Source organism: Oncorhynchus clarkii, chromosome 16 (genome assembly GCF_045791955.1).
Source record: "Oncorhynchus clarkii lewisi isolate Uvic-CL-2024 chromosome 16, UVic_Ocla_1.0, whole genome shotgun sequence".
In the NCBI taxonomy this organism is placed as follows: Eukaryota; Metazoa; Chordata; class Actinopteri; order Salmoniformes; family Salmonidae; genus Oncorhynchus; species Oncorhynchus clarkii.
This window is the reverse complement of record NC_092162.1, coordinates 33,947,056-34,019,144: the sequence shown is the minus strand read 5'-3', so window position 1 is coordinate 34,019,144 and position 72,089 is coordinate 33,947,056. Positions and strand designations below refer to the sequence as shown.

At 41.9% G+C, this 72,089-nt stretch overlaps 2 protein-coding genes across 3 annotated transcripts; one reads left to right on the top strand and one right to left on the bottom strand.

Annotated features, from left to right (window-relative positions):
• The first annotated feature begins 12,905 nt into the window (after nucleotides 1–12,905).
• Nucleotides 12,906–70,390, top strand: LOC139367570 (serine/threonine-protein kinase 35-like). 2 transcript variants are annotated; one of them, XM_071105823.1, is made up of 3 exons: nucleotides 12,906–13,606; nucleotides 18,702–19,473; nucleotides 70,324–70,390. In XM_071105823.1, the coding sequence occupies exons 1-2, from the start codon at nucleotides 13,057–13,059 to the stop codon at nucleotides 19,415–19,417; spliced, it is 1,266 nt and encodes a 421-aa protein (XP_070961924.1). In that variant the 5' UTR covers nucleotides 12,906–13,056; the 3' UTR covers nucleotides 19,418–19,473; nucleotides 70,324–70,390. The 2 variants fall into 2 exon arrangements, with proteins under 2 accessions (XP_070961924.1, XP_070961923.1); XM_071105822.1 differs by lacking the exon at nucleotides 70,324–70,390 and adding an exon at nucleotides 30,299–31,009.
• On the bottom strand, nucleotides 27,027–27,731 carry LOC139367301 (uncharacterized). Its single transcript, XM_071105524.1, has one exon. The coding sequence runs from the start codon at nucleotides 27,729–27,731 to the stop codon at nucleotides 27,027–27,029; it is 705 nt and encodes a 234-aa protein (XP_070961625.1).
• Nucleotides 70,391–72,089: the final 1,699 nt, after the last annotated feature.

The following is a 72,089-nucleotide window of genomic DNA, read 5'->3' as shown; positions in this document are numbered from 1 at the left end:
TAAGCTAAGGACCATGGGACTGGACACCTTTCTCTGAAACTGGATCCTAGACTTCCTGATGGGCCACCCCCAGGTGGTAAGGGTAGGCAACAACACATCCGCCACACTGACCCTTAACACGGGGGCCCATCAGGGGTGCGTGCTTAGTCCCCTCCTGTACTCCCTATTCACACACACGACTGCATGGCCATGCACGACTACAACACCAAGTTTGCAGACGATACAATGGTGGTAGGCCTGATCACTGATGACGATGAGACAGCCTATAGGGAGGTCAGAGACCTGGAAGTGTGGTGCCAGGACAACAACCTCTCCCTCAACGTGAGCAAGACAAAGGAGCTGATCGTGGACTACAGGAAAAGGAGGGCTGAGCAAGCCCTCATTTACATCAACGGGCTGTAGTGGAGCGGGTCGAGGGCTTTAAGTTCCTTGGTGTCGTGATAACTATGGACCTACCATGGTCCAAACACACCAACACAATCGTGAAAAGGGCACGACAACACCTATTCCCCCTTAGGAGGCTGAAAAGATTTGCATGGGACCTCAGATCCTCAAAAAGTTCTACAGCTGCACAATCGAGAGCGTCCTAACTGGTTGCATCACTGCTTTGTCCGACTACAAAGGGTAGTGCAGACTGCCCAGTGTATCCCTGGGGCAGAGCTTCCTGCCATCCAGTATCTCTATACGAGGTGGTGTCAGAGGAAGGCCCTAAAATTGTCAAAGACTCCAGCCACCCAAGTTATACACCGTTCTCTCTGCTACTGCACGGCATGCGGTACCGGAGCACCAATTCTGGGATCAAAAGGCTCCATAACTGTTTGATACCCCCAAGCCATAAGACATCTGAACAGTTAATCGGACTATTTGCATTGACCCCCTTATTTTAATGTTATTTGTTATTATATTTTGCACTGACTCTCTTGCACAGGTTCGATGTACACTCACTGGACTCAAATGGTACATTTCAAACAGAAGCAGGGCCTACGCTTGACAACACTTCGCTTCAAAAGATTGGCCGCTTTGTGGGCATAGGCGTGAACCTATTCAAGTAAGTAAATAGATTTGGAAAATGTAAAAAAAAAAAGTGTTATTAGCTAGCTAGCTACAGCAGGTCACTGTGTGTAGGCTAATGAGCTGCTTGTTAGCTAGCTAGCTAGCCAACTTTACATACTATAGATAAGTGAAATATCATCAGCTACTTCAAAGCAGCTTGTTATCTTGATGTAGGCCTATTTATCATTGTAAATTAAAAACTCATGCTCCAAATGCATTTGTAGATAACAGCATTGTAAAAGGTTGAAAGGATGTTCTGCGCCAGCTGTCAGAAAAGGGAGTAGGTGTACTAGCTAGATAGGGTTGTGGGATGACATTATGAAAATATTCTCCAGTTTGAGACCCTAGAGAGGAAAACTATGAAGAAAAAAAAACTATGGATGTTTAAAGCTTGGTAAATTTTTTTGTATCCAAATCCGGCTTTAAACTTCTTCACAACAGTATCTCGGACCTGCCTGGTGTGTTCCTTGTTCTTCATGATGCTCTCTGCGCTTTTAACGGACCTCTGAGACTATCACAGTGCAGGTGCATTTATACGGAGACTTGATTACACACAGGTGGATTGTATTTATCATCATTAGTCATTTAGGTCAACATTGGATCATTCAGAGATCCTCACTGAACTTCTGGAAAGAGTTTGCTGCACTGAAAGTAAAGGGGCTGAATAATTTTGCACGCCCAATTTTTCAGTTTTTGATTTGTTAAAAAAGTTTGAAATATCCAATAAATGTCGTTCCTTTCATGATTGTGTCCCACTTGTTGTTGATTGTTCACAAAAAAATACAGTTTTATATCTTTATGTTTGAAGCCTGAAATGTGGCAAAAGGTCGCAAAGTTCAAGGGGGCCGAATACTTTCGCAAGGCACTGTATATGAGGCTGACCATAAGTAAAATTTTCGACATTACCTTTCTGACATTAAATTGTTTAGGGCAAATCCAACCCTTGCATTCTAGGTACAGTACTGTACATGAACATAAGGAGCTGGCAATTTGTAGGCTAATTAAACATGTCAGAAAGGGAAAATAACATCACTACCCTGTTTATTTGCTGAGAATGATTTTACAATAAAGAGAAAAAATCAAAAGGAAAGTGGCATGGAGGAGAATTGTAGAGATGTTGGTGTTGATGGTGGGTAAAGCGAGATTTGCACTTAAAATGTTTGCAAGTCAAAGCCACAATTCATGTCCATGTGGGCCTATGTATTTTACAGGAAGTGAGCTATAGTCATCAATGTCATCACACAAGTATAATGAAAGAGCCATAAGCTATAATATGTGAATCATAATGTTAAGTCATTTTGCCGCAACTTTGGAAGTATGCTTGGGGTCATTGTCCATTTGGAACACCCATTTGCAACCAAGATTTAACTACCTGACTGATGTCTTGAGATGTTGCCTCAATATATCCACATAACTTTCCTTCCTCATGAAGGCATCTATTTTGTGACGTGTACCAGTCCCTCCTGCAGTAAAGCACCCCCACAACATGATGCTGCCACCCCAGTGCTTCACGGTTGGGATGGTGTTCTTCGGCTTGCAAGCCTCCCTCTTTTTCCTCCAAACATGACAATGGTCATTATATCCAAACTGTTTTATTTTTGTTTCATCAGACCAGAGGACATTTCTCCAGAAAGTACCATCTTTGTCCCCATGTGCAGTTGCAAACCGTAGTCTGGCTTTTTCATGGCGTTTTGGAGCAGTGGCTCCTTCCTTGCTGAGCGGCAATTCAGGTGATGTCGATATAGGACTCGTTTTACTGTGGATATAGATACTTTTGTACCTGTTTCCTCCAGCATCTTCACAAGGCATTTTGCTGTTGTTCTGGGATTGAGTTGCACTCTTCGCACCAAAGTACGTTAATCTCTAGGATACAGAACGCGTCTCCTTCCTGAGCGGTATGATGGCTGCATGGTCCCATGGTGTTTATACTTGCGTGCTATTGTTTGTACAGATGAACGGGGTACCTTCGGGCGTTTGGAAATTGCTCCCAAGGATGAACCAGACTTGTGGAGGTCTACAATTTTTTCTCTGAGGTCTTGGCTGATTTATTTACATTTTCCCATGATGTCAAGCAAAGAGGCACTGAGTTTGAAGGTAGGCCTTGAAATACATCCACAGGTACACCTCCAATTGACTCAAATGATGTCAATTAGCCTATCAGAAGCTGCTAAAGCCATGACATGAATTTTCCAAGCTGTTTAAAGGCACATGCAACTTAGTGTATGTAAACTTCTGACCCACTGGAATAGTGATACCGTGAATTTTAAGTGAAATAATCTGTTTGTAAACAATTGTTGGAAAAATGACGTGTGCCATGCACAAAGTAGATATCCTAACCGACTTGCTGAAACTATAGTTTGGCAACAAGAAATTTGTGGAGTGGTTGAAAAACGAGTTTTAATGACTTCAACATTAGTGTATGTAAACTTCCGACTTCAACTGTACATTCCTCAAAGGGACATAAACATAACATATATGTAAAGGCCTTTTTCCTTCAATTGACTGAGCCAATATCATCTAATCTCAATCATTTATGGTGATGGTTCATCCATTGAGCTATAGGGGTCATCAGATGTAATGTAGACCTTTACTGCCACCTGTAACTGCTGTCTGGGAACTTGAATGACAATGAATATTGAAAGGAGAGAGCAATGATATATTCCAATATTGCCCAAAGCTAAAAATACATTTGAAACTTTTAGGCATCTTGTGTCAGGTGTGCCAACTTGACTTCAGTCATATTCTAGCCATTGGCTGTCTCTATTGAGAGCTAATCATGGTAATGCTTTTTAAAACTATTTTCTCCATTTAAAGGTCATGGTAATTGGGAACACATGTAAATATCAATGAAAAAAAATATATATTATCTGTTTTTTTTCTTACATTTTTAGATTTTAGTTTATATTTGACCTTAATTTACCACTCTCTGCTGGTCACCCTCTTCAGATTTCTACACACCATATCTCTTTCAACTATGCTGTGATGTTTAACATAGATTTAAATACTATCTAATCTAATTTACTGATTGTGAGTTGTAGAAAAATAGTTTTGCTAAAAGTATTAATATATTATAGATTGACTGACAAGGTATCTCGAAATCTCCCAACAATGCTATTTTATGGGTTCATTTTAAATTAATGTTATGCTTTTTTCAGCCATTCCTGAAGACCAGAAGCAGCCTACCTGAGGGCAATACCAAAACAAATGGTCTATTGATTCTGTATCCTCACAACAAAATCTGCAGAGCTGCGATGGTTGTATGCCCCAACTATTCAATATTCTGTTGGTGGCAATAATTCTGTCCAATAATTTGAGCTGAAAAGCACGAAGTGTTGAATCTTTCATAATTTTATATATCAGCTCACCCTATGCCATGGAATCGGTACATCAAAAACCTCTTCCAGCTAGTTTGCAATCTGTATGGCACAGCTGTCAACATCCTGGTCCTAAAATTAAACTGGTATACTTTCCTATTTATGCAACTCCGACAGATTTGATCCTTTATATTGGGCAGACAGACCAGTTCCCTGCCTCCTCCCACTGCCACTTGCCTCCTCCATTTTCGGGGCAGTGCTATAATCAATTGGTTGTTATCTTGGATTGAGCAGACCTCATACATTTCCGATAGCTCCATGTAAGACATAACTCCATTCAAATGTACAATATTATTTTTTTTGTAATAACCTTCTCAAACATATTTCCCATAAAAACAGGTATTTTATCAACCACTACATTCGAATTCGACCAGAATATTGTAATATTTGTTCTGTCTTTTCTGGGGGATTACATTTCAATTGTAACCAGCTCTGTATTGCCTGTTTGAGAAAGAGAGATACTTTGAACAAGGTTTAATTTCAATTGAACTAAAAATGAGAAGTGGCAATCTGCATAAAGGCAACAACAGATGGGCTTTTCTTAGTAATCTCCTTGAGAACCATTTTCCATTTAATTAAAACTTTCGCAGAAGTGAAGCTTTTCGTGAGAGGCTTAGTGCTTTAATATTTAGTAATCTCAGCCCACCCAGTTCATATTCATTATATAAATAGGCACACTTTTTCTGGTCTGGCTTAGTGTCCCAGATAAAGTGAAATATTTTTTGCTCATATGATTTGAAAAACTAGTCATCAGGGTTAGGCAGCGCCATAAGTAAGTGAGTAAACTCAGATATTACTATTAGTTATCAGTGTCATTTTTTCCATAAATAGACAGGTATTTACCTCTCCATGGTTGCAGGATCTGGTCTTTTTTTAATGTTCTATTGAAATTCATTTTGGAGAGCTCATTTATATATTTTGCGATATGAATACCAATACCATATGAATGTATGTCTACTTCACCATCAGCCCATTGTATAGGTAAACTGCAGGATAATGTACAAGTTCTGTCTTTTAAAGATCCAATACGCAATATTGTACACTAATTGGGTTTTAGTCCAGAGAGACCAGAAAAGTTATTTAGATCTTCAATGAGACATAATTGGTTGTCCAATTATATTCCTGCTGACCACAGTGGCCTCTCCTAAGCCCCACTGAATACCCCTTTTGATTGCAGTTGCAGAAAACCCTGCACTGACCAATAGGCGATGACAATGGCCCAGCTGCCAGACAACATGCCCAGTAAGCTCTTTGTTTATGTGCTTGGTATGCACTCTATGGCATGCCAGGAGGGTACAACGACACAGACTGAACACATTCTCCTGCCAGATCCATCAGTTTATCAGGCAAACCTGATTAAAAAAAAGTGTCTAGAATGTGGTTAAGTCACACTTTCAATGTCCATTTTAATGTTATTAAAAGTTTAGAAGCTATTACTTGGTTACAGTTGATACTACAATAACAACATCAACAAAACATGACCACGATATTTTAACAATAATAGCAATAGTAATAATTATATGACTTGTGGATAGCTGAATTTAATTATTATTATTGTTAATTATTACCAACTAGATGATAACTTTACAAAGTAAAGTTGTGGGTCTTGCTAAAGCAAAATATAATTTTTGTGGTAGTGGAAAAAGTTTGGCTTTAATTATATTATTTGAATAGTTAAATCATTTAAAATGCCCATCCCTAGTTTGTAGTTTTGTTCAGTAGTAGTGGTCAGTAGTTGTGTGGTTGTGGTCAGTAGGTTAGGTCAGTAGTTGTGTGGTTGTGGTTAGGAGTTATGTCGTTGTGGTCAGTAGTTGTGGTCAGTATTTGTGTGGTTGTAGTCATGAGTTGCGTGGTTCAGTAGTTGTGTGGTCAGTAGTTGTGGTTGTAGTCAGGAGTTGTGTTCAGTAGTTGTGTTCAGTTGTGGTCAGTAGATATGGGGTCAGTAGTTGTGTGGTTGTGGTCAGTAGTTGTTTGGTTCAGTAGTTGTGTTGTTTTGGTCAGTAGGTGTGTGCACACTTAGAAAAAAAGTTTCTGAAAATAACCAAAAAGGGTTATATGCTTGCTTCATATATGGCACCCCTTAAAGTGAAATTGGTTCCACATAGAACTTGAGGTTCTGATCAAAGAACCATACAAAAGGCTTCTATATAGAACCTTTAGGGGTGCCATATATGAAGCAAGAAATATAACCCTTTTTGGTTCTATCCAGATTTGTGGTTGTGGTTAGAGTCTAAACTACAGTTGTTGTGTGTGAAAACTGAAGGAAGTTCGATGAGAAGTTATCAGGTGAAATATGAAGCGAATGGATGGAGAACGTCAACTTCGCTCTATCCAATCAGGGCAGAAGGATCACGAACAGCCTGCCCTTCTCTTTACAGACAGTCAAACTAAGCAATTGAGTTAAATAATCTTCTCTGTATCATTCCAGGTCATCTAGACAGGGGAAACATTCAAAATCTTAGCGCTATCTGTTCGGTTCGAAACAGATTCACAAATCATTGGAATTAGTCGAGCTATAAAGATGTTGTCTTCCTCCGAAGCACTTGTTGCTAGGCAACAGTTGCTTTGGTAACCCTGCTCCCTCCATGGCTAAAGCCAATGTGAGAAACATGCTAACAAACAGTTGTGCTTTGAAACTAAATAAATACTGCACTCTAACCCAAAAAACTTATTTGCAAGATTCATGATGGTGTTGTTAGACAAAGAAAGGAAAGTGAACTTCAAAACGTGATGTAGTTTTATTGGAATTTGCAGCTGTTGTTGTTAAGTAATGAATCAGCTAGCTTCTGACAAGACTTAGTGCATCTATAAATAGGCTGGACAATAGAACAAGTCAAAATTCACCCAAGGCTGAAAAATGGCAAAAGAATGTAGGCTAAGCTGGAACCCTAGCGTGAGCCCATTGCAAATTAATGGAATCGAACGTTCGCAGAGCCTGTTTTGACTGGAGTGATGCTTAAAATTCCTAAATGGCACCAAAAATGGATCCCTTTTTATTTTACCACTATAAACTGTTCTTATGACGAAACTGAAAAATAACAACTTGTGTAAAAAGTAAACATCCGCACCTCGATTGTGCCAAGTGTGCTTAGGTCTGCATAATGAGGAAGTAAGGAAGTTGGTGCCACGATGCTCAATAGAACTAAGAGGAGCTGGCAGGGTGAAAAATGCCCTACAATAAGGCCTGTTTTTTCGTGATTACTTCAAAACTATTGCAAGCAGCTGGGACATATGGTAATATTAGGAAACTGGTCTCCACGGCAGATGCAATGAACTAGTTTTTATCAGAAAAAGCTATGTTAAAAATGTAATGTGTCCAGGCTACTTGTTTCGGGTAAACAGTCAGTAGTTTATAAAAAGTTACAGAAAATGTTGTTGATGCAGTTACTAAAACAGCTGTAACTTTTTAGCAGAACAGTGCCTTCGGAAAGTATTCAGACCCATTGACTATTTCCAAATTTTGTTAGGCCTAATTCTAAAATGGATTAAATAATTTTTTCCCTCATCAATCTACACACAATATCCCATAATGATAAAGCAAAAACAGGTTTTTAGAAATGTTTGCGAATGTATTAAAAATAGTTTTGGGGGAGTTTCTCATTCTTCTCTGCATATCCTCTGAAGCTCAGGTTGTCAGGTTGTATCTGGAGAGTCACTGCACAGCTATTTTCAGGTCTCTCCAGAGATGTTCGATCGGGTTCAAGTTCGGGCTCTGGCTGGGCCACTCAAGAACATTCAGAGACTTGTCCCGAAGCCACTCTTGTGTTGTCTTGGCTGTGTGCTCAGGGTCATTGTCCTGTTGGAAGGTGAACCTTCGCCCCAGTCTGAGGTCCTGAGCGCTCTGGAGCAGGTTTTTTTTAAATCAAGGTTCTCTGTACTTTGCGCTGTTCATCTTTCCCTCATACCTGACTTGTCTCCCAGTCCCTGTAAAACATTCCCCCAGCATGATGCTGCCACCACCATGCATTACCGTAGGGATGGTGCCAGGTTTCCTCCAGACGTGACGCTTGGCATTCAGGCCAAAGTGTTCAATCTTGGTTTCATCAGACCAGTGAATCTTGTTTCTCATGGTCAGAGTTCTTTAGGTGCCTTTTGGCAAACTCGAAGCGGGCTGTCATGTGCCTTTTGCTGAGTAGTGGCTTTCGTCTGGTCACTCTACCATGAAGGCCTAATTGATGTGCTGCAGAGATGGTTGTCCTTCTGGTAGGTTCTCCAAAGAGGAACTCTGGGGCTCTGTCATGGTGACCATTGGGTTCTTGGTCTCTTCCCTGACCAAGGCCCTTCTCCCCCGATTGCTCAGTTTGGCCGAGTGGCCAGCTCTAGGAAGAGTCTTGGTGGTTCCAAACTTCTTCCATTTAAGAATGATGGAGGCCACTGTGTTCTTGGGGACCTTCAATGCTGCAGACATTTTTTGGTACCCTACCCCAGCTCTGAGCCTCGACACAATCCTGTCTCTGACATCTACGGACAATTCCTTCGACCTCATGGCTTGTTTTTTAGTTTTTTTTTACATACACTGTCAACTGTGGGACCTTATGTAAACAGGTGTGTGCCTTTCCAAATCATGTCTAATCAATTGAATTTACCACAGGTGGACTCCAATCAAGTCGTAGAAACATCTCAAGGATGATCAATGGAAACAGGATGCACCTGAGCTCAATGTTGAGTCACATATTAAAGGGTCTGAATACTTGTAAATAAGGTATTTCTGTTTTTTATTTTTAATAAATTTGCTAACATTTTTTAAAAAACTGTTTTTGATTTGTCATTATGGGGTATTGTGTGTAGATTGATGAGGAAAATGTTTTATTTAATTCATTTTAGAATAAGGCGAAGCGGGCTGTCATAGACGTAACAAAATGTGGAAAAAGTAAAGGGGTCTGAATACTTTCTGAATGCACTGTACTGTATTTTTGTTCAGCAGTCAAATTTGAAAAGCAGAGAAGTAGAGGAAGATTTTGTACGCTCTACCTTTGTCTAAGTTGTTAACAATGTGGTCAAAGTATCTGAGTTGTGTCAAAAGTAGAATTTTTGCGTTTACAATGATGATGGGGCCTTTAAGAATCTTGAGGAAATGTCATGAAAGTGAATGAACATGGACAAAAAGAAGCCCAAAAAGTTGAATAGTTTAATTAAGAAGTATAAAATATATAAAAACGTTGAATACAAGCAACTCAATCCAGACCAGTCTACACGTTTTAAAGTTTGAATGGCATTTTTACCTTAAACGGTGTAATAGGAGTTGAGTGCTAAATAATAATAATAATAATAAGTACTTGGAAGATTTAGGTGGGGGCTCTTGCTTCACAAGCCCCACAATAAAAATAAGTAAATTAATCTATCCACATGCATTGTATTACGTCAGATAGCGCGTTGATTCCACCTGTACTGATCGGTCTCGTATCTCACAAAGGGTAATAGGATAACTCGAAAGTAGTTTGGCTACAATTTGCTGTCTAACATTCAAACATGTTACGGAGGTGACATTGTCTGCTGAACCCCATTTCTTCCTCAAAACTAAAACAATAAATATGTCAATAATGGTTTTTTTTTGTTGGTGAGGAACCTTAGTCGCCCCATTTTATATGCACCTATAGCAAAGGATTATTGTGCTTCAATGAGCAGTCTTTCTGTAGATTGATTTTGGGCACAAAAGCTAACATACATTTGTCCAAGCTGAGCCTGTCACTGAAATCATCTTTGGATTAAAGGAAAGGTTCACACATTTTGAATGTTATATTGTTTTTGTGCATCTCTGAGTGATGTTCTATTGATTCCCTGGGTAATTCAATGTTTTCATGTGTATCTGAGTTATTGGCGTTCAAGCAGGCAGAAATCTGGTCGGGTTGATTTAGTACCGTGAAAAGTCACTCTCTGTAAATTAATAGGAATACAACATTTAGATCCAGAAAACTTGTCAGATTTCACTACTGGACAATGTCATACCTCGGGATAATGTCTTCACTTGAATGAGTATATATATATTTTTAAATATTTCTACCTCGAGAAATGTATAATTTAACAGAGGGTCTAACACATTTTTCCTATTTGTCTAACTCTTTAGTCCAGGGTGCATTGCATTGTGCCGTTGCCAGAGATATTATAGAAAGGAGATAGGTATCCAATGAATGAAGGAATTTAAAACGCTCCACCCAGCAAACTTTTGTATTTTATTTTAATTCAATCTTTAACTAGGCAAGTCAGTTAATAAGAACACATTCGTATTGACAATGATGGCCTAGGAACAATGGGTAAACTGCCTTGTTGAAGGGCAGAATGACAGATTTTTACCTTGTCAGCTCAGGGATCCGATCCGATCCAGCAACCTATTTTCCTCGAAAGTGTGTAATGTCACGATTCCAAAGCTAAAAAATATATATATATGTCTATATATACACGATACTACAGAGAGCAAGTTAATTATCTCACATCTCAGAAATGATTTGAATTGTTGTACATCTTGTTGACGAAATTCGTGCTCATGTTGGTGTATCATTCCCTCCTTGAAGGAGAGCACTCCTTGTCCCGAACAGCCCAGAATACACCGCGCGGCCCATTCAGTAGCATGGACAACGTTTCCCATCTCCTCAAAAGTATATCTGCCGTTACGAATGTAGATTATTATTTTGCAGGTTGAACATGGTGAGATTGTAGACTCCTAAATTGATAGTGCAGTTTGTTTAGGTGATTTTACAGCTAACTAGCTATGTTACAGGCTGATATTGTCTTTGGTATTACTGTGTGTAGCTACGTTTGCTAGCTACCTAGCCAGCCAGCCCATAAAGAGGGCATGGTATTGTGGATTTTGTAGTCTACTTGAACTGCAAAATTTCCAGAACGATTTTCCATGTTGCTTCCAACCTTATTATAATGCCAAAATTAAATATTTGTTCACAAAAAACATTGTTCTCACATATTAGTCATTACTATTTAACACTGTAAATTACCGGAATGAGTGGTTTTGGGTAGATTTTCCCTTTAAACGATGCTGCTAACCAACAAGCTAGCTACTTAGTGCTGCACACACAATGTTGAATCTTCCAACAGAAGCAAGCTACAGTAGCTAATAGTGCTAATGTTTACATTATTATGAGTTTTCATGAAGCAGCTGTTCTGTGGTAGCCTCCCGAGTCAGCTGCTGTGCACAGCTGACCCAATGATAACGGTTGCAGAGAAACAATCTGATCGACGGATTGATATGAGATAAATCAGTTCCTCTTAATTGTGGGGCTGCATGTCTACAACTTCAGGTTAATTTAAACAGAATAAGCTATATTTTTATGTCAGTGAAAGAAGATCTATAGCCATCTGGCTATGTCAGTAAACTAGTTAGCTACACAGTTGATCAAATCACTGCACAGGCGACCAACGTCCTTGCACATCATTTGTGCAGGAGATAGCCACCGGGTTGTGTTTATTTTCACACAATTGCAAACTATTATATAATTGTCACAACATTTGTAATAATTTAGCCTTCTAGTTATTCTGTCTCTTTCAAGAAAAATAATACGAGAGCGCAGTGATAACAAATGAGGAATTATGTTTTTACATTTTTTATTGAGGATGCTCAAAACAGACAGATCTGTTGAGGGAGAAGAGTCGCGGAGGAGTAACGCAATCTGACATGAAACATGATCCACATGTTTAAATAACAGCCTATAAATGTGTTATAATTGTTATAATATATTAGGCATATATTAAGATGTTTATTCAATGGTTTAACTCTGAAATTGATTAATGAACTTGTTTTTATTATTTCATTATTGATTAGGTGCCACGCCCCTCCCAGTCCAATCACATGCTTTGTACAGGCGCACTCAGTACCAGGCTTGAGCACACTTGAAAGTACATGCTCTACTGGATAAACCATGTTTACAATGAGCGCAATTTGTATTTATTTACTTAACCTTTATTTAACTAGGCAAGTCAGTTAAGAACAAATTCTCATTTACAATGACGCCTACCAAAAGGCAAAAGACCTCCTGCGGGGAGGGGGGCTGGGCACACATCACGACAAGAGAGACCTAAAGACAACAACATAGCAAGGCAATGGGGTGGCGAGAAAGAATACACAAGATAAATGCAATTAGCACTATGATTATGACTATGACTATGAAAATCAGTTTTATTGTCGGAATATACGAAAGTCCTCTAAAGTTCCTCCCTCATTTGCATATCAATGGGACCGCGCTAACTTCAATGTGTATTACTAATGTTATTGTATGTGTATGTTATTATTACATGACACATTTGACTTTAAAAGTTATTCATAAAGTGTGATATAATGGCGAAATGATCATTGTTTACGTTAAATGTTGAGTAACAGCGGAGAATTGTAATTTAGTCGGGGTCATTTTCCCTGCTTAATCTGTCAGATGGACCAATCGGAGCAAGCCACTCCCTCCCATCTCCTTTTATACATTGGAGGCTATACAGACAGGTGTTAATGAATCACATTTCTTTTAGAGCGGCATCATGGCGTCATTAGCCAGCTAAACAGATTTACAGTATTTGAAGAAAAGGAGGGTTATCTGACGTTCATCTATAACAATTAAGCGTCATAAGTTTGATTGTCATTAGTTTAACTCAAGTAATGAAAAATACACATATTTTCGACAAAAAATAAGTTATGGATATATGCAACGGGAGGAGGCGAAAAATAAGAACCCCAAGAAGTCTGAGGGCTTACAAAAGGCTGATTGAAGCACAGCACGCTACCGCCAACATGACGAAGCGGGAGATGAAACGAGAGGTGTGCAAAGTCCTGAGGTCGCTAGCGGTAGAGAACAACAACGTGGACATCGATGTCCCCATGGAGGAGCACTGTTTCTCTATGAACTTTAGTAAGAACGAGAACCTCGAGGAGCATGCCATGGTTATGGCACCACGTTACAGTCTGTTGCGAGAGGTCGGAAGGGGCAGCTATGGGGTAGTGTTCGAGGCAATTGCACGGAGGACAGGGGCAAGGGTAGCGGTTAAAAAACTCCAGTGTAACGCTCCTGAAAATGTGGAACTCGCTCTGTCAGAATTCTGGGCTTTGGCAAGCCTGGAGAAGAAGCACGATAATGTGGTGCAGCTCGAGGAATGTGTGCTACAAAGGAATGGAATGGCCCAGAAAATGAGTCATGGAAATAAAAGGTCAAAACAATACCTGCGGTTGGTGGAGACTTCACTAAAAGGTACCTTTTAGCTAATTTTTACCTCGATGAAATCCACTGCCTGATTGGTTCTTGTTGTCACTCTTTAGTAGCTACTATAACTACCAAGATTGAAACGGTAAAATGGCTTGTTAAATTAGCTCGCTGTTATCAGTACAGAGCAGGCCAATCAAAACAACATTTTTCCTTATTAACTTTGCTACTAACTCAGTGTTTGACCCATTGTTTGCAAAAAGGAGGCACATTTTTCCAAGTTGCTGATCAGCACACACAAACGAGGTAGATACGCGAAATAAACCTACACTTAATTTTTTTTTTTTTTTTTTACCGAATGTAGCATTGTGTAACATGTTATGTTACCTATTGTTTCTATTTGGTAACTGTGAATGGCAAAAATAATATATGGGCAGTTATTAGAATAGTTTTAATAGTCACGTGTACAGGGTTGCAGACGTAATGATAGGGTACAGTGAAATTCTTGCACTATGAGCTCTGTTATTGTTTTTTCACACATTGCCAATGGAAATAATATATACACATGAACAGCTGTGGCAATGGTAAATGTTAATTGGGGGTGGGGGCAGTGTAAATGTCTGGGGGGAGGCACAATGTACAGTCATAATGCTTTGTTGCTCAGTCTCATACATTTGTTTTTAGGAGCAAGATTTCGAAATGCCCATGTGCCACTTATAGGTTAACTGCCATAATGCGCTATAGGCACAGTGTGCTATTCCCAGCTTGAGGGAACAGCCCTACTGGGATTTGAGAACAGTGTTCTAGTTGGCCATCAGTAAACCCTTTCCTGGTTGGCTGCAAATTTGCAAACATGACTGAATCAAGCAATCAATATTCTTTGCAATTGATGGTATTAACCCAAGCTATTGCCTATTATTTATTATATTTTCTATTAGTATGAAATGTAAGTCACTTGACCTTTTTTCCCTTGTCAAGCTTATTTGAGCTAAGTGTGAAATATGCCAATATTAATTAGGATTAGATTGTTGTTTTGTTTTGAGACCCACAGATACTGCTGAATCTTGCTTTTAATCTCTAGGCTCGCTGTTCAGAGCCTAGCCTCAGTACTGCCTTTGCTGGCTGTCTTTTTATAGTAAGTTATGTAAGTGTCATTTCAGGCCATTTCTTTTGTCAACAAATTAAATATTAATCTTGACTTCATTTTAGCCAATATGCATCATTTAAAAAAAACAAAAGGAGTCTATATAGTCAACATTTTAATTAACATTTAATCATAATATTTGTCACTTTCTGCACAGCTTTGAAAGCATGGTGTTTTGAAGCCTAGAATGAATATACTGTATGGTGATCATCCTAAACTCAGCAAAAAAGAAACGTCCTCTCACTGTCAACAGCGTTTATTTTCAGCAAACTTAACAAATGGAAATATTAGTATGAACATAATAAGATTCAACAACTGAGACATAAACTGAACAAGATCCACAGAAATTGAATAATGTGTCCCTGAACAAATGGGGGATCAAAATCAAAAGTAACAGTCAGTATCTGGTGTGGCCACCAGCTGCATTACATACTGTAGTGCATGTCCTCCTCATGGGCTGCACCAGATTTGCCAGTTCTTGCTGTGAGATATTATCCCACTCTTCCACCAAGGCACCTGCGAGTTCCCGGACATTTCTGTGGGGAATGGCCCTAGCCCTCACCCTCCAATCCAACAGGTCTGAGACGTGCTCAATGGGATTGAGATCTGGGCTTTTCGCTGGCCATGGCAGAACACTGACATTCCTGTCTTGCAGGATATCACGCACAGAACGAGCAGTATGGCTGGTGGCATTGTCATTCTGGAGGGTCATGTCAGGATGAGCCTGCAGGAAGGGTACCACATGGGGGAGGAGGGTGTCTTCCCTGCAATGCACAGCGTTGAGATTGCCTGCAATGACAACGAGCTCAGTCCGATGATGCTGTGACACACCACCCCAGACCATGACGGACCTTCCACCTCCAAATCGATCCTGCTCCAGAGTACAGGCCTCGGCGTAACGCTCATTCCTTCGACAATAAACGTGAATCCGACCATCTCCCCTGGTGAGACAAAACCACGACTCTTCAGTGAAGATCACTTTTTGCCAGTCCCGTCTGGTCAAGCGACAGTGGGTTTATGCCTGTAGGCGACGTTGTTGGCGGTAATGTCTGGTGAGGACCTGCCTTACAACAGGCCTACAAGCAGTCAGTCCAGCCTCTCTCAGCCTATTGCGAACAGTCTGAGCACTGATGGAGGGATTGTGCGTTCCTGGTGTAACTTGGGCAGATGTTGTTGCCGTCCTGTACCTGTCCCACAGGTGTGATGTTAAGATGTACCGATCCTGTGCAGGTGTTGTTACATGTGGTCTGCCACTGCAAGGACGATCAGCTCTCTGTCCTGTGTCCCTGTAGCTCTGTCTTAGGCCTCTCTCAGTACGGACGTTGCAATTTATTGCTCTGGCCACATCTGCAGTCCTCATACCTCTGTGCAGCATGCCTAAGGCACGTTCACGCAGATGAGCAGTGACCCAGGGTATATATATTTTGGTGTTTTTAGAGTCAGTAGAAAAAAGCCTCTTCAGTTTTCAAAACTGTGACTTTAATTGCCTACCGTCTGTAAGCAGTTAGTGTCTTAATGGCCGTTCCACAGGTCCATGTTCATTATTTTTTATGGTTCATTGAACAAGCATGGGAAACAGTGTTTAAACCCTTTACAATAAAGATCTGAAGTTAATCTGTAAAAATCCAAATATCGTTGAAAGACAGGGTCCTGAAAAAGGGATGTTTCTTTTTTTTATCTGTGAAAGTTTGTTGGACAATAATGCTCAGCTAACACTTCAGCACTGTCTTAAATTCTACAGATTTTATCATGGTGTGCAAAGAATATTTAGCGTTTTTTTAATGCACATTTTATTGCAATTCTATACATTTTGCAATGTCTAATATGTATTCATGTGAAATTTGAGTGAGAGAATAAATAACATCTAGTTTATAAATAGCTCTAAGGTATGTAATGACTAACATGACAAGAGGAACTGATGACTCACTACTCAATTTCTTAATTGCACCTTGTGCATTCTACTATTACAACTTTCAAGAGTAATTTAAAAAAAATACTGGGTGGGCACGACCCCCTGCCGACACCTAATTTGGGAACCACAAGTTAACCCCTCTAGGGTATGTGGGACGCTAGCATCCCATCTGGCCAACATCCAGTGAGATTGCAGAGCGCCAAATACAGAAATTCTCATTATAAAAATTCAGAAAACAAAACATATTTTACATAGGTTTAAAGATGAACTTCTTGTTAATCCAACCACAGTGTCAGATTTCGAAAATGCTTTTCGCCGAAAGCATACCTAGCCCAGAACATACCTAACCCAGAACATAGCCAGTTGACAAATTATTACAAACAGTAACCAGCCAAGCAGAAGCGTTACAAAACTCAGAAATAGAGATCAAATGAATCCCTTACATTTGATGATCTTCATATGGTCAGGTTATTTGTATTTTTGGCAACTTTTACATCACAATAGTCCTAAAGAAAATAATGTACTTTTTACTCCATACAATTTCCCTGATACCCAAAAGTAATCGTTACATTTTGACAGGAAAATGGTCCAATTCACACACTTATCAAGAGGTCATCCCTACTCCCTCTGATTGGGCAGACTCACTAAACACACATGCTTAGTTCGTAAGTTATGTCTGAGTGTTACTGTGCCCCTGGCTATCTGTCAAAAAAATGTTTATAATGTGCTGTCTGTCTGGTTTGCTTAATAAGGAAGTTGAAATGATTTGCACTTTAATACTTAAGTACATTTTAGAAATTCCATTTACTTTTGACACTTAAGTATATTTTTAAATTAAATGCTTTTAGACTTTTACTCAAGTAGTATTTTACTGGATGGCTTTTACTTGAGTCATTTTCTATTAAGGTATCTTTACTTTTTCTGAAGTATGACAATTGAGTACTTTTTCCACCACTGGAAAAAAAATCTATTTAATACATTACAGCCTTATTCTAAAATGTAATAGAAAGGGGTCTGAATACTACTGAACTTGTCTTCTGCATTAAGACCTGCCAATAAAAATGAAGACACACAAATTACTAAAGAAGGAGCCGAGAGATCAATATAGCCTAACCAGAAGAAGAGAACCTGTCCCCCCCCCCATGCACATTTTGTGGAACAGTTTAATTTCACTTACAATAGTCTTCATATCTCAAAATCAATGTCATGTGGTTAATCAACATTTGAAATGAAAATGATACAAATCTAGAAGTTACTTCTATTGCTAATATGTAAAAAATAGCCTACATAAAGCCAACAAACATTGCAGCCTGCAGGTAGAAAATATCCTGAGGAAAATAAATATCCTATAAATCACATTGGCTATGCATGGCCTGTCTGCAAGGAACTTGAAACATTGTATCAACTATTGCATTAACTTGGTCTGACCCGACGCTCGTGCTAGCAAAACTTACAAGTTTGTATAAAATATTCTGCGGAGCTAGTTTCCCCTGTGATTTCTGATTGTCTTATCAGATCCCCAAATGGACACACTTATAGACCTACATTTGCCCGAAGGCCTGGTAGACTAGGCCTTTTTCTAGATGCGTAACCAGGTGTGTTCTTCCTCAAGATTGACAGGAGTGCTCCAAAAAAAAGATAATTAAATAATTGACAACTAGTAAATGGAATGAAATAAACCAACTTTTTTCTCACAAGTGTCAATTTGTGTGCTCTGCAAACGTGTTCAACTACTATGATGACAACGGTTTATTTGAGAAACAAGTCCCGCTTGTTTTCAGAGCCATCACTGCACATGTGGAAAGGGGGGCAGTGTTTCCCATATATTCTTTTAGCAGCGGCAGGCCGCCGGTGCTAAGTCATTGCCGACTGTCCAAAATATGTACTTAAATTTTATGGAGCCTCCATTGATTTTATAATGTTTGAGGCACTCGGATGACAAGTCATGGCAAAATGAGTAGAATTGCAGGAAATTGTCTTTAAAACATCCAGATTTAGTCTGCGGCCAAGATGACAGCCTTTAAGATTGGCGAGGTTCCATTGGTTTTGCCACTCTTAAATGTTGTTTTGTCTGTCTCTTTTCCTAGGTGAGCGAATTCTGGGCTACCCGGAGGAGCCGTGCTACCTATGGTTCATCATGGAGTTCTGCGAAGGCGGGGACCTGAACCAGTACATCCTTTCGCGACGGCCCGATCCGCGCACCAACAAGAGCTTCATGCGCCAGCTGACCAGTGCCGTGGCCTTCCTGCACCAGAACAACATTGTGCACCGCGACCTCAAGCCCGACAACATCCTCATCTCCCAGAAGTCAGGGTTGCCTGTCCTCAAAGTGGCTGACTTCGGCCTCAGCAAGGTCTGCGCAGGCTTGGGCAAAGACGGCAATGAGCACCCCAAAGCTGGAGGCGACAGAAACAACGTGAACAAGTTCTGGTTGTCGTCAACATGTGGCTCAGACTTTTTCATGGCGCCCGAGGTGTGGGAGGGCCACTACACGGCCAAGGCTGACATCTTTGCCCTGGGAATCATCATCTGGGCCATGCTGGAGCGGATCACCTTCATCGACGCCGAGTCCAAGCGCGAGCTGTTGGGCACCTACGTGCGTCGGGGCACTGAGATTGTGCCAGTGGGTGAGGCGCTCCTGGGGAACCCCAAGATGGTGCTCCACATCCCGCAGAAGACACGCAGCACCATGTCTGAGGGGGTGAAGAAGCTTCTGCAGGACATGCTTGCGGTCAACCCCCTGGACCGGCCCGACGCCTTCCAACTGGAGGTGCTGGTGAACCTAGTCACGTGTGCTGCGTGACACCGCTCCCCTCCCATTCCCCTTTCCAAACCATGGCCAGTCTGCTTTTTTACCAGGTAGGTTTTCCTCACATGGTGAGGACACCACATGTGGGTTGTTCCATAAGATTTCAATCACTTTCTGACTGGACCCCTTTTGATTTGAACAAGACCTTTCATACATGTTTGATAGGGCTGTGACAATCACTATTTTTTTCCCATGGCAAATATGAAACCACGACGGAGACCCAAGTCTTTGGACCTTTTAAAAACTGCTGTATGTAAAACGTGTGCTATAGCCTGGAAAATGAATGCCCAAATCTAATCAAATTGTATTGGTCACATGCAGATGTTAATGCGATTGCGGCGAAATGCTTGTGCTTCTAGTTCCGACAGTGCAGAAATATCTAACAAGTAATCTAATTCCCCAACAACTACCTAATCCACAAAAATCTAAAGGGATGCAATAAGAATATGTACATATAAATATATGGATGAGCGATGGCCGAGCGGCATAGGCAAGGTGCAATAGATGGAATAAGGTACAGTATATACAGTTGAAGTCGGAAGTTTACATACACCTTAGCCAAATACATTTAAACTCAGTTTTTCCACAATTCCTGACATTTAATCCTAGTACAAATTCCCTCTTTAGTTCAGTTAGGATCACCACTTTATTTTAAGAATGTGAAATGTCAGAATAATAGAGAATGATTTCAGCTTTTATTTCTTTCATCACATTCCCAGTGGGTCGGAAGTTCGCATACACTCAATTAGTATTTGGTAGCATTACCTTCTAAATTGTTTAACTTGGGTCAAACATTTTGGGTAGCCTTCCACAAGCTTTCCACAGTAAGTTGGGTGAATTTTGGCCAATTCCTCCAGACAGGGCTGGTGCAACTGAGTCAGGTTTGTAGGCCTCCTTGCTCGCGCACACTTTCACTTCTGCCCAGAAATTTTCTATGGATTTGAGGTCAGGGGTTTGTGATAGCCACTCCAATATCTTGACTTTGTTGTCCTTAAGCCATTTTGCCACAACTTTGGAAGTATCCTTGGGGTCATTGTTCATTTGGAAGACCCATTTGCGACCAAGAATTAACTTCCGGACGGATGTCTTGAGATGTTGCTTCAATATATCCACCTAATTTTCCGTCCTCATGATGCCATCTATTTTGAAGTGCACCAGTCCCTCCTGCAGCAAAGCACCCCCACAACATGATGCTTCCACCCCCGTGCTTCACGGTTGGGACGGTGTTCCTCGGCTTGCAAGCCTCCCCCTTTTTACTCCAAACATAACAATGGTCATTATGGCCAAACAGTTCTATATTTGTTTCATCAGACCAGAGGACATTTCTCCAAAAAGTATGTTCTTTGTCTGCATGTGCAGTTGCAAACCGTAGTTTGGCTTTTTTTAATGCCGGTTTTGGAGCAGTGGCTTCTTCCTTGCTGAGCTGCCTTTCAGGTTATGTCGATATCGGACTCGTTTTACTGTGGATATAGATACTTTTGTACCTGTTTCCTCCAGCATCTACACAAGGTCCTTTGCTGTTGTTCTGGGATTGATTTTCACCTTTCACACCAAAGTACGTTCATCTCTAGGAGACAACGCATCTCCGTCCTGAGCGGTATGATGGCTGTGTTTATACCTGCATACTGTTGTTTGTACAGATGAACGTGGTACCTTCAGGCGTTTGGACATTTCTCCCAAGGATGAACCAGACTTGTGGAGGTCTACCATTTTTTTTCTGAGGTCTTGGCTGATTTTGATTTTCCCATGATGTCAAGTAAAGCGGCACTAAGTTTGACGGTAGGCCTTGAAATACATCCACAGGTACACCTCCAACAGGCTAATTTACATAATTTGAGTCAATCAGCAGCTTCAAAAGCCATGACATAATTTCCCACGCTGTTTAAAGGCACAATCAACTTAGTGTATTTAAGCTTCTGACCCACTGGAATTGTGATACAGTGAAATAATCTGTCTGTAAACAATTGTTGGAAAAATCACTTGTCATGCACAAAGTAGATGTCCTAACCGACTTGCTGAAACTATAGTTTGTTAAAAAGACATTTGTGGAGTGGTTGTAAAACAAGTTTTAATGACTCCAATCCCTGTACGTATGAGATGAGTAATGTAAGATATGTGAACATTATTAAAGTGGTTAGTTCAAAGTGACGAGTGAGTCTATGTAGGCAGTAGCTTGTCTGAGTTAGTGATTGCTGTTTAGCAGTCTGATGGCCTTGAGATAGAAGCTGTTTTCCAGTCTCTCGGTCCCTGCTTTGATGCACATGTACTGACCTTGCCTTCTGGATGATAGCGGGGTGAACAGGCAGTGGCTCGGGTGGTTGTTATCCTTGATCTTTTTGGCCTTCCTGTGACATCAGGTGGTGTAGGTGTCCTGGAGGGAAGGTAGTTTGTCCCAGGTGATGCGTTGTGCAGACCGCACCACCCTCCGCACCACCCTAATAGATGATTGAGTTGGAGGCATGCTTGGTCACACAGTCATGGGTGAACAGGGAGTACAAGAGGGGGCTAAGCACTCACCCTTGTGGGGTCCCAGTTTTGAGGTATTGTTTCCTACCTTCACCACCTGGGGTCAGCACTTCAGAAAGTCCAGGACTCAATTGCACAGGGTGGGTTTGAGACCCAGGGCCTCCAGCTTTTAATTATGAGCTTGGAGGGTACTATGGTGTTAAAGTCTGAGCTGTAGTCAATGAACAGCATTCTTACATTAGGTATTCCTCTTGTCCCGATGGGACAGGGCAGGGTGCAGTGTGATGGCGATTGCATCGTCTGTGGACCTGTTGGGGTGGTATGCAAATTGAAGTGGGTCTAGGGTAGCAGGTAAGGTGGAGGTGATATGATCCTTGACTAGTCTCTCAAAGCACTTTATGATGACAGAAGTCAGTGCTACGGGGCATTAGTTATTTAGTTCAGTTACCTTTGTCTTCTTGAGTACAGGAACAATGGTGGCCATCTTGAAGCATGTGGGGACAGCAGACTGGGATAGGGAGCGATTTGAATATGTCTGGAAACACACCAGTCAGCTGGTCTGCGAGTGCTCTGAGGACGCGGCTAGGGATGCCGTTTTGGCCGGCAGCCTTGCGAGGGTTAGCTCGTTTAACTGTCATACATACGTTGGCCACGGAGAAGGAGAGGGGGGTCCCCATGGTCCTTGTTAGCGGGCCGTGTCGGTTGCACTGTGTTATCCTCAAAGCGGGCAAATGTGTTTAATTTGTCTGGAAGCAATACGTCCGTGTCCGTGACATGGCTGGTTTTCTTTTTATAATCTGTGATTTCCTATAGACCCTGCCACATATGTTTCTTGTCTGAGCTGTTGAATTGCAACTCCACTTTGTCCCTATACCAACATTTCGCTTGATTGCCTTGCGGAGGGAATAACTACACTGTTTATATTCGGCCATATTCCCAATCCTCTTTCCATGGTTAAATGCGGTGGTTCGCACTTTCATTTTTGTGCAAATGTCGTTTTTGGTCTGGGTAGGTTCTATTAGTCACAGTGGGTACAACATCTCCAATGCACTTCCTTATAAACTCACTCATTGAGTCAGCATACATCAATTCTCTGAAGCTGCCTGGAACATTTCCCAGTCCGTGTGATCAAAAAAATCTTGAAGCGAGGATTCCGATTGGTCAGACCAGCGTTGAATGGTTATAGTCATGGGTACATCCTGTTTGAGTTCTGCCTATAGGATGGTAGGAGCGAGATGGAGTAGTGGTCGGATTTGCCGATGGGAGGGCGAGGGAAGGCTGTGTATCCCTCGCGGAAGTTAGAGTAGCGGTGGTCCAGTGTATTGCCCGTGCTGCAATCAATATGCTGATAGTATTTAGGTAGCCTTGTTCTCAAATTTGCTTTGTTAAAATCTCCAGCTACAATAAATGCTGCCTCAGGATATATGGTTTCCAGTTTACAAAGAGTCCAGTTAAGTTCCTTGAGGGCCGTCGTGGTATCTGCTTGAGGAGGTATATACACAGTGACGATAACTGAAGATAATTCTTGGGAGATAATATGGTCCTTATTTGATTAAGTAATTCAATGTCAGGTGAACCGAAGGACTTGAGAGCCTGTGTGTTATGGTTACACCATGAGTCATTAATCATGAAGCACACTCCCGATTAAAGGTGACTCTGGATGACAACATACTGATGTTTATTTACAACATTAGGGCTGTTTTCCTGAAGAAGTTAAATTCACTCTGTGTTTTGTTTCCTTGCCATGATACTAACGAGTATTGCAATACTGGTCTCATCCAGGTCCTAATGTTTGCCCAAGTAACTTTTTGGACCTGAATGCCAAAACATAGTGGTGCTCGAAGTTGACCCATTTTCCATACCACACGCTACCATGACATATCCATGTCTTCATCACTGAAATGGATAAACGTAGAATTTTATATACTTTGAAAGCTTACAAACAGGGTTGTCAAACTATTCTATGATTTCTTGAAATAAATTAAGTTTTAACGTCATTGATCTTAAAACGAGTAAAGTCATATTTGTCTCATTTTCACAAATGTTGTAGTTTAGACCCTATTTTACATAATCTGAAGTGTTTGTTGTGCCCGTCATTGGTTGAGACACTCTATACTCTTGAATTCAGGGTGGGTGTCATTCTGATCATAGAAATGGAATTTATAGGATGGACCTATCCTTTCAGACCCTTGCAATTTAGCAGATACGCATCAGATTATTGTTCTTCAATTAAACAGTTTGACAACCCTGTTTTAAGATTTCAAATTTATATCAAACTCAACCGTTTATCTATTTCAGTGATGAAGACATGGTAGGTCTCATGGTAGGGTATGCAAAATGGGTTAAGTTTGAGAACCTCAATCTCCTGAATGTTTTGGCGTTCAAGTCTAAAAAGTCACTTTCTAAGAACTTCTACCATGGGCAAACATGAGGTATTCTCCTCACTGCCAGATTGACTTTAATCTGAGGTACTGTTTTTGACTCCGTAGAGGCTTTGGCCTCCCTTCTCTGTTCAGCCAGCCGATCAACAGTAGTAGAGGGACAACTAGGCTGGTAATGCCTTGACGCTCTGTCTGCCGTTTTCAAGTCCAGAGAGGTAACTCTGCATGCTGGAGGCCCCTAGCTCAGTCTCTTACCACTTGTTGTTTGTCTGCTTATTCAGCCAATCCCTCACCCTCTTTCTCTCTTTTGCTCTCTGGCTTTAATCAAAACCATGCTACTTGCCCAGGGACCAACATGTACCCTGTATAGTTGCCAGTACCAGTCCAAACTCCACCCCTCCCACTTCTCTCTCTGGCCCACTTTTCATTCTTTCATAACACTGTCCTACTCTGACAGATCATTGCCTCAGGGGCCTTTTCGTTTAGCACTTTGTATGCCTGTAGATGAGCAGATCAGCTGGGCTCGTCACCTTTCCCAAGGCAAACCCAGCCCAGCCCAGCCAAACCCTTCCTCCTCCTCTGTGTGAGAGGTGGTATCAGTTATCTGTAAACAAGCCCTATTATTCCTGGGTTGAGTGACAGACTCCCTTTGCCTTACCTGTCAGGTACGCTCACATCACACCCCAACCATGTTCACTTTTTCAACACCACGGGTTGGCCTGAACTCATTTCCCTGCAGACTATACCTTGTTCCTTCCTTAATCCTGTTTTTTTTTAATCATGACATATGGGAATTCCCTGGTAGGCTGATTAATTCCTTGTAGGGCATTGTGCCATGTCAGTCTTTGGGCCGGGATTGTCCTCACCTTGTTTTTCTAAGAGACTATTAAGACTTGTTATCTCTCAGTGGATGTCTCCCAGTGCCTTTGGTTGGGCGTAAGGCACGAGTGTTCAAATAGTAGCCTTTTTGTTTTCTTTAAAATACTTGATCTGCGCCCACTCAAACTGACATATACTCCTGATGTGCTGATGCACCCTCTATAGCCACTTGTTGCAACCTCTAGAACCACCTGTTGCACCCTCTATAACCACTGCTTATTATTTGACCCTGCTGGTCATCTATGAGGATCTATGTACTCGTATCTCCATCAGGCACAGCCAGAAGAGGACTGGCCACCCCTCAGAGCCTCGCTCTTCTCTAGATTTCTTCCTAGGTTCCTGCCTTTTTGCAAAGAGTTTTTCCTAGCCACCGTGCTTTTACATCTGCACTGTCCAATCTGTCGCTCTGAACCAGAGTGGGTGAATATGGGGAGTTAATGGAGGGTTACGGGGGGGGGGGGGGTGGGTTAATCCTGTGTTAAATACTAATCCTTTCACTGCTCAAGTTAGTGCAAGAGGATTATGCAGAATTTAAGGTGAGATCATCATCTCAGTCCAGTACCAACTCCACCAACCACTGCTGTGGGCATCCTCCACACACACTACACTTGCGCACTCTGAGAGCAGTCCATGGTTAGTGTTAGCCTATGGTCCATGGTTAGTGTTAGCCTATGGTCCATGGTTAGTGTTAGCCTATGGTCCATGGTTAGTGTTAGCCTATGGTCCATGGTTAGTGTTAGCCTATGGTCCATGGTTAGTTTTATCACCTCCCACCTCTGGATAGCAGCACAGACTTCAGCTGCCAGTCCGATGCAGGATTCAGGAGCCCTCCACTTTTCCACTCTCCATTCTCCCTCTCTCCCTCCCTCGCTCCTCCACCCCTTTCCCACTGGTAGACAATGAGGCTGCTGCTCCTTCTCGGTGAGGGCTTACTGAGGCTCACTTTTGGAACATTTTGTCCTCTGTGTCTCTGCCAGCCTGTGTCTGTCTGCCTCCGTACCCAGATAAACCAGACCAATGTGCATTTAGCTTTTGAAATAATGTTTTGACGATGTGAATACTGTAGTAGGATTTTGTATGAACTGGGGGATTTAGAGTGCACTGCACATGGTGCAAAGTAACATGTCACGTAAAAGGCTTGTCTAATGAATGTGTTTAACTAAGTCTGTGACATCAACAAGGAGCACTGACAAGTGCTTTACATAAGTATTTTTATGTACGGTGTATGGGTCCCATACAGAGTCTAGTTCAAAACTGGCCCAGGGCACACGAGCAGAATAACGTGTTGAAACTCACTCACACTCTCTTTACTATGGTCTCTATGGAAATGGTGTTTACGCAGTGGTTTGGCTGTATGGTTTTTCTTTATGTTGGATTTTGGGGGAGAAAAGGGTGGGTGTTGAAGGAGAGCATTTTGGATTACTTATGTAACGGGGTGTGTTTAACTGAGTAATAGGGGTTGTAAAAAATTATAAAAGACCCTTGTAATGAAAGGGCTTTCAAAGAAGCCTGCCTGAAACTTGGGTTAACAACCCAAATATACATTTGTTGTGAGCTTCACAAGTCGTATGGAAAGTCAGGTTTCCATGAAAGCTGATAGTCGTAATACCTGGTTGTGCAAGTAATACTAGGAAGTATGTTTTTTTTATATATATTTTTTGTGCACATCCACACCTCAGCATTGTTCTTTGGCTATACACCCCCACCCCCCACCCCTTCTGCTGGGTCACTGTCATAACTGGAGGGCCTTCACCTTTCTGCTCCTCTGCCCCCAGTCAAACAGCACGGTTGGCTGGTGATGTAATTTAATCTAATGGATCTGCTTTTGTACGCACCCCTCAGGGTCTCGTCTCACCCTGCCTTAGACTCTGTCTATATCACTGTCTGGTCGCCAGTGCTATGGCAGTGCTAGGGTTCTGTCTGGTCGCCAGTGCTATGGCAGTGCTAGGGTTCTGTCTGGTCGCCAGTGCTATGGCAGTGCTAGGGTTTTGTCTGGTCGCCAGTGCTATGGCAGTGCTAGGGTTCTGTCTGGTCGCCAGTGCTATGGCAGTGCTAGGGTTCTGTCTGGTCGCCAGTGCTATGGCAGTGCTAGGGTTTTGTCTGGTCGCCAGTGCTATGGCAGTGCTAGGGTTCTGTCTGGTCGACAGTGCTATGGCAGTGCTAGGGTTCTGTCTGGTCGCCAGTGCTATGGCAGTGCTAGGGTTCTGTCTGGTCGCCAGTGCTATGGCAGTGCTAGGGTTCTGTCTGGTCGCCAGTGCTATGGCAGTGCTAGGGTTTTGTCTGGTCGCCAGTGCTATGGCAGTGCTAGGGTTCTGTCTGGTCGCCAGTGCTATGGCAGTGCTAGGGTTCTGTCTGGTCGCCAGTGCTATGGCAGTGCTAGGGTTCTGTCTGGTCGCCAGTGCTATGGCAGTGCTAGGGTTCTGTCTGGTCGCCAATGCTATGGCAGTGCTAGGGTTCTGTCTGGTCGCCAGTGCTATGGCAGTGCTAGGGTTCTGTCTGGTCGCCAGTGCTATGGCAGTGCTAGGGTTCTGCGTAGGCATAGAGTAGTGAGTCTCAACCGTGTCAGTGCTCTTTGGTGCCATGTTTGGTTTAAATCACTTTATTTTGTCAAACACTTATTTCTGATGCTCTGTCTTTCAGCATTGTTCTTCTGATTGTGGTTGGAGCCTTTTAAACTCTAATTGATGGATGAGAGCTGCATGATCAGTTGTTGTCGCGAAAAGCAGTTGAGCTTGCTCTCAAGGATGTTTTCCACTATGAACGTTTTAGATAAGCGTCACTGCGGTAGCTTCACTGAGAATCTCAAAGATCCACACACTTTGCCAACCCCAACCAAAGCCATAAACCACCACTACTTTCCCACAAATCCTTAACTCACACTAATATTTAATCACTTAAGATGGGTGAATTACTTGAGGTGAATTCCTCCCAAACCTGAAATCAAACACACAGGCACAGCTAACCTCAGTGTCAGTTTGGGCATTGCATAAGTTTGTCAGTTTCTCTGTTGTGCTTTCCGTTCCTTAAGCTCTATTTAATGTTTTTCTATGGTGCGGTTGTGGTTTGTACAGAGCTAGTTATAACCGGTTTTGGTGAGGACCAGACTCCTCTGCTGGTTTTAATTGCTATGCTGAACGAGGCCTGCCTGCCTTTCTCTCTCCATCCCCCTCTCCCTTTCTCTGGAGAGGGTAAAGGCATCTGCATGCTTCCCAGTTGAAACGGTTCGAAAGAGTTTGTGCATATATTGACATTTTGCGACGATTTTGTTTGTTTTGGACTTCAGTAAGGGTTTTTTCGGTTGTTTGGGGCACATTTTTTCTTGATGCTAACCGAAGTCTACGCCCCTTCGTCAGTGGTTGGTTAACAGTAGGGATTCTTCCGTAAAGTCTTGGTCATTCAACGGGAGACGACTCGTTTTCATGCACATTTCTTTTTTCATCTAGAAATACTGCACCAAACATCTTAGTTGCGTAATTTTACATCCAACTAAGATCTCCTTGGCAAAAACATCAATTAATGACAGATTTCTTGAATTATTTCTTTAAGAATGTGTATACTTGCTGCGGCATCTCAGAATGGACGGACAGTACTATTTCTGCTTTCTTCTCGTTTTTCAAGAGAATGTCCTTTTAAGTGAGTATGCGACCACACTCATTCGGGTAGCCGCCAGCCGAACTGAAGCATACTGACACCATAAGGGTGAAATGTTCTCTGTCACGCCTTGTCATATAATTACTGAACTTGTCTGGCAGTGGTGGATGGACTGAGGCTTTTCAGCCTTTTCAAATGCAGGAGCATGAATAATTCCAGTTAGTTGAGTATCTAAAGAGAAGCTTAAATGAGACGGGAACTTACTGGTTTATTAGAAAGTGACTCCTTTGAATTCCCATGTAATTCTATGGTGTAAAATCTAGCGGTCGACCTGTTGCTTGCAGCCCCGTTATTCGGCAGTGTAATCGAGGCATCAATATCCACATAAACGTTGGCATCTGCATTCTTAGGCCTACTTGCATAAATCATCATATCAATCTTTAATAGAGTACAAGTGAAGTGCTTTCTGTGTAAAAGCTACACATTGTTCAGTGCTACCAAACCGGTGGAATGGTTGAAGAATTACAATGTGGCCCAGTTTCACCCTGCAGCACCTCTTGTTCATGTGATGTTTGCCTTGCTTCCTGCTGCAGGCACGGGCACTAGTAAACTGTGCACCCCTTTTTCCAGACCAACAACAATCAAACCAACAATAGGTTAGCTAATTTAAAACATTAGACTTTGGATTTGTTTGATTCAATTTGACACTTAGTGTAAAAAAAAGGGGGGGGGGGGGTTCAATTGGCTGCCTAAAATGGCAAAAGGTCGCAAGAGTCTTCGTAGTTATGCAATCTTGCATGTTTGAGTCGCGGTATGGGAAGCATGCTAGTGGCATGGGGGAGGTTGTTTCAGCAGTCTTTAAATGGCCCTGTGCTCAGAGTAGGTGTCTCCCACCCAGAGTCTGGACAGGACCTTTTAGCTGGATCGTGTTCATTAGGCACTAAACGGAAGAAGACTCACTGGAACTTGTTCAATGAGAAACATGTTTTTTGTTGAAAAACATTTGAAAGCATTTTCTGTTGCTTGCCCTAAGGACCGTGACCCTGGTTCATGGCAGCGTGCATCCTCCTCAACAAGCCTGCACATGACTTAGAATGGGAGGTGAAGTCGGCCGCCCGAGCTTAAGAGCAATCAATAATGGCTGGCATTTAGCCTGTCCTTGTCAGCTGCTGAGCGCAGGGTTAATGAAGGGGCCCTTTTGCTTGAGGAACCTCAGGTGCTGCAGTGGTTGCTGCATAAGAGGGGTGATTTAATGGGGTTGTCGACTGCCCCAGTGGAGACCACCGTAAAGAATTTGTTGTAGTGAACCTGCGGGTATTTATACCATGAAACATAATGAATCCCACCAATCATGCACATCTGAATGGTCTTGCATATTAGCGCAATTATATAGGTTTCATTTTGTATGCACAGATATTGCTAGCTGGTTCAGTAAAATGCACTGGAGTTCCACAGTACACTAATAGCACTGCCTAAAGAAAAATTATACTCATAACCTGTAAGCCTCTGTTTCATATTGGCTGACATTCACCCATCTTATTTTCTCCCCTCTCTCCAGATGTTTACTAACTCAATGTGGGATCCCAGGTCTGTACAGAGGTGGAAAAAGGGACTCTGATCATCTCTGAACTTTAAAACCTCTGTGATTGAGGTCAGCACTTCAAAAATCAGGACACCATCTTAGGAAAAGCTATGCAATCAAACCGTATGGAAAGTCAGGTTCTCTCCCCGCTTCTTCTATTTTAAATTTGGAACGTTGTCACCAAAAGCCGAAAGACAATCACCAATGTGTGATGGTCAGCTATGCCAGAACACACCTTGCACACCTGGTTTGAAATGGCCTGAAGGAGTAATCATGATTAAGTTATGTTTATATTTGATATGCTGGTCTTCAAAATAAATTTTTCTCAATGTTTTTGTTTTTTCCTTTTGTCCAGTTATGGATGGGTTCTTCCTTCTCCTCCAATGTTGACATGTGTTGTTGGATGGGGCCACAGGCTAGTATGAATGGATAATCTGTCATGTTTGGACTGAGAGGCTAACATGTTGCACTGTGGAGCCTCTATGCCAGATGTTTAAAAAGTATTCCTAAAATGACCGATGATAATGATGTAGAAGAAGGGACTCCATTTCTATCATAGAATTTGTTCTAGGATGGACATGAATGTTCTTATGATGTAAATGTCAGACATTTTGGTCAGGGAGTTGGTCAACCATGGTTTGACAGTACTATGATAAGATAATATGAAAATAGAATTTAACTGCACTGCTGACAAACACAGTGCAGATACAATAACGTATCTGCACTGTGTCAGCCAGATTTAGACCACTTAAGCATTTATGGAATAATTTAACTGCCAATAATTACCCCCCCATTTTTCCTATGGCCGAAAAGCTGCTGTGTTGTACATTGAACATGTAACCAAATCTGAAATCCCGACCGACGGTTGGTAATGCTCCCACGTAGGGAAATAGAGCCCTGAGGCTTCAGGCTATTCGGCGTGGGAAATGTGGGGACCCAGTGTCCAGGTAGGCTACACGTATCTGTGTGTGGAAAACATTTAATCACAGGTAAGACATGTAACTTGTTCAGTGTAGTCTGTTTCTAACACCACTCACTACTTGTAGCTGTATAGTCCCTTTGTTTGTGTTGTTGGTCTTGGCTAGCTTAATGTTCTGGTTGATAGCACTCTATTTATGTAACCTTTATTTCTTCAGGGAGTCATACTGAGACAAAGGGCTCTTTTTCAATTACAGAAAATACACATCAAAATGCGAGCAGAAAGACATTCAAAAACAAACTCAATCATCAGTGATGAGGTCTTCATGCAAGATAATTGTTATGTAATGACATAAGGTCATGTGGCTGCTAGCATCGTCATGGAAAGGGGCTTGAGGGAAGCCCTACAATATTAAGTAGTGAGAACACTCAGGAGCAGGCAATGTTGAAAAGTCATCTTTAGATGTGTACTTTGCTTAAATTTAATTTTGTAATTGACTAAAACAAGCAGACAAAAATAAAATTGTTTTTGAAAAAGGCCAACTATTTGCTGTGAGCCAATGGGGTAACCTAGGTAACCACAGGTTGTTTTCCCCTCAGGCGGGCTTGGTTGTGAAGTTCTATTCTAATAACAAATGGGTCTATTTAAGCAATAAGGCACCTCAGGGGTTTGTGGTATATGGCCAATATACCACGGCTAAGGGCTGCTCTTAGTCGTAACGTGGAGTGCCTGAACACAGCCCTTAGCCGTGGTATACTGGCCATATACCACAAACCCCTGAGGTGCCTTATTGCTATTATAAACTGTTTATCAATGTAATTAAAGCAGTAAAAATAAAAGTTTTGTTGTGCCTGTGGTTTACGGTCTGATATACCACGGCTGTCAGCCAATCGGCATTCGGGGCTCGAACTACCCAGTTTATAAATGCCAACATTCCATTCATACAATGCAGTCAATCCACAGCCATACACTGGCTGAAATTGATGATAGGACTCAGACAAGTTGTAAATGCAACAGTTATTGACTGATATCGTATCATATAATGGCACTCCCAGCTCTCCAAGAAAACTGGTATGGTCTGTTTTTTAAAGGCTATTTATACAGAAAATTGCTATTAAAAATACATAAATGCATTTAAAATTCTGACTATTTTAAGTTGACAAGTCTATTACACAATTTCTGATATGCAGAAAGATCAAAGGCATTTAAGTAAAATCAGGATTATTCCTCCACTGCGTTTCATTCCAATTAGACTGGTTTGGCCAATATGGTTGCTATTTTCACCCCATTCTGGAACTTTGAGGGTCTATGACGTAGCCCCTCGAGTAATTTAACAGCATCTCTATGACTTGTATACTGTGAATGGGAATTCAATTCAATACAACTTTATACAGACAATTAAGAACGGTGGGTTAGGCCCTTTTTGTTGGGTAGTTGAGTAAGCAGTTCCTCAATGTGGACTCACGGACCTAGTATCAAACAAGCTTCATCAACACCCCTGTTTTCTTCCCTCTACACCCTTGTGCCTTATTTTACCTTCATCAAATGGAGGGCTAACTCATTTGATTCACAATTGTTTTTTTTTTTTATTAAAAAATGTTTTGATGCAGTATATAATTTGTCCCTGGTAGCAGGCCTATATCAGTTGACAATATGTTGTGCATTTGAAGACAACTGTTTGTCTCTATATGAGATTATAAAATGGTTTTAGGGGCATTGCTTTAACCAAATTGTCCAAGAGTTTTGGACACTGATGTGTCAATGTAATATTGGGCTAAATCTAAAATTGTTATATCATGTCTCCAAAAAAGGAGGCATAATATGGAATGATGTTAATTTAAGACCAAAAAATGATATTAACTCAACTTTTGACTGAAGGTAGTAATTACTATGAAAAGTCTTAGACATGTATATTGTATGTCACTTACCATTATGTTGATGAACTTGACATAGTCATATTTTCTACAGGAATTTATAAAAAAACTGAGCATTTTATGCCATGTAAGGGAAAAGTGGGAACCTTTTTTTGAGTGCTTCAAAAAATATATATATATTTTTGACTCATTTACTTATTTGACTTTGGATAGTGTTACAATACAATTTGCCGTTAACATTGTGTAAATAATGCTATGGAATGGGATCGAAAGGACCGTTTGAATCAATATCATCTGATCTTCTTGAATATCTGTTGAGGTACTTCCGTTTAGGAAGTCTGATTGGGAATAGTTCCCCAATTAACACCAAGACAAGGTTAGAAACACCTTTCCAAAATGGGTCCACTTTAGTCCACAACAACTGCCTAGCTGAAGCCTCTTCTCTTCATGAAAGCGTTTCCAAACTGGCAGAACGTCATGTTCAGTACACAGTAAAGCTTTGTATAACATGTTGAGCCATCAGTTGGTTTCCTGTCTGTTCTGTAACTTTAGTGAATACTGCATGGTGCCGTGTTCCTTGCTAACCTTTGAGCCCGTTTTAGTCGTTTCACTTCACACGGTAAACGAGTGGTGTGTGTGGAAATCGCAGTTGAATGGACAGGTATTATACACCCCAGACAGTTGTTGTCAACGTCTTTCAAACACTACCACTTTGAAGAGGCTACCTTCTGGATTATGAAGTCTCTTTTTTTACATTTTTTTAATATTTTTTTTATTATGATTTTATATTGTAGTACTTTGGCTCATGAGAATTTGTCACGCAAAGTCCAAGTTACAATACAGGTTATGGTTGCCGGTCTAAAACCAGGGCTGGATCATTCCAAAAGCTCATTCTTGATTGCCGAGTGTGGACTATTTAACGAACGGTATATTGGGCATATTGTCCACTGTCTTAACTAGCTTTTGTTTTGTTTGAAGTGAGCACAGTAGTTGATGGTTGACTCGTAAACGTGCTTCCAGGATTCAGTTGAGACAACAGCTTGTGCTGCCCCATCACGGTCGAGGCAATCCATCCTCCGTATTTGTTAGCCCAGTGCAGCATCCTGTTTTCACATTTTGACCTTTTTTAGTTTACAGCTATTGACAAACTCGATCTGTATTTGCTAGTCCGGTCCTACCTGTCTTCTACTTCTCTGACAGTTCTTTTGCTAGATCGTTTCCATAGATTAATTCAAAACTGATATCAGTCCAGACCTGTGTTGCATTTGTTTTTTTGACGGGCAATTTCTTTAAGTGTGATCGCTTTAAACCTGAGACTGTTTGTTTCTCTTTAACGTCAACCAACCTCAGGTCAAACTCCTCAAAGGCTTCTCGATGTGGTTTTACGTTTAGCTACTTTTATTGCCGCTTGACATTTTGAATACGTTACCTTTAAAGCTTAGCTGCAGAAAATATTTGGCTTTTGCCTTTTTAGAAATGTTTTTGAGTAACACACACCTCTCTCTTTGATACCTCTGTTTTTAATGTTACAGCCTGTACATTAACCGGGATTCCTCATACTCAGCTTCACCGAAGGGACCAGTTTGTCACCTGGAAAACCTCTTGTAACCTCTGACCTCTTTCACAGTGTAATCAAGTATGTGAGCGCTCCATTAAACGTCATAGCAACATCAACTATCACATGACTACCCTACTTTAATGTTGAGGCACCGCCACAACGAAGCTCTTTCTGCCATCTACTTGTTCATTCATGACATCGTATCTTGTTGGAGTAGTGAAGATGTTAGCGTGTAGGTTAAATTACCGTATTCATTCCTCTTCAAATCCAACACTCCTCTATGCAACGTTCTCACTACACATTGTGTAAGGAACCACAGCATTTCTGTTCTGCTTTGTTCTCCTGAACTACTACTTTCTTTCATCACATGTCAGTGTTCATACATTACGTGTCTTTACAATGTCATGTAAAATATGACATTTCTGTTGTTCAAAAAGCTGACTGGAGCCATTAGGTGTTTTAGCAAAGCATTGTTTTTGCTGTAAATGTTTGACAACTTCTGTTTTTCTTGAAATAAATGACCCAAAACACAAGTCTTTGTTTGGTTTTAATATCATCAATTCATTAATTAGACATGATAAAAGTAGCATTTTGTAATCCACTCCAACAAATACTTCTGTTCTTGTACAGTGGGCTCAAACCAACCTCTGATAGCAGTCTTTAAATCAAATTTTATTTGTCACATGCGCTGAATACAACAGGTGTAATACACCTTACAGTGAAATGCTTACTTACAAGCCCTTAACCAACAATGCAGTTTTAAGACCATACCTAAAAAGGAAGAATGATAAATATTTTAGAGCAGCAGTAAATAACAATTGCGGGTCAAGATACAGGGGGTACGGGTACATTGTCAATGCGGGGCTAGATACAGGGGATACCGGTACATTGTCAATGTGGGGCTAGATACAAGGGATACAGGTACATTGTCAATGCGGGGCTAGATACAGGGGATACCGGTACATTGTCAATGTGGGGCTAGATACAGGGGATACCGGTACATTGTCAATGTGGGGCTAGATACAGGTACATTGTCAATGTGTGGCTAGATACAGGGGATACCGGTACATTGTCAATGTGGGGCTAGATACAGGGGATACAGGTACATTGTCAATGTGGGGCTAGATACAGGTACATTGTCAATGTGGGGCTAGATACAGGGGATACAGGTACATTGTCAATGTGGGGCTAGATACGGGGGATACAGGTACATTATCAATGTGGGGCTAGATACAGGTACATTGTCAATGTGGGGCTAGATACAGGTACATTGTCAATGTGGGGCTAGATACAGGGGATACAGGTACATTGTCAATGTGGGGCTAGATACAGGGGATACCGGTACATTGTCAATGTGGGGCTAGATACAGGGGATACAGGTACATTGTCAATATGGGGCTAGATACAGGTACATTGTCAATGTGGGGCTAGATACAGGGGATACAGGTACATTATCAATGTGGGGCTAGATACAGGTACATTGTCAATGTGGGGCTAGATGCAGGGGAACAGGTACATTGTCAATGTGGAGCTAGATACAGGGGAAACAGGTCTATTGTCAATGTGGGGCTAGAAACGGGGGATACAGGTACATTATCAATGTGGGGCTAGATACAGAGGAAACAGGTATATTGTCAATGTGGGGCTAGATACAGGTACATTGTCAATGTGCGGGGCCACTGGTATTGAGATAATATGTAGGTAGAGTTATTAAATAGATAATGACAGAGTAGCGGGGGGGGGCAATGCAAATGGGTAGCCATTTGATTAGCTGTTCAGAAGTCTTATGGCTTGGAGGTAGAAGCTGTCTAGAAGCTTCTTGGATCTAGACTTGGCGCGCCGGTACCTCTTGCTGTGCGGTAGCAGAGAGAACAGTCTGTGACTAGGGTGGCTAGAGTCTTTGACAATTGTTAGGGCCTTCCTCTGACACCGCCTGGTGTAGAGGTTCTGAATGGCTGGAAGCTTGGCCCTGGTGATGTACTACCCTCTGTATTGCCTTGCAGTCAGAGGCTGAGCAGTTGCCATACCAGGCAGTGATGATCCTTAATGAACTGGTTGAACCCCACTTATGTAACCACCAAGTTCATGGCACAACAGTAGTGAGTAGTGGTCCTCTGTAGCTCTATTGGTAGATAATGGCGCTAGCAACGCTACAATAGTGGGTTCAATTCCTGGGATCCAAAGTCAATTCCTGCACGCATGACTAAGTCACTTCGGATCAAAGCATCTGCTAAATGTCTTACATTATTATATATTAGATGACGTGATAATAATTTTTTGATACTCCCAGTTTGAGAACTATTCTGACCAATTTGGTCCTAGTCTTTAAAAATGTAAAAAATGATTGTAGTTGTCAGCATCTCTGAGAGTGCCAGCTATTATGTCTGCTGTCTGTCAACCAGCTTAATCGAGCCGCCAACTGTCTCTGTTAGTCTGGTGCTCATCTGAGCGCAACTGATCTGCATCAGACTGTGATGCCTATATGTTGGTTTTACTGCTGCTGCCGTCCCCTGTCACTGTATATTTAGTAGATGCCCAAATGGACAAACTTGTTTCCCACAGCCGTCAATAATCCTTTCGATCAGAGCGGCTGTTTTCCCTTAAGGATTATCCCTCACTACCCTAACACCATTGTATTCCTCCAAAATAATGTATTTAACTGATCCAATCATTACAAACTGTGCTGCAGCCATCTGATGAATGAAAAAAAGACCTCTGTTACAAAACACCAAAAAGTTTAATGACATTTGGAGATTGCCAAACCAAGCCTTTGATACTGGGTGAGCCTACAAGGTATGGACTAGGGCTGTTCCTGTCTTGGTCGATCGAGAGTTTTCTTTCGACCAATACATTTTTAAAATGTATTTCTCCATAGGCTTAAAAACAGCGTATGTGTTTAAATAAAATCAACTACAGTATATGCACTGAGCTTGTCTGATATTTTAAGCACAGTGTTGATAAAAAAAAATGAAGACCCAAATCACTTGAGGGAGCCTGACTGCCATTGATTTGGGCCAGGCTCGTACTTGCCAGACTGTGTTTAAAAAAAATGTGCAGAGGCCCTGTGTGACTGCCGCACGCTCTCTCCCTCTCCTCCCTGCTGCAGGGACCAGGGACCATAGCATAGCAACAGTGTTTTTGCGCTGTCCGTGGTGCTGAAGCTGCAACAATTCATTTCTAGTTTCTTGTTTTTTCTCTCACTGAAAAGTTAAGTTACTGAAATCCCTCATTTGTTTAGGAAAACATTGCCTAAACCCTTGCTCTTTTTACGTGGCACATGTATCGCATGTGGGCCTGACCTACTGTATAGCATACCATAATCACATCAATACATTTGTTATAACAAACTCCTACACCGTAGCACACGTGATAGCATAACGGATGCAGAGGACGTGTAAAATAAACGTAATGTTTAGTGGTTGCTCAGGAAGGAAAGGGGAAGTCCGATGTATGGAAGACATTTGACTTAGTTGTAGAAGCATACAATATTTAAAAAATCGGACCATTTGGAACAGTGTAAAGAACACTAAACACATAATTGTACCAAAGAGTCTTGTAACTGCTTTTTTAAAAGCCTTTATTACTGCAAACACTAAAGACAGACGCATCAGCCCCAGCGCCAAAACAAATCAGTTGGAGGGGCGTTCCATTTCCATGGACCGGACCATTTTTTTTTTCATGTAAAAATGCAACTTATACAATGGGTGGGCTTAGAATGAGAGTTCCCATTGTTCTAAAGCAATTCACACCTGTATTAAATGCACAGCATAGATCTACATGCCCATGGTCATGTTCCATGTGTTGACATGGCCTGTTGGCAATCACAGGCTTCTCATTAATGGTACATTGATCTCTTAACTTCAGCATCATAGACAGCTCTATATATTTGCATCATGCATGGCCTACTACATGAAATAGTGAAATACAGTAGGATTTCAATTAAATCCGAATACTTTTACTAACAACTGTAGCTGTTCACATTGATATCACCTTTATAATAGGCTAACATGGTGACCACACCCCTCGCATTGCAAAATAAATGTACACATACGCATTATTCAATCATTACGAGCATCTACAGAGCCAGGCGCTAAAATAGAACTTGGTTCTATTTCTGACGCTTGATGCGCTGAAAGTTCCGCCTCTCCCATCTCCTCATTGGTTTTTAGGAGCATATACCCACGTGGGTGATTGAAAGGCACCTAATACCATAACCCATTCAAAGGCACTTAAATATTTTCTCTTCCCCATTTACCCTCTGAATGTCACACATACACAATCCATGTTTAATGTATTTATTTAACCTTTTATTTAACCAGGTAGGCAAGTTGAGAACAATTGCGACCTGGCCAAGATAAAGCAAAGCATACACATACAACAACAGAGTTACACATGGAGTAAAACAAACATACAGTCAATAATACAGTAGAAAAATAAGTCTATATACAATGTGAGCAAGTGAGGTGAGATGGGAGGTGAAGGCAAAAAAAAAGGCCATGGTGGCGAAATAAATACAATATAGCAAGTAAAACACTGGAATGGTAGATTTGCAGTGGAAGAATGTGCAAAGTAGAGAGAGAAAATGGGGTGCAAAGGAGAAAAATAAATAAATACAATAGGGGAAGTGGTACAGTGCCTTGCAAAAGTATTCGGCCCCCTTGAACTTTGCGACCTTTTGCCACATTTCAGGCTTCAAACATAAAGATATAAAACTGTATTTTTTTGTGAAGAATCAACAGCAAGTGGGACACAATCATGAAGTGGAACAACATTTATTGGATATTTCAAACTTTTTTAACAAATCAAAAACTGAAAAATTGGGCGTGCAAAATTATTCAGCCCCCTTAAGTTAATACTTTGTAGCGCCACCTTTTGCTGCGATTACAGCTGTAAGTCGCTTGGGGTATGTCTCTATCAGTTTTGCACATCGAGAAACTGACATTTTTTCCCATTCCTCCTTGCAAAACAGCTCGAGCTCAGTGAGGTTGGATGGAGAGCATTTGTGAACAGCAGTTTTCAGTTCTTTCCACAGATTCTCGATTGGATTCAGGTCTGGACTTTGACTTGGCCATTCTAACACCTGGATATGTTTATTTTTGAACCATTCCATTGTAGATTTTGCTTTATGTTTTGGATCATTGTCTTGTTGGAAGACAAATCTCCGTCCCAGTCTCAGGTCTTTTGCAGACTCCATCAGGTTTTCTTCCAGAATGGTCCTGTATTTGGCTCCATCCATCTTCCCATCAATTTTAACCATCTTCCCTGTCCCTGCTGAAGAAAAGCAGGCCCAAACCATGATACTGCCACCACCATGTTTGACAGTGGGGATGGTGTGTTCAGGGTGATGAGCTGTGTTGCTTTTACGCCAAACATAACATTTTGCATTGTTGCCAAAAAGTTCAATTTTGGTTTCATCTGACCAGAGCACCTTCTTCCACATGTTTGGTGTGTCTCCCAGGTGGCTTGTGGCAAACTTTAAACAACACTTTTTATGGATATCTTTAAGAAATGGCTTTCTTCTTGCCACTCTTCCATAAAGGCCAGATTTGTGCAATATACGACTGATTGTTGTCCTATGGACAGAGTCTCCCACCTCAGCTGTAGATCTCTGCAGTTCATCCAGAGTGATCATGGGCCTCTTGGCTGCATCTCTGATCAGTCTTCTCCTTGTATGAGCTGAAAGTTTAGAGGGACGGCCAGGACTTGGTAGATTTGCAGTGGTCTGATACTCCTTCCATTTCAATATTATCGCTTGCACAGTGCTCCTTGGGATGTTTAAAGCTTGGGAAATCTTTTTGTATCCAAATCCGGCTTTAAACTTCTTCACAACAGTATCTCGGACCTGCCTGGTGTGTTCCTTGTTCTTCATGATGCTCTCTGCGCTTTTAACGGACCTCTGAGACTATCACAGTGCAGGTGCATTTATACGGAGACTTGATTACACACAGGTGGATTGTATTTATCATCATTAGTCATTTAGGTCAACATTGGATCATTCAGAGATCCTCACTAAACTTCTGGAGAGAGTTTGCTGCACTGAAAGTAAAGGGGCTGAATAATTTTGAACGCCCAATTTTTCAGTTTTTGATTTGTTAAAGAAGTTTGAAATATCCAATAAATGTCGTTCCACTTCATGATTGTGTCCCACTTGTTGTTGATTCTTCACAAAAAAATACAGTTTTATATCTTTATGTTTGAAGCCTGAAATGTGGCAAAAGGTCGCAAAGTTCAAGGGGGGTGAATACTTTCGCAAGGCACTGTATGTGTCGAATTGCCATGCTTTATCTTGGCCAGGTCGCAGTTGCAAATGAGAACTTGTTCTCAACTAGCCTACCTGGTTAAATAAAGGTGAAATAAAAAACATCAGCTGACTGGATTTGGGAGAAGGAGAAATGGGGAAGGCTTTGGCGAGTTGTTGTGGGGGGTGCAGTGCTGTTGACCGGGGTAGGGGTAGCCAGGTGGAAAGCATGGCAAGCCGTAGAAAAATGCTTATTGAATTTCTCAGTTATAGTGGATTTATCGGTGGTGACAGTGTTTCCTATCCTCAGTGCAGTGGGCAGCTGGGAGGTGTTCTTATTCTCCATGGACTTCACAGTGTCCCAGAACTTTTTTGAGTTTGTGTTGCAGGAAGCAAATTTCTGCTTGAAAAAGCTAGCCTTGGCTTTTCTAACTGCCTGTGTATATTGGTTTCTAGCTTCCCTGAAAAGTTGCATATCACGGGGGCTGTTCGATGCTAATGCGGAACGCCATAGGTTGTTTTTGTGTTGGTTAAGGGAAGTCAGGTCCGGAGAGAACCAAGGGCTATATTTGTTCCTGGTTCTACATTTCTTGAATGATGGTGAGGAAGGCTTTTTTTTTTAAATAACCAGGCATCCTCTACTGATGGAATGAGGATGTCTCAATAAATCCTTCTTTAACCTGTCTCCTCCCCTTCATCTACACTGATTGAAGTGGTTTTAACAAGTGACATCAATAAGGGATCATAGCTTTCACCTGGTCAGTCTAAGTCATGGAAAAGGCAGGTGTTCTTAAAGTTTTTTTTATAGTCATGTTAGTTGTAAACATGGTTCATCCCTGTGAAGTTTTGACTGAAACATCTCCAATAGATAGAGATTATCTGACGTCTTGAGCTGTTGACTGTACTGTTTATTACCCCCCCAGTTAGGGTAAAAAAAAACTAAACCCAATGAAAGCCTACCAGGCTACCTTTGACCCCTCTATCCTCAGCCCTATTGTCTGTCTGACCTGTATTATTTAGATAGAAGAGGAGCTGGGGTAGTGGGGAACCCTGCCGAACTTCCCTAATTGGCCCCATAGGTAGAGCACTATTATCACACTATTACACTGGAACATGCTAACCGCCTCACACTGTCTCTGAGAACGTATATGAGACACACTTGGCAGACTGTGTCACTGTCTCATGTTCCCATGTTCAGCTGGGTACACAATGTATTGAGAGTACTGTATATGGAGCGGGGATGATGAGGTGGAGATTTGAGAGGTGCAGCAGGGTGGTGGGGGCTGTGAAATTGAGCTAAAGGGGATTGAGGGAGGGAGACATTCAACAGGGAGGGAAGGGAGGGCTAGGGTAGTTAATGTTTAGACAACAGCTCTGACATGGTAATGACTCAATAGGAAGACTGGCGAGAAAGCGTCATGTTCAAAAGCCCCGAATACACTTGTCAGGGATATTACAGACTAATGCATCATGTTATGGGGCAGCTGTTGGTATTATTTATTTATTTTAAGTTATTTGGAATTTTACAATTTATGTGGTGGTGCAATTTAATGATATGATTAGAATAATTATGGTATTCCATTGTCAAATTGTGGTTTTCTTTGACAAATAAATCAAATCAAATCAAATCAAATTTTATTTGTCACATACACATGGTTAGCAGATGTTAATGCGAGTGTAGCGAAATGCTTGTGCTTCTAGTTCCGACAATGCAGTAATAACAAGTAATCTAACTAACAATTCCAAAACTACTGTCTTGTACACAGTGTAAGGGGATAAAGAATATGTACATAAGGATATATGAATGAGTGATGGTACAGAGCAGCATAGGCAAGATACAGTAGATGGTATCGAGTACAGTATGTACAAATGAGATGAGTATGTAAACAAAGTGGCATAGTTTAAAGTGGCTAGTGATACATGTATTACATAAGGATACAGTCGATGATATAGAGTACAGTATATACGTATGCATATGAGATGAATAATGTAGGGTAAGTAACATTATATAAGGTAGCATTGTTTAAAGTGGCTAGTGATATATTTACATCATTTCCCATCAATTCCCATTATTAAAGTGGCTGGAGTTGAGTCAGTGTCAGTGTGTTGGCAGCAGCCACTCAGTGTTAGTGGTGGCTGTTTAACAGTCTGATGGCCTTGAGATAGAAGCTGTTTTTCAGTCTCTCGGTCCCAGCTTTGATGCACCTGTACTGACCTCGCCTTCTGGATGATAGCGGGGTGAACAGGCAGTGGCTCGGGTGGTTGATGTCCTTGATGATCTTTATGGCCTTCCTGTGACATCGGGTGGTGTAGGTGTCCTGGAGGGCAGGTAGTTTGTACCCGGTGATGCGTTGTGCAGACCTCACTACCCTCTGGAGAGCCTTACGGTTGAGGGCGGTGCAGTTGCCATACCAGGCGGTGATACAGCCCGCCAGGATGCTCTCGATTGTGCATCTGTAGAAGTTTGTGAGTGCTTTTGGTGACAAGCCGAATTTCTTCAGCCTCCTGAGGTTGAAGAGGCGCTGCTGCGCCTTCTTCACGATGCTGTCTGTGTGAGTGGACCAATTCAGTTTGTCTGTGATGTGTATGCCGAGGAACTTAAAACTTGCTACCCTCTCCACTACTGTTCCATCGATGTGGATAGGGGGGTGTTCCCTCTGCTGTTTCCTGAAGTCCACAATCATCTCCTTAGTTTTGTTGACGTTGAGTGTGAGGTTATTTTCCTGACACCACACTCCGAGGGCCCTCACCTCCTCCCTGTAGGCCGTCTCGTCATTGTTGGTAATTAAGCCTACCACTGTTGTGTCGTCCGCAAACTTGATGATTGAGTTGGAGGCGTGCGTGGCCACGCAGTCGTGGGTGAACAGGGAGTACAGGAGAGGGCTCAGAACGCACCCTTGTGGGGCCCCAGTGTTGAGGATCAGCGGGGAGGAGATGTTGTTGCCTACCCTCACCACCTGGGGGCGGCCCGTCAGGAAGTCCAGTACCCAGTTGCACAGGGCGGGGTCGAGACCCACGGTCTCGAGCTTGATGACGAGCTTGGAGGGTACTATGGTGTTGAATGCCGAGCTGTAGTCGATGAACAGCATTCTCACATAGGTATTCCTCTTGTCCAGATGGGTTAGGGCAGTGTGCAGTGTGGTTGAGATTGCATCGTCTGTGGACCTATTTGGGCGGTAAGCAAATTGGAGTGGGTCTAGGGTGTCAGGTAGGGTGGAGGTGATATGGTCCTTGACTAGTCTCTCAAAGCACTTCATGATGACGGATGTGAGTGCTACGGGGCGGTAGTCGTTTAGCTCAGTTACCTTAGCTTTCTTGGGAACAGGAACAATGGTGGCCCTCTTGAAGCATGTGGGAACAGCAGACTGGTATAGGGATTGATTGAATATGTCCATAAACACACCGGCCAGCTGGTCTGCGCATGCTCTGAGGGCGCGGCTGGGGATGCCGTCTGGGCCTGCAGCCTTGCGAGGGTTAACACGTTTAAATGTCTTACTCACCTCGGCTGCAGTGAAGGAGAGACCGCATGTTTTCGTTGCAGGCCGTGTCAGTGGCACTGTATTGTCCTCAAAGCGGGCAAAAAAGTTATTTAGTCTGCCTGGGAGCAAGACATCCTGGTCCGTGACTGGGCTGGATTTCTTCCTGTAGTCCGTGATTGACTGTAGACCCTGCCACATGCCTCTTGTGTCTGAGCCGTTGAATTGAGATTCTACTTTGTCTCTGTACTGGCGCTTAGCTTGTTTGATAGCCTTGCGGAGGGAATAGCTGCACTGTTTGTATTCGGTCATGTTACCAGACACCTTGCCCTGATTAAAAGCAGTGGTTCGCGCTTTCAGTTTCACACGAATGCTGCCATCAATCCACGGTTTCTGGTTAGGGAATGTTTTAATCGTTGCTACGGGAACGACATCTTCAACGCACGTTCTAATGAACTCGCACACCGAATCAGCGTATTCGTCAATGTTGTTATCTGACGCAATACGAAACATCTCCCAGTCCACGTGATGGAAGCAGTCTTGGAGTGTGGAGTCAGCTTGGTCGGACCAGCGTTGGACAGACCTCAGCGTGGGAGCCTCTTGTTTTAGTTTCTGTCTGTAGGCAGGGATCAACAAAATGGAGTCGTGGTCAGCTTTTCCGAAAGGGGGGCGGGGCAGGGCCCCAGGGCCCCCAAATATCTTTACAATGGAGATTACATTTCAACGGGTTAAAGGTGCAATATGCAGAAATCATTCAGCCATTTCCTGGTTGCTAAAGTTCTAAGAGTTGGCTTGTTTTGTCACAAACTGAAATTAGGCAATCTATAGTGCAGTGAATCATTGTACCATCTAAGCCGCTGTGAAATATATTTTCAATATCAAAAAATATAGTATTTTCAGCTTTTTGAAGCTTGTGTACAAAACCAAAATTAAGACGCAAAAACAAAACGGGAAGCATATGAATAGAGAACATACCACTTCTTAGACTTACTTTCAATGAAAATGACAGATCTATAACACACACTTCTATGTGAATTTGGTCTGGTCACCCAAAAAGTGACATATTGCAGCTTTTAAAAAGGGATTTGGGGAGGATTCTTAATTTATGTTCAATATAGGATGGAGTTTTAAGATCATGTAGACAGCTGCTGCTGTACATTTTGTCCTGTTCAAGTTCAGTTCTACCTAAAGCACCTTGCTAGGAGTACAACATTAAATAAATATTGTGGTCACAAAGAAACTGCGGTTTGGACAACAGTACAGAAGCCACAGAAGTTGTAGGGCGAGAAACTGCCATCTGGAGTTGTGTGTCACAGGTTTGCATGTTTTCACCAGGTGCAATAGTTTCTTTCCCTCTGTGTCACCTATATACAGTGTAGGCCTTAGAGATGCATGACACAACAGCGTATGACATACATACAGTATATGCATTGCAACTACATTCACATTGTCTGATCAATCAGTTAAGTAATCACAATTCGCTTGGGAAAGCATTTATCTTCGTAAGCAATATTTGTATTTTTTCATTCTAATTCAAATTTTAAAAAAATTCATCAGACAAACTGTCACAAACCATAGGAGTCAATGATTTCCCACAATTTTATTAACTATTCTATCTTCCGCGCTCTCATTTTTGTTATTTAAATTTTTGTATAGAAAATTGTTGAGAAAGTTAATGACTCAGCAGCACTCAGAAGGGTGATCAAAATAGAGGTGGGGAAAAGAGAGGAAGAGAGAGAGCTTTAACTGTGTACAGCTGAGAGATTAAACAGGAAGCGAGCGTCGCCTATAAAACAGAGTACCAGTCTTTAACAGGGGTACGTGCCGGTGTACAGAGTGAAATTTAACATGGGCATAGGAAAGGACGGGAGGGGGAGAGAGCGAGCGCTAGAGATACGTAACCGTATTTGAAAAGGAGAGAGGGGAGGGGTGAGAGTGGATCTTGCTATCCCCATGGAGCTGCAGAGAGAAAGTGAGTGAGCGAGGGTCAAAAAGCAGGTATGGGACAGCTGAGTAGATCGTCTGGGTCGCAGTGATGTCAGTGACACGTAGTTGAATACCCTCCCCTCCTCGTAGTAGGAATGCAAACACTCTCACAAACGCATGTGCAGACATGTCAATGTCTAGACATACTGACATATACACATCTTCACATGTACACATACTCATGGAAACAATGAGACTTACAGGCTTGCATAACACACACTAACGGACCACAACCACACACATCCACCTCTGCCCACATTGGTTACAGTTGGTTACACGCTGTATGTTTTTGTATGGGCTGCATACAGGCCATACATACAGTAAATACTTTACCTGAAGCGAGTAAATGCAATGTAAGTAGAGTAGGGAGTTTCAGGTTCCCACTCTTACTTGTGCTGTAGCCAAGCATGTTCTCACATATGAAATACCCTGCAGGAGAAGCATGTTAGATCAGGTAATGCACAGTAAAGACACCCAATATAGAGGCTACACTGCACTGTTATGAAAGTGACAAAACACCTGTCACTTACAGCAGGTCATAACAGTTGTATAACGTGTGTCTGATATAACACTACTGTGGCACACTGAAGCTTCCATGTAAACTTGCACTGTAAAAAAGTATTCACACCCCTTGACCTTTTCCACATTTAAAATGGATTAAAGTGAGATTGTGTGTCACTGGCACACACACAATGTTTACAAATGATTTCAAATGGAAAAGCTTAAATGTCTGGAGTCAATAAGTAATCAGGTCCCTTTGTTATTGCAAGCCTAAATAAGTTCAGGAGTATAAAGTTGCTTAATGCTACAATATTTAACGTTTTTGGCGACCTGACAAAATTCTCATAGAAATGTGTTATAGATCTGTAGTTCTCATTTAAAGCAAGTGTAAGAAGTGGTAGATCTGTTCTATGAGCGCTATTTCTATGCTTCACATTCTCAAGTTTTGTTTTTGGGACGTTTACTTTTGTTTTTGTACACCAGCTGAAAATACAATATTTATGGTTATAGAAAAGATATTCCACAGCGGTTTTACAATAATTCTCTACACTACTTGCTTATTTTTTCACATAAACTGAAATAATGTGAACTATTAGAATTTTAGCAACCAGGAAATGGCCGGAGTGATTTCTGCATAGTGCATCTTTAACAGGTCACATGATTAGTTGCATGGACTCACTCTGTGTACAATAATAGTGTTTAACATGATTTCTGAATCACTACCTCATCTCTGTACCCCACACATACAATTATCTGTAAGGTCCCTCAGTCGAGCAGTGAACTTCAAACACAGATTCAAACACAAAGACCAGTTAGATTTTCCAAGCCTTGCAAAAAAGGGCATCTATTGGTAGATGGGTAAGTAAAAAGAAAAACAGACATTAAATATCCCTTTGAGCATGGTGAAGTTATTTTGCACTTTGCACTTTGGATGGTGTATCAATACACTCAGTCACTACAAAGATACAGGTGCCCTTCCTAACTCAATTGCCGGAGAGGAAGGAAACTGCTCAGGGATTTCACCATGAGGACAGGTACAGAGTTTAATGGCTGTGACAGGAAAGAACTGAGGATGGATCAACAAAATTTTAGTTACTCCACAATACTAACCTAATTGACAGAGTAAAAAGGAAGTATTCTTAAAAATATTCCAAAACATGCATCCTGTTTGCAACAAGGCAATAAAATAATACTGAAAAAATGTGGCTAAGCAATTAACTTTTTGTCCTGAATGCAAAGTGTTATGTTTGGGGCAAATCCAATACTTTAATGAGTACCACTCTCCATATTTTCAAGCATAGTGGTGGCTGCATCATGTTATGGGTATGCTTGTCATCGATAAGGACCGGGATAGGATCAAAATAAATTCAATGGCGCTTTGCACAGGCAACGTTCTAGAGGAAAATCTTTTTCAGTCTGCTTTCCACCAGACACTGGAAGACGAATTCACCTTTCAGCAGGACAATAACCTAAAACACAAATATTCACTGGAGTTGCTTGCTAAGACGACATTGAATGTTCCTGAGGGACCTAGTTAAAGTTTTGACTTAAATCTTCTTGAAAATCTATGGCAAGACTTGAAAATGGCTGTCTGGCCATGACCAACAACCAACTTGACAGAGCTTGAAGAATTTTAAAAGAACAATGTGCAAATATTGTACAATCCAGCTGTGAAAAGCTCTTATAAGCTTATGCAGAAAGACTGGCAAAGGTCATGTATTGACTCAGGGGTGTGAAATAGTTATGTAAATGAGATGTTTCTTTATTTAAATTTCAATCAATTAGCTAAAAATATATATATGTGGTATGTGTGTATGTATGTGTGTACATGGGTGATAAATTAATTTAATCAATTTTGAATTCAGGCTGTAACACAACAAAATGTGAAATAAATCAAGGGGTATGAATACTTTTTGAAGGCACTGTATATGCTTTACATTAATTTGTTGAAGTAATGTGTGAGTAATACCATTCATATGTTCACCAATATGCCCATATCCTCCGTTTTGACCAATCACTATTGGGCCAAGAGCTGATCCATGATGACTTTATAGAGAGGGGAGTTTAGCATGTCAGTAAAGGCTAAAGGGGCCAATCCCAACTTTCACTTAAGTCAAATTTGTACTTACTCTCCCTTTGACAACAATGCATAACTAAGAGAAAATTTGACTTGAGTGGCACTTAGGATTCACCCCTTTACCTGCCTCTTGATTGGTATCTTCCACTGCAGAACCGTTTGTATAGTATTCCAATGTGGTCTCAGGGCAATTCATATTATTCTGTGACATTCCATTTAGTATGATATATTACATTATGTTTGGTGACATTATGATAGGAATAACAATCATACAATGTCATAAAAATGATATGACGTATAGTATCATACATCTTGGAGGACAAATACTATTACACGTCAACCTCTAAGCAGGTTGCTTGTTGCACAAAAAAAAGAGATTTATGGAGAAAATGTACCTTGGTGGTTAGGAGAACTAAAACGACAAAGGTTAGGTGTATTTAAGTAGCAGTTTAGGTGAATTGGGTTACGTTTGAAATAAGGGTTAAGGGAAAGGTTAGCTAAAATGCTACAGTTGTCCCGATGCGACTCGAAAACGCAGCCTTTGGATTGCCAGACAGTCGCGGATTACGCCAACCCATCCTCCCCGACCAACCTCCCTACTTTTGTTTCTGTCTAAAGTAACTTCACATTTAGAAAAAAAATATGCTATCTAGAACCTAAAAAGGTTCCCTTTCCACAAAGGGTTCTACATTTGTAAAAAAATACAATGATTTGTCATTTAGCAGACACTCTTATCCAGAGCGATTTACAGGGGCAATTAGAGATAAGTGCCTTGCTCAAGGGCACATCAACAGTTTATTAACCGTTATGGGGACAGCCGAGTAACCCTTTTGTAGACCAGTAGTACAGTAGGTATATACGTCAGGCGGAGTATTCGAGTGAGAGGGGCTGTTGTGCGATAAGGCCTTGGCCCTTGTACCAATAGAGGATCAGTAACATGTTGATACCACCTGCATTGTTCTACAGCCTCCTGTGGCTCAAATGGGTGGAAATTGAAAAAATTAACCGGTTTTGTAAGAGACAGAAAGGGGAAGAGGGGACTTCTGTGGTTTGGACATGGCACGCGCCATGAAAGCCTTTGACAGGAAATCATGGTTAGGACAGAGAGTACTGTAGACTGGCACACACGCACAGGTACACAATCATGTGTGCGTGTACGCACACACAAACATGCAGGCCCATAGATAGACAGGCAGACACTTGGACAGACAGACAGACGTGCGCACGCACACCACCAACAACACTATTGTGGGGTTTGAAACTCCTGTGGCTTTTTAATGCTTCAACATATAACTTCCTCAAACATCTCTCCAAAATGTGTGCGTCTGTGACGCATTCGTCTATGTGACATATCACATTTGCTGCTATAACAGCCTCCACTCTTCTGGAAAGGCTTTCCACTAGATGTTGAAACATTGCTACGGGGACTTGTTTCCATTCAGCACAAAAGCATTAGTGATGTCGGGCACTGATGTTGGGTAATTAGGCCTGGCTCGCAGTCGGTGTTCCAATTCATCCCAAAGGTGTTCGATGGGGTTGAGGTCAGGGCTCTGTGCAGGCCATTCAAGTTCTTCCACACCGATCTCGATAAAACATTTCTGTATGGACCTCGCTTTGTGCACGAGGACATTGTCATGGTGGAACAGGAAAGGGACTTCCCCAAACTGTTGCCACAAGGTTGGAAGCTGAGAATAGTCTAGAATGTCATTGTATGCTGTAGCATTAAGATTTCCCTTCACTGGAACTAAGGGACCTAGCACGAACCATGAAAAACAACCTCATATCATTATTCCTCCTTTCCACTGCTCCAGAGTCCAATGGCGGTGAGCTTTGCGCCACTCTAGCCGACGCTTGGCATTGCGCATGGTGATTTTAGGCTTGTGTGTGGCTGTTCGGCCATGGAAATCCGTTTCATGAAGATACGGACGATAGCGCTACCATTCTGTGAGCTTGTGTGGCCTACCACTTCGCGGCTGAGCCGTTGTTGCTCCTGGACGTTTCAACTTCACAATAACAGCACTTACAGTTGACCGAGGCAGCTCTAGCAGGGCAGACATTTTACAAACTGAGCTCTTCAGTCAGGCCATTCTGCTGCCAATATCCTCTATGGAGATTGCATGGCTGTGTGTTCGATTTTATACACCTGACAGGTGTGGCTGAAATAGCCGAATCCACTAATTTGAAGGGGCGTCCACATACTTGTGTATATATAGTGTATAAATGAGTCCAGAATGTTGAATATGGTTTGAGGACATTATAAAGGAAGTTATAAAATCGCTATTCAATACAATCGAATAGGACTGACAGGCAAGTGGCTAGATGGCTTATGTCAAATATTATGGTAAAGTGGATGAAGAATAAGTCCTTCTGGGATGTTCCACACCACTCATTTACCGTCTCTACAACAGGGTTCAACAGGGTTTGACTTTCAGCTAAATCAGCAGACAATCATTCCCCTCCCTGTGACAACTGGGCTCCTGAGGGGCGCAGCGGTCTAAGGCACTTTAAGAGGTGGCATTACAGTCCTTGGTTCGAATCCAGACTGAATCACATCCGGCTGTGATTGGGAGTCCCATAGGATGGCACACAATTGGCCCAGTGTCGCCCGGGTTTGGCCGGTGTAGTCCGTCATTGTAAATAAGAATTTATTCTTAACTAACCTGCCTAGGTAAATAAAGGTGAAATTTTAAAAAGTCTGGAACTCTTTTATTACAGCGTTGCAGTAACACACACCTAAAACCCAGTCCAAACTGAAAACCCTGACAGGTTGATTATTTGAATCAGGTGTGTTAGTGATGGACTGAAACAAAAAGATCCAGTAGCCCTCCAGGAGCAGATTTGAAAACCCCATCTGGACAAGAGCCTCACATAAACGTCATACTCCTGGCTAAATCTAAAGCAAGGATTTTTAAGGGGGTGAGAGAGATTTAGGACATGCCTTTAGGGCCCAGACAACACAGAACAGAACAGGACAGGACAGTACAGGATGTCCAGAATAAAGAGCTCTGCACAGCTGTGTTTAGCCGCCTACAGCAGGATCTCTCCATCTCCCCACTGGACTAAGCTGACCCACTTGTTAAATTTAGTTGCTGCGTTTCGTCCCAGCACGTGTCCCAGACGGACAGACTGGGTGACAGCATCTCCAGGGCCGTGGGCAGACAGAACTGTTTACATAGTCCACATTAAACTACAGGCCCTGTTGGAATAGTCTTGAAGAGTATCCTTCTTTCTTCCCTTCCTTGATGTAATCACTGATCTGATATATGATTGGTGACATAAGGTGGAAGCTTTACTAAAGTCACTACATTATAGATCAGTAATTACTACAAGGAAGATAGGAAAGAGGCATGTATTGTAAGAGTATTCAAACAGTGACAGTGTTCCTCTTTTGACTGTTAATTTGACAACAATTTTGATTGAGAATGCTGTTTATTTTGAGCAGGGAATTTAGCACACATTCTCAGTGAGACTTCTTGAATAGCACTGTCTTTAGCTATTGACTGTGCGTTATGTACAGAGCATTCAAAAGAATTCAGACCCATTTGACTTTTTCCACATTTTATTACGTTACAGCTGTAACGGTTGTCGTCGGGAGAAAGAGAGGACCAAGGTGCAGCGTGGGAAGTATTCATTGTAATTTAATAAAGAATGAATACTGAAACAAAAACAATACACGACAAACGAACAGTCCTGAACGGTGCAACAAAACACAGAACAGAAAATAAACACCCACAACTCAAAAGTGAAACCAGGCTACCTAAGTATGATTCTCAATCAGGGACAACGATTGACAGCTGCCTCTGATTGAGAACCATATCAGGCCGAACACAGAAAATCCCAAATTATAGAAAAAAAGAACATAGACAACCCACCCAACTCACGCCCTGACCATACTGAAACAAAGACATAATAAAGAACTAAGGTTAGAACGTGACAACAGCCTTATTCTAAAATGGATTCAATTATTTGTTTGCCTCATCAATCTACACACAATACCCCATAATGACAAAGCAAAAACAGGTTTTTAGACATTTTTGCAAAAAAAACACAAAAAAACTGAAATACCTAATTAAGTAAGTATTCTGACCCTTTGCTATGAGCATCAAAATTTAGCTCAGATGCATCCGGTTTCCATTGATCATCCTTGAGATGTTTCTACAACTTCATTGGATTCCATCTGTGGTAAATTCAACTGATTGGACATGATTTAAAAAGGCACACAACTGACTATATAAGGTCCCACAGTTGAAAGGTCCCACCCGTGGAAATCTGTCCTTTGGTCTGATGAGTCCAAATTTGAGATTTTTGGTTCCAACCGCTGTGTTTTTGTGAGATGCAGAGTAGGTGAACAGATCTCTGCATGTGTGGTTCCCACTGTGAAGCATGGAGGTGGAGGGTTGATGGTGTGGGGGTGCTTTTCTGGTGACACTGTCAGGCACACTTAACCAGCATAGCTACCATATAATTCTGCAGCGATAAGCCATCCCATCTGGTTTGCGCTTAGGACTATAATTTGTTTTTCAACAGGACAATGACCAAACTCTAGGCTGTGTAAGGGCTATTTGACCAAGAAGGAGAGTGATGGAGTGCTGAATCAGATGATCTGGCCTCCACAATCACCCAACCTGTTACGGTTTTCTTGCGGTGAAGGAGAGTCGGACCAAAATGCAGCGTGGTATTCTTGATACATGTTTAATGACGATGAAAAAACAAACAATACAAAAACAACAAACGTAATGTGAAAACCTATACAGCCTATCTGGTGACAACAAACACAGAGACAGGAACAATCACCCACCAAACACTCAAAGAATATGGCTGCCTAAATATGGTTCCCAATCAGAGACAACGATAAACACCTGCCTCTGATTGAGAACCACTCCAGACAGCCATAGACTATGCTAGATACCCCCACTAAGCCACAAACCCAATACCTAACAAAACCCCAAGACAAAACACACCACATAAAAAACCCATGTCACACCCTGGCCTGACCAAAATAATAAAGAAAACACAAAATACTAAGACCAGGGCGTGACAGAACCCCCCCCCCCCAAGGTGCGGACTCCCGGCCGCACAACTAAACCCATAGGGGAGGGTCTGGGTGGGCGTCTGTCCACGGTTAGCGGCTCCGGCGAGGGACGTGGACCCCACTCTAACAAAGTCTTAGTCCATTTGCCTTGTGTCCTTAGATAGGCGACCCTCGCCGCCGACCTTGGCCTAGTAGTCCTCACCAAGGGCCCCACTGGACTGAGGGGCAGCTCGGGACTGAGGGGTAGCTCGGGACTGAGGGGTAGCTCGGGACTGAGGGGTAGCTCGGGACTGAGAGGAAACTCAGCACTGAGAAGAAGCTCAGCACTGAGAGGAAGCTCAGCACTGAGAGGAAGCTCAGCACTGAGAGGAAGCTCAGGCAGGTAGTTGGCTCTGGCAGATCCTGGCTGGCTGGTGGTTCTGGCAGATCCTGGCTGACTGGCGGTTCCGGCAGATCCTGGCTGACTGGCGGATCCTGGCTGAATGGCGGATCCTGGCTGAATGGCGGATCTGGAAGATTCTGGCTGACTGGCGGATCCTGGCTGACTGGCAGATCCTGGCTGACTGGCGGATCCTGGCAGACTGGCGGCTCTGGCTGCTCCATGCTGACTGGCAGCTCTGGCTGCTCCATGCCGACTGGCGCCTCTGGCTGCTCCATGCTGACTGGCGGCTCTGGCTGCTCCATGCAGACTGGCGGCTCTGGCTGCTCCATGCAGACTGGCAGCTCTGGGAATCTGCGGTATGACTTAAAGATTGCTGTACATCAGCAGAACCCATCCAACTTGAAGGAGTTGGAGCAGGTTTGCCTTGAACAATGGGCAAAAATCCCAGTGACTAGATGTGCCAAACTTATAGAGACATACCCCAAGAGACTTGCAGCTGTAATTGCGGCAACAGATGGCTCTACAAAGTATTGCCTTTGTATGCACGCTCAAGTTTTCTGTATTTTTTCATAACCACCTATTCTAACCCGTAATTTATTGAGTGTATGTCAAATGTATGTTGTGTAAATCAAATGATACAAACCCCCCAACATTTTATTTTAATTCCAGGTTGTAAGTTACTAAAATAGGAAAAATGCCAAGGGGGGTGAATACTTTCACAAGCCACTGTATGAGTCTGTTTCTCAAGCCACTCTAGGCCGAAGCATAGCTCTGTCACATGTCATTGTGCATCCACCTCACTGTCCAAAGTTGGATCTGCACCACTGTGAATGGACAGATAAACCGTTATCAGCCTCTAGCTCCTCTTGAAGTTTGATATACATACACTGGGCTCCCTGCCATGTGTACTGCCACCTGTAGGGCTTTGTTGATACATGAAAAACAAATGCTTATTATTGCTTATGTGATAAATTGTGTTATTTTCTTTCCCCAAATCTCAACTCCAAACAGAGATACCTAGGTTGTGTTTTATAATGTTGTGCTACATTGTGGCCCTAAGGAACACAACCCTGTTTTGGACTTCAGTGCTGTATTGTTGCTCTCTGGGTTTTGGGACAGGGCGCTGATTTATGTGTATTTATTAGCCTCCCCCACACACACACACGTCACTTCCTGTCCTGGTTCTCATTAACACGAGGACTGGTTATGTCTGGACACAGGTAGATTACTAATCCTAATCCAATCTACGTAGCTGTAATCTGAGGAGAGGACAGGTCTTGCTGAACACACTGTGCCCTGGGAGAGGTGACGCAGCAGTAGCAAACATGACAGTACATGTTTACTGTACACGTATGCGCGCACACACACACACATAAAGGAACAGCCGGTGACAGATTCCAATGAAGTGGCATCGTGGTTATGTCTGAACTCAGTTCAGATTATCACGAGTGAATATATTGTATGTCAAATCCTTTTGCTGCATTTGATTTGATTGCCCGGAACAAGGGAACCAATGGAATAGTCCCAGAAGTGCAAACTCTAGTAAATACATGTTTAACCTCATTTTCATTATTGCCAGACCCATATTTAAGCAATTAGGTACGAAGGGGTGTGGTACATGGAAAATATACCACTGCTGAGGGCTTTTCTTATGCACGACGCAATGCGGAGTGCCTGGATACAGCCCTTAGCCGTGGTATATTGGCCATATAGCACAAACCCCAGAGGTGCCTTATTGCTATTATAAACTGGTTATCAACGTAATTAGAGCAGTACAACTACATGTTTTGTCATACCCGTTGTATGCAGTCTGATATACAGTACCACAGCTGTCAGCCAATCATCATTCAGAGCTCGAATCAACCAGTTTATAATAGTGTTTATATTATGTGAAAATGTGGATTTTCTGTATTCTGAAGAACAGGTCTGAAGAAAAATATGATGGGCTGTCAGTGGCTAATAAGGGTATCCTCAGGCGGATTGTGAACCTGGGGACCAAGCTCTGCGGGCTGCAGTGCAGGGGGCTTCATATCAGGGCCTCTATGATAAATGAGCAAGGAACAAGGCCAAGCGCATCACAGATGACCCCACACACAATCTTGCCCAATGTTATGAGCTGCTGCCTTCCAGAAGGAGATTAATGGTCCCACGAATAGGAGCAGCCATCAGGCTGCTGAACAGTGTGACATACGATAAGACAGATGCAGGCCCAATACACATCGGACAGATGGCCGCAGACTTTGAATATGTGAAAATGTAAATGTCTGACTTGTGTACTAACTTTCCAGTTTTCCGTGCTGCGTGTAGTATATTGTGTTGTGTATTTGAATGAATTTCCATGTAAATGGACAATAAAGTATATCGTATTGTATGCCAATCAGTGATTTTTTTAAAACTACACACTACAATACACAGACAAAGAAGCACATGTTCACTAGTGCAATGTGTTCACTAGTAATTAGAAAAATATGTGCTGGAAGCTGGGCTGGAGCCAGTGGTTAGAGTGATATAAGCAATACGCTACAGAGCACTTAACTCACACACGATGCTGAACTGACAGATGAATTACTGCCCTCTATGAGCCATCACAGGCATTGTATCTGTTCTGTTGTTATGAGCTGATGTTGATATGACATTTGAAGTTGTAAACACACACACACCCACACAAATTGGAATAATTACCCAATCCTAACCCCAGAAGCTATAAACCTCTGGTCTAGATGGCCATTGGCTCATACAAGCAGGAGAGGAGACAACACTATGACTGGATAAGCCAAACAGATAGGACTGACGCAGTGAAAAGAGTCCATTATTGATTTTATCCCAGCACTGCTTAGTCAATCTTTAATCTTAGATTGGGAATTGTTAGGGTAATTTAATTGTTTTCCCCTGTGCAGCAAACTGACTGAAACATAGCATGTAATTGCATTGTTGCGTAACCCCCCTGAAAAAGAGCAATGTGTAGTAATTTAGACTAAATATGGAACAGCCCATCTGTGCTTGCGTGAACACACACAGGATTAAAATCCGAAAAAGATTACTGAGAGTGAAGAGGAATAGTGATTTTGCAATGAAATAGTAGACAGTGTATCATCACACCACACAATAAGCACACCCTCTTTGATCTCTGACATTGTGTGAACAGGACCTATGACACCTATTAGATGTGCCATGGCACCTCTGTCACTAATGCTCTCTGGTGTGTTTACTTACCTAAAGTTAATCTACTATGTGCATCATTTACGAGACTGTTGTGTCACAATCTGCATCCTTTGACGTGTCCATTCAGACGTTATTTGATGGTGAGCCAAAAAAGCCTGGTGTGACATCCATCTGTCAAAAAAAAAAAGGTCCTGCGTTGAGAGAAGAAAGGGGGCTAGGTTGTTTGTAAGAAGGAGTAGCGCCCTTTAATGAACTGGTTTATGTTATGAATACCCTCCAGGACAAATTTCTACTAATCCTTTGCCCACAGGACGCTAATCACCTGGTTGCTGTAGGCCAGAAGAGGTAGACCAGTCAGCGCCTTAGCCCAGATAAGGTACAATAGGATATGGTCTATCCAATGCACTGGGCTCTCACCATTGGAAGGAATGAGAACACTGAAAGGGGTCAGGGATGTAGAAAGGGGGCCAAGGGAAGGAGAGCATATTTACATTTACATTTTAGTCATTTAGCAGAGTGACATCCAGTTGGGGGAGTGATAAGGGAATTTATATATTTAAGGTAATGACTAAAGAGTTCCACCCTGAAACGTAATTATAACGTAATTATGTAGATTATGTAACATTATGTAACATGTATAATGAATAATTAAAGTGATAAACTTAAGTTCAATAAGGTTCAGTAGAGACAAGTAAGGGAGAGAAAAGTGTGTGTGTGTCTAGGAAAATACAGAGAACAATTAAACTATGTATGACTACAACCTGGTTAGAACTCTGAGAAACTTACGACAGGAAGGGGAGTTCTGTCAAGGTTCCTCTAATCTCGGGAGGATGGAATTGCCAGCTTGGTAGTGATAAACGAGTGGTGAGAACTATGGGGAAAGATACATCCCACCTACTGTTTGTGTGTAGGTAAGTGCGTATAGTAGGTAGGGAGGGGGTGAGTTATAAAATGGCATGTCTTTGTATTATGGACTTTAGAACGTTTTCATGAATACACTTTACGGACCTTTTGCATAAGCTGAGTCTTTGCCTAATTATTATTAAACCCAGGGTCTTGCAAACCTTGGAGATTGGTCAAAGCTTAAATACAGTGCCTTGCGAAAGTATTCGGCCCCCTTGAACTTTGCGACCTTTTGCCACATTTCAGGCTTCAAACATAAAGATATAAAACTGTATTTTTTTGTGAAGAATCAACAACAAGTGGGACACAATCATGAAGTGGAACGACATTTATTGGATATTTCAAACTTTTTTAACAAATCAAAAACTGAAACATTGGGCGTGCAAAATTATTCAGCCCCCTTAAGTTAATACTTTGTAGCGCCACCTTTTGCTGCGATTACAGCTGTAAGTCGCTTGGGGTATGTCTCTATCAGTTTTGCACATCGAGAGACTGACATTTTTTCCCATTCCTCCTTGCAAAACAGCTCGAGCTCAGTGAGGTTGGATGGAGAGCATTTGTGAACAGCAGTTTTCAGTTCTTTCCACAGATTCTCGATTGGATTCAGGTCTGGACTTTGACTTGGCCATTCTAACACCTGGATATGTTTATTTTTGAACCATTCTATTGTAGATTTTGCTTTATGTTTTGGATCATTGTCTTGTTGGAAGACAAATCTCCGTCCCAGTCTCAGGTCTTTTGCAGACTCCATCAGGTTTTCTTACAGAATGGTCCTGTATTTGGCTCCATCCATCTTCCCGTCAATTTTAACCATCTTCCCTGTCCCTGCTGAAGAAAAGCAGGCCCAAACCATGATGCTGCCACCACCATGTTTGACAGTGGGGATGGTGTGTTCAGGGTGATGAGCTGTGTTGCTTTTACGCCAAACATAACGTTTTGCATTGTTGCCAAAAAGTTCAATTTTGGTTTCATCTGACCAGAGCACCTTCTTCCACATGTTTGGTGTGTCTCCCAGGTGGCTTGTGGCAAACTTTAAACAACACTTTTTATGGATATCTTTAAGAAATGGCTTTCTTCTTGCCACTCTTCCATAAAGGCCAGATTTGTGCAATATACGACTGATTGTTGTCCTATGGACAGAGTCTCCCACCTCAGCTGTAGATCTCTGCAGTTCATCCAGAGTGATCATGGGCCTCTTGGCTGCATCTCTGATCAGTCTTCTCCTTGTATGAGCTGAAAGTTTAGAGGGACGGCCAGGTCTTGGTAGATTTGCAGTGGTCTGATACTCCTTCCATTTCAATATTATCGCTTGCACAGTGCTCCTTGGGATGTATTAAGCTTGGGAAATCTTTTTGTATCCAAATCCGGCTTTAAACTTCTTCACAACAGTATCTCGGACCTGCCTGGTGTGTTCCTTGTTCTTCATGATGCTCTCTGCGCTTTTAACGGACCTCTGAGACTATCACAGTGCAGGTGCATTTATACGGAGACTTGATTACACACAGGTGGATTGTATTTATCATCATTAGTCATTTAGGTCAACATTGGATCATTCAGAGATCCTCACTGAACTTCTGGACAGAGTTTGCTGCACTGAAAGTAAAGGGGCTGAATAATTTTGCACGCCCAATTTTTCAGTTTTTGATTTGTTAAAAAAGTTATTTATTTTATTGAAATATCCAATAAATGTTGTTCCACTTCATGATTGTGTCCCACTTGTTGTTGATTCTTCACAAAAAAATACAGTTATATATCTTTATGTTTGAAGCCTGAAATGTGGCAAAAGGTCGCAAAGTTCAAGGGGGCCGAATACTTTCGCAAGGCACTGTAATTGTTAGTTATTATCATTGGGATTGAAAATTCTCGTGACAGGGAGGGGGGATTATTTAAAATACTCTTTGAAGATGTAGGGTTTCAGGTCCTTTCGGGAAGATGGGCAGGTCCTCTCCTGTTCTAGTTTCAGGGGAAGCTGGTTCCACCATTGGGCTGCCAGGACCGAGAAGAGCTTGGACTGTGTTGAGCAGGAGCTGCCCTACCATAGGGGTGGGAGGGCCAAGAGACCAGAGGTTGCAGAACAGAGTGCCTGGGTTGGGGTATAGCTTGAAGGTAGGGAAGGGAAGTTCCTATTGCTGCTCCGTAGGCAAGTACCATGGTCTTGTAGTGGATGTGAGCTTCCACTGGAAGCCAGTGGAGTGTGCGAAGGAGCTGGGTGACATGGGAGAACTTGGGAAGGTTGAACACCTGGCAGGCTGCAACGTTCTGGATAAGTTGAAGGGATTTGAAAGCACTAGTGGGGATCCCAGGCAACAGCCAGTTGCATTAGAACAGACGGGAGATGTGCCTGGATTAGGATCTGTGCCACTTCTTGTGTGAGGTAGGGTAGTACTCTAGGGATGTTGTAGAGCATAAACCTGCAGGAGCGAGTCACTGCTTTGATGTTTTTCAGAGAACGACAGGGTGTTGTCCAGGATCACGCCAAGGTGCTTTGCACTCTGGGAGAAGGTAACCGTAGATCTTTCAACAATGATGGAGAGGTCTTTGAACGTGCGGGCCTTCCCCGAGAGGAATAGCAGCTCCGTCTTGTCAAGGATGTCCGACATCCAAGCTGAGATATCTGCCAGGCACGTAGAGATGCGTTACACCACCTGAGTGTCAGAAGGGGGGAAGGAGAACATTTGTTGAGTGTCATCTGCATAGCAATAATAGGAGAGACCATGTGAGGATATGACAGAGCTATATGTATAGAGAGAAGAGGAGAGGGCCTAAAACAGAGCCCTGAAGGACACCAGTAGTAAGAGTACGGGGTGCAGACACAGATTCTCTCCACATCAACTGGTAGGAGCAGCCTGCCTGGTAGGATGCAATCCAAGAGTGTGCAGAGCCTGAGACGCTCAGCCCTGAGAGGGTGGAGAGGAGGACCTAATGGTTCACAGTGTCAAAGGCAGCGGATAGATCTAGGAGGATGAGGAGGGAGAGTCAGCGTTGGCAGTCAGTACGGAGAGCCTCTGTGACACAGAGAAGAGTAGTCTCGGTTGAGTGACACGTCTCAAAGCCTGACTGGTTAGGATCAGGCGGCTGGACCTCTGTAGTCACAGGATTTCATCTGGAGAGAGAGGAGAGCAAGAGGTCAAGGCGTATGGTAGTTCTGAGTGGGACCAGTCGACTCAATAGTCTGAGTGAATGAGGAGCGGATGTCGTCAAACTTCTTTTCAAACAGTGGCGATCAATGCCGTTTAAGATCAGGGAGGAAGATTTATTTATTTATTAACATGGCCTTATTTCTATTACAGCATATTGGATGGCTGTCATTCATATTCCATTCACCCAGCTCAATGTAACATTGATAGCTTTAGGCTACTGCATATGAAAGTTTTCCCTGTACTCATCACAAGGTTACTACAACCTAGCCTATGAGGCTACAAGGTGCACAGGTCGAGAGAATTTTAAATATTCAAGGTGACAGACAGTGACACATACAATACCACCTTGCAGACTCTTACCAGCATCTAGCTGATCTAGGTCCAACAGTTGAAAACTAGAATTTTTATCGTACTAATTCAGGTATGTTTATCCCTGTTTGGTTCGCTTCCGTTTAAGAAACGTTTTAACAGAATCGGCGCAATGAATACATACCTGATCACACGAAAAAAACAGTTAACTTTCATACCAGACACATACAAACAGCTCATTGTACAGTGGCTTGCGAAAGTATTCGCCCCGCTTGGCATTTTTCCTAATTTGTTGCCTTACAACCTGGAATTAAAATAGATTTTTCGGGGGTTTGTATAATTTGATTTACACAACATGCCTACCACTTTGAAGATGCAAAATATTTTTTATTGTGAAACAAACAAGAAATAAGACAAAAAAACTGAAAACTTTAGCATGCATAACTATTCACCCCCCCCAAAGTCCACACTTTGTAGAGCCACATTTTGCAGCAATTACAGCTGCAAGTCTTTTGGGGTATGTCTCTATAAGCTTGGCACATCTAGCCACTGGGATGTTGCCCATTGTTCAAGGCAAAACTGCTCCAGCTCCTTTAAGTTGCATGGGTTCCGCTGGTGTACAGCAATCTTTAAGTCATACCGCAGATTCTCAATTGGATTGAGGTCTGGGCTTTGGCTAGGCCATTCCAATACATTTAAAATGTTCCCCTTAATCCACTCGAGTGTTGCCATAGCAGTATGCTTAGTGTCATTGTCCTGCTGGAAGGTGAACCTCTGTCCCAGTCTCAAATCTCTTGAAGACTGAAACAGGTTTCCCTCAAGAATTTCCCCATATTTAGCACCATCCATCATTCCTTCAATTCTGACCAGTTTCCCAGTCCCTGCCGATGAAAAACATACCCACAGCATGATGCTGCCACCATAATGCTTCACTGTGGGGATGCTGTTCTCGGGGAGATGAGAGGTGTTGGGTTTGTGCCAGACGTAGCGTCTTCCTTGATGGTCAAAAAGGTCAATTTTAGTCTCATCTAACCAGAATACCTTCTTCCATATGTTTGTGGAGTCTCCCACATGCCTTTTGGCAAACACCAAATGTGTTTGCTTATTTTGTATCTTTAAGCAATAAAGCCCAGCTCTGTGGAGAGTACGGCTTAAAGTGGTCCTATGGACAGATACTCCAATCTCTGTTGTGGAGCTTTGCAATTCCTTCAGGGTTATCTTTGGTCTCTTTGTAGCCTCTCTGATTAATGCCTTCCTTGCTTGGTCCGTGAGCTTTGGTGGGCAGCCCTCTCTTGGCAGGTTTGTTGTGGTGCCGTATTCTTTCCATTTTTCTTCATAGCAAAGGGGGTGAATACATATGCACGCACCACTTTTCCGTTTTTTTTTTTCATTTCACTTCACCAATTTGGACAATTTTGTGTATGTCCATTACATGAAATCCAAATGTAAATTAATTTAAATTACAGGTTGTAATGCAACAAAATAGGAAAAATGCCAAGGGGGTGAATACTTTTGCAAGGCACTCTATATATAATTCCTTCTCGGATCCATATACACCGTCTCCTCCTCTCACCTTTTGTCCTTCGATTGTGGACTTCAGTGCACAACACATCAGCTGTCTGTGACCAGGGGAAAAAACCTTTGCCAGACAATCCTTCATGTCATGACTGCTAACCTCGACACACAGCCTACATCGTTGTCACAATACTCAACATAGCTACTAGAACTAACGTGCTACTAAACCCGCTATAATCATGCAGTATAGTGAAGTCAGCAGCAATCAGTTTAGCAGTTACACCGGCGGGCTCCGGTGGCAATACATTTATAAAACCCAAACTATCTTTCTCTCTCCTTCTCAACTACTCTCCACATTTTATGCACTGCAGTACTACAGTAGCTAGCTGTAGTTTATGCTTCAGTACGAGATTCATTCTCTGATCCTTTGATTGGGTGGACAACATGTCAATTCAGGCTACAAGAGCTCTGATAGGTTGGAGGATGTCCTCTGAAAGTTGTCATAATTACTGTGTAAGTCTATGGAAGGGGGTGAGAACCATGAGCCTCCAAGATTTTGTATTGAAGTCAATTTACCCAGAGGTGGACAGGGTTGTCCTCCGGCTACACCATGGTGCTACCCAACAGAGTGCTGTTGAGGCTACTGTAGACCATTGCAAAGTGTGTTAAAACCTCTTAGTCTACCCCTTCCTTTTTCGAACATTCTGTTAAAAATCGCACAACTTTTCAGCGTCCTGCTACTCATGCCAGGAATATAGTATATGCATATGATTAGTATGTGTGGATAGAAAACACTCTGAAGTTTCTAAAACTGGTTAAATCACGGCTGTGACTATAACAGATCGTGTGTTTCATCGAAAAACGCAAGAAAAACTGCTCTCTGAAAGCTACAAATAATTTCCATAAGTCACTTTCATGGGTTGTTAAAAGGGCACAAAATGAATTATGGATCTGCATGCAATTCCTACAGATTCCACACGATGTCGCCATTGTCGTCATTTTCCAGGGAGTTTTTTCTTGGTAAATCCAACTAACTGGATTCAATTTCTTCCGGTCTCCACCAGGATGTTTTGAATGTGCACATTGGCAGCCATTGATGTGAAGACGAGGAGCTATTGAATACACATCGCCCTGTAATCATTTTGATAGATTATAAACGTTTACTAATACCTAAAGTTGGATTACAAAAGTATTTCGAAGTGTTTTGTGAAAGTTTATCGTCGACTTTTTTAATTTAAAAAAATGACGCAGCGTTTAAAAACGATGTTTTTTTCTGAATGACACAGCTTCCATAGAAAGCTATTTTGGGTATATATGGACCGATTTAAACGAAAAAAAGACCCAATAGTGATGTTTATGGGGCATATAGGAGTGCCAAGAAAGAAGCTCGTCAAAGGTAATGAATGTTTTATATTTTATTTCTGCGTTTTGGGTAGCGCCGGCTACCGCAAAATCTGTTGTTTACGTGTCGTGCTGGTATTTTGGGGGGTGCATGCTATCAGATAATAGCTTCTCATGCTTTCGCCGAAAAGCATTTTAAAAATCTGACTTGTTGGCTAGATTCACAACGAGTGTAGCTTTAATTCAATACCCTGCATGTGTGTTTTGATGAACGTTTGAGTTTTAACGAGTACATTTAGCATTTAGCGTAGCGCATTTGCATTTCCAGGTGCCTAGTTGAGACATCTGCGTCTCAAGTAGGATCAAGAAGTTAATCAATTATTTGGTGACGTGAATATATTTAGTATAGTTTTATCTAAAAAGGATAACTTTAATGTTTCACTATTTTATGAACTTCACTGAGGAGGATGGCTCTCCCCTTCCTCCTCTGAGGAGGCCCCACTGTTTTAAAAGTGGTTGACAAAGTCGTCCCAGAGAGGGAGGGAGGTGGAGGAGCTGGAGGATTAAGGAGGGAGGAGAAGTTGGAAAATAGTTTGTTAGGGTTAGAGGCAGAAGCTTGAAATTTAGAGTGATAGGAAGTGGCTTTAGCAGCAGATACAGAGGAAGGGAAGTTAGAGAAGGAATGAAAGGATAATATGTCCTCCAGATGTTTAGTTCTCCTCAATTTTCGCTCAGTTGCCCGCAGCCCTGTTCTGCAAGTTCGCTATGAGTCACTCAGAAACAGAGCAGGAGGGGAGGGCCGAGGCGGCCGGGAAGAAAGAGGACTGTGCGAGTCATAGGATGCGGAAAGGAAAGAAGGGAGAGATGATAGTATAGAAGAGGAGAGAGAGAGAGATCGAAGATTACAACAGCACATGACCATCTGGGTGGAGGCTGAGTAGCGAGGGTTGGAGGAAAGGGAGAGAAAAGGAAGCAAAGTAGTGATCAGAGACCTGGAGGGGGGTTGCAGTGAGATTAGTAGAGGAACAGCCTGTCTTGCCTTGCTTATTTATTTTTTAAATTTTTTTTAACCTTTATTTAACTTCTTCGATATAGGGGGCACTCTTTTAATTTTTGGATGAAAAACGTTCCCGTCTTAAACAAGATATTTTGTCACGAAAAGATGCTCGACTATGCATATAATTGACAGCTTTGGAAAGAAAACACTCTGACGTTTCCAAAACTGCAAAGATATTGTCTGTGAGTGCCACAGAACTGATGTTACAGGCGAAACCCAGATAAAAAATCAATCAGGAAGTGCCGCATTTTTTGAAACCGCCTCATTTCAATGACTCCTTATATGGCTGTGGAGGAGCTAGGAGTCAGCTTACGTTTTCCACGTTTTCCCCAAGGTGTCTGCAGCATTGTGACGTATTTGTAGGCATATCATTGGAAGATTGACAATAAGAGACTACATCTACCAGGTGGTCGCTTGGTGTCCTCCGTCGCAATTATTGCGTAATCTCCAGCTGCAGTATTTTTCCGTTTGCCTTTGATGAGAAACCGACTGCCAGGAATGATTTTTCATCGAATAGAATTGTGAAAAACACCTTGAGGATTGATTCTAAACAACGTTTGCCATGTTTCTGTCAATATTATGGAGCTAATTTGGAAAAAAGTTTGGCGTTGTGTTGACTGCATTTTCGTTTTTTTTTCTTAGCCAAACGTGATGAACAAAACGGAGCTATTTCTCTTACACAAATAATCTTTTGGGAAAAAATGAACATTTGCTATCTAATTGAGAGTCTCGTCTTTGAAAAAATCCGAAGTTCTTCAAAGGTAATTGATTTTATTTGAATGCTTTTCTTGTTTTTGTGAAAATGTTGCCTGCTGAATGCTAGGCTTAATGCTATGCTAGGCTATCAATACTCTTACACAAATGCTTGTGTAGCTTTGGTTAAAGCATATTTTGAAAATCTGAGATGACAGTGTTGTTAACAAAAGGCTAAGCTTGTGTTTCAATATATTTATTTCATTTCATTTGCGATTTTCATGAATAGGAAACGTTGCGTTATGGTAATGAGCTTGAGGCTATGATTATGCTCCCGGATACGGGATTGCTCGACGCTAGAGGTTAACTAGGCAAGTCATTCTTGCACCAGTGGAGGCTGCTGAGGGCAGGACTACTCATAATGGCTGGAACGGAACAAATGGAATGGCATCAAACCATGTGTTTGATACCATTCCACTAATTCCGCTGCAGCCATTACCACGAGCCCGTCCTCCCCAAGGGGCCACCAACCTCTTATGAATTCCACATATGTTGTGCGAGCAGGGTACACCAAATTAGAAGGGTTGCAGCTAAGGGGTGTGGAGCGTCTTTAAAGCCAGCAGGGAGAGGAGAGAGCAGGTATAGAAAACACACATACATAGTCACAAAAGCTACAAAAAAGCATTTTGTAAGTTGTATGGGTTATCCCGTAGTCTAATGCCAGGTGTACACTACACGACTTAAAAAATTCTAACATCGCTGAGCCTCTCATATTGAATGACCGTCTTTCCTGTTGTCTTGCCAAATTTTTGGTTAAACGCAAGTACAAACACAAACCACTAGTAGTGATTGCTCCTGCTCGAGTTTACACATTCTGGGGGATGCCAAATGTTATCATGTCACTGGCTTCTTCTCTAGCGAGCTCTTATTGGCTGTTGCTGATCACTGTTCTCAAAGCTTGTTGTTAGACATCTCACACTACAAGAGCAGATTTTGGGCCAATAAAATGAAACATGTTTAAAAATATCGGGACGTCTGAGACTGCTCAAAGATGGGATTGGTTGCCCTCAAGTTGCATCTCTGACCCTCTCACATGAAATGAGTGTCTGGGACAGTAAAATCAGGGCCAAAATTGTTTAGTGTACACCCGGCTTAAGACAATGCAACCGGTGTGGATTAATGACCATAAGTTCAGTGAGGTAAACAGCAAAATAGAGTCTCAAACTCAAGGCCGGGAGCCACATTAGGTCAACAAGCTGATTTTTTTGTGGCCCTTAGACTGATATCTGATTGCTACATTAGGTCCACAAGCTGATTTTTTTGTTGCCCTTAGACTGATATCTGATTGCTACATTAGGTACACAAGCTGTTTTTTTGTGGCCCTTAGACTGATATCTGATTGCTATATTAAGTCATCAAGATGATTTTTTTGTGGCCCTTAGACTGATATCTGATTGCTATATTAGGTCCTCAAGAGGATTTCTATACTATTTGGAATCAATTCATGTGCAAAAATAGTTTTATAACTATGGCATGTTACAGGCCATATTTTTTTGAAGCAACCACAGACCACCTAAACTGGCACAGCCATCACAATAAACTCAATTTAATAACAGTGAATACAGGTAAAAAAGTGAATGAGCCCCCAGTATATGATCATCTTTTTTTCACTATTTTGCACAATGCTGGCAATATTGGAAATTACCTCCATGAGAATAAGTAGGCTTATCACATTGGCCCCCAGGTAATTTGAGTTTGAGGTAAAGAGAGATAGAAGGATTGGCAGCACCTCCTATTTTTCTGTAAAAAGACCTGAACTTTTAGTTTCTAATTGCCAGACCACTAATTACACCTTTTTATTTATTTTTTGTATTCAATTGGTAGTTACAGTCTTGTCTCATCGCTGCAACTCCCGTACGGACTTGGGAGAGGCAAAGGTTGAGAGCCATGCATCCTCCGAAACACAACCCAACCAAGCCGCACTGCCCATTTAACCCGGAAGCCAGCTGCACCAATGTGTCAGAAGAAACAACCATATCAGCATGCACTGTGCCCAGCCAAACCCTTCCCTAACCCCGACAATGCTGGGCCAATTGTGCACCGCCCCATGGGTCTCCCGGTCATGGCCAGCTGCGACAGAGCCTGGACTCGAACCCAGGATCTCTAGTAGCACAGCTAGCACTGTGATGCAGTGCCTTAGACCACTGCCCCACTCTAATTATTGAAAATGAAATACAGAAATATCTCATTTACGTAAGTATTCACACGTTAGAATCACCTTTGGCACTGATTAAAGCTGTGAGTCTTTCTGGGTAAGTCTCGAAGAGCTTTGCACACCCAGATTGTACAATATTTGCACATTGTTAATTTTTGAAATCTTTAAGCTCTGTCAAGTTGCTTGTTGATAATTGCTAGACAGCCATTTTCAAGTCTTGCCATAGATTTTCAAGCTGATTTATGTCAAAACAGTAACCAGGCCACTCAGGAACATTCAATGTTTCTCTAAGATTTTGCCTGTGCTTAGCTCTATTCTGTTTCTTTTTATTTAAAAAAACCTCCCAAGTCCTTGCCAATGACAAGCATACCCATAACATGATGCAGCCACCACCATGCTTGAAAATATGAAAAGTGGTACTCAGTGATGTGTTGTGTTGGATTTGCCCCAAACATAACACTTTGCATTCAGGATATTGTCACGACTTCCGCCGAAGTCGGTCCCTCTCCTTGTTCGGGCGGCGTTCAGTGGTCGACGTCACCGGCTTTCTAGCTACCGCCAATCCAGTTTTTCATTTGTTTTGTCTTTGTTTCACACACCTGTTTTCAATCCCACAACCACCTGTCATTTTTTATCCCTCTGTTCCCCCCATGGTTTTTGTGAGTGATTGTTTATTTGTATTTTCGGGTCTGTCATGGTGTACATGGATTTGTTACTTTGTATATTGACTAAAGTATGTTTGATTACTCATATCTGCTGTCCTGCGTCTGACTCTCTACACCAGCTACACCTAGGGCCATTACAGATATTAAGTTTATTTCTTTGCCACATTCTTTGCATTTTTACTTTTGTGCATTATTACAAACAGGATGCATGTTTTGTAATATTTTTTATTCTGTACAGGCTTCCTTCTTTTCACTCTGTCATTTAGGTTAGAATTGTGGAGAATCTACAATGTTGTTGATCTGCTATTCTGCTATCAAAGCCATTCATCTCTGTAATGTTTTTAATGTCACCACTGGCCTCCCATAGTGTTTTCCTTCCTCTCCGACAACTGAGTTAGAAAGGACAGCTGTTTCTTTGTAGTGATTGGGTGTATTGATACCATCTGGTTGACCTGGTGTCTGTATTTGCTACATTATTAAGAGAATCATCAAGCCATTCTTTAGGGTAAAAACGAGACTCAAACCCTGTACATTATCATAGCCTCATTCTTAAAGTTGATTTCTGTAGTACAATGTGCTTTCTAAGTATTTCTCTTTTTTATACTTACTCACCTAGAACTGACACAATTTTTTTTAAAGGACCTTTAAAGAGCGCAGACAGCCTCTCAACATTTCAAACTTCAAGGGCCATATTAGATAACTCTAGTCTAAAATGAATATGCCATGTACCAAAATGAAAGTGCAATTATCTCACAGTTATCTACAACCTGGAGGTTTGAGCATTACCGTGTATAGTTCAACAGGTTGGTTATATAGCCACCCCCCCCCACCCTGTGCCACAAACATGGTCTATCCACAACAGACAAAGACATAGATGAAGTTGCACCACATATGAATTCTTCTACCTGTGAATTTAGTTGAGGAGTGGTCGTCTTTTAGTCTCTCTCTTTCCTTACAGCTCCAGTTGGTCTTCTAATCTCTGAGTTGGCTGCCCATGGCTCAAAAGACAAGGACTCCAAACACATTGCCCACATCGAAGCCGACGGACAGATGCATAATAGAGAATCCAGGCTAGTTTTGTCACTGGTTTTCATGGGACTTGGGCCCTGGTATGAATTATCACTGTAAGGTTCCAGCTCCATGGTGTAGGAGGATGGCAAAAACATATATTTAAGATGTCAAAACAGGACTATGGTGAGTAATAGGCCTATGCAACAGCTATATTGCCTGAAGATGTACCGTGTGTCCGTGCCCATCTATAAAGTGGAAAACAAAGAGAGTGTCCTTCAGTTGATTTAATGAGCACTACATCATCGAGCCGGCATTGTTTTTTACAATGGTTTTTTGACACAATCTTCTCTAAGGAAAGTGCATGGATCATTCTTCAACATATAAAATAGCGCCTCCTGTTGTTGAAATTAGTGGCAATGGGAGAAAGATCACTGAATGGGTGACAGGTCAGAGTTGGGGCATACAGTCAATCACTGAACACAACCAGTGCTTATTAGAGACAGGCTTCTATATGAGCCAATAGTCTATTTCCTTAACACTAGAAAAGCCGTGTTAAGTCAATGTCTTCTTGACGTCAACATTCTAACAACAGTTTAATAAATGCATTTCATACAGGCCTATGCAAAACAAAAATACAGATTTGTTTTTGTTTATGAAGGTTTTATGTAATATTAAAATACAAAAGAAAATGTATTTCAAAGAACGCAATATCATTGGCATTCGTTTATGTACTGTAGGCTGTATGTACAAACGAAAAACCACAAAAACCAACAAAAATGTCAAGTGTCAAAATCCATTAAAAACACAACATCACAAATATCATGAATTATTCATTCATTAAGGGAAGGTCTCAAGGAACATTGAGGAATTCCAAGCTACGCCTTCAGATTCGTACAATTTAAAAATGTATAATATTGTCACCCATCAGACTATTGTCAATTTAATCTTGTCTTTAGGCTAACTTTATTATTATACAGTTCATTTGGAAAGTATTCAGACCTCTTCCCTTTTTCCACATTTTGTTACGTTACAGCCTTATTCTAAAGTGCTGACCCTTTGCTATGAGACTCAAAATTGAGCTGAGGTGCATCCTGTTTCCATTGATCATCCTTGAGATGTTTCTACTACTTGTTTGGAGTCGACTTGTGGTAAATTCAATTATTTTGACATGATTTGCAAAGGCACACACCTGTCTATATAAGGTCCCACAGTTGACAGTGCATGTCAGTTTTACGGTATTCTACTCTTTCAAATAAAAATGTGCCATCAACATCATTGTTTTCATGTGTAAGGTGCATTTTATGTGCCCTATATAGATTTTTTGACAACCATTTTTTTTCTTTAAAGCAGCAATATCCTATTCATTAAACATTTCCCACTTTCTCCTGTCACCAAGTTCTTGACATTACAACTTGCATATTTGTATGTATGCATAGGCAACTTAGCACCCTGAAAATAAAATTTCATTCCACAGGTTGAAGGGTGATGATCACACCTTACACTTATTGGCTTGCATGGAAGGTTGTGATAAATGTAATTCAGTTGTCTAAAAATGTGTTGCAATCAGATAGAAACCAAGAGACCAGATTATGTTCAATACCTAAGTGGGGTATTGAAACCCGAGGGTTGCGAAATCTGGATTAAAATGTCATATTTCATAGTGAGACCTCATTTAAATGTGTTAGATATGACAGGATTATCAACCTTCTTGTC

Coding starts and splice junctions, on each gene's coding strand:
- LOC139367301 (XM_071105524.1), bottom strand. CDS start 27,731: ATGGCACCAAAGAGCACTGACACGGTTGAGACTCACTACTCTATGCCT.
- LOC139367570 (XM_071105823.1), top strand. CDS start 13,057: ATGGATATATGCAACGGGAGGAGGCGAAAAATAAGAACCCCAAGAAGT. Junction 13,607..18,701: donor GGTGGAGACTTCACTAAAAG/GTACCTTTTAGC, acceptor CTCTTTTCCTAG/GTGAGCGAATTCTGGGCTAC.